This window comes from Acomys russatus, chromosome 19, assembly GCF_903995435.1.
Source record: "Acomys russatus chromosome 19, mAcoRus1.1, whole genome shotgun sequence".
Lineage (NCBI taxonomy): Eukaryota > Metazoa > Chordata > Mammalia > Rodentia > Muridae > Acomys > Acomys russatus.
This window is the reverse complement of record NC_067155.1, coordinates 13,175,884-13,247,773: the sequence shown is the minus strand read 5'-3', so window position 1 is coordinate 13,247,773 and position 71,890 is coordinate 13,175,884. Positions and strand designations below refer to the sequence as shown.

Below are 71,890 nucleotides of genomic sequence, written 5' to 3'. Positions count from 1 at the left end.
AAGTATTACGTATAAGTTGAAATAAATTAATCTTTATTTAAAGTGAATTGGGAGAACCCATCACAGATGTGCCCACTTGCCTTGATGTTATTTGCTTTCATAACAACTCAAGCTATTAACCAATATGAGCCATCACAGAAGGCCATACTTTTCTCTGTCTCACACACGCATAGATACACTTTTTTTTTTTTGCCTCCAAAGTACTGGTATTATCTGTGTGTGCAAATATGCACAGAGCCACTGTATTTTCTTAACAATGTTCTGATTTTGACATGAGAATATTGATGTGTCTTTACACACTCTCTCTAACAGTCTCCTCTATTATGAACATGTTAGAAATAAATTCACTCTTTAAATTTAAAAAAATTTTTAATTTGTTCACTTTACATCCTGATTGTAGCCTCATCCCCTGTTGCTTCCTAGTGCCACCTTCCCTCCCTCATTCCCCTCCCTCTCCTTCCCCTAGTCCTCAGAAAGGAGAGCCCTCCTCCCCTGACATCTGACTTCAGCCTATCATGTATCATCTGAACTGCTTGTACTCTCTTCCTCTGTGGCCTGGCAAAGCCACATCACTAGGAGAATTGATCAATGTGTGGGGACCGGAGTCCACGTCAGAAGTAGTCCCTATTCCCCATATTATAAGACTCATAAGGAGACTGCTAGCTGTCTACTGCATCTGAGCAGAGAGTTTAGGTCCTCAGCATGCATGGTTCTTAGTTGTTCCATCAGCCTCTGCAGAATCCCCCTATTCTGCCAAGATTTTGGCTCCATTGATCTCCTTGTGGATCTCCTGACCCCTCCAGGTCCTTCTATTCCCCAGCTCTTCCGTAAGACTCTAGACACCTAGAAGTTGGCTGTGAGTCTCAGCATCTGCTTGGATACCCTGTTGGGTGGAGTATGGATGGTGTTTCCAAGCGTCTTCACCTGGATAAAGCTTACAATCCTTCCTACAACCATGTTTAAGCTTACAATCAACTTTGAGAGTTTGGAGATTCCTGAGAAAAGATCCCTTCTGTCTTGAGGGCAGGTTTGGTGTTTGGACCATTGAATGTTCTGTCATCTGTGGGTGTTCATTTTTCTGAGTTGCAGCTTCTGGTCCCAGAGTACCCTCTCCTATCAATAGTTGGCCTTGAAATCTTATTGGAAATCAAGACATAGTATCCTTTAGCACCCACATTATTGATTTGGTACAAATTTATCAAGTACACACAGTGCTTCCTCCTGGAGTTGAGTAAGACCCTTTGTTAAACTGATAAAACCTGGATGATCAAGATGGTGGTGCCAAGCACTCACAGTATCTGGGTAGCAGAGGTTAAGCTCAATGACTGCAGAGCTAGTGAGTTGGCTGCGCTGCTTTGTGCATCTGAGTTTCCCCTGTGGATGTTAGGACTATCTATTTTCCCAAGGCAGGCTCCTGGGACCCAGCGTCATCCAGTCCCCTTGGCTCCTAAGGAGCCTTCCGAAGGAGACCTGCTGGGGCCCTAGAGACACATGGTTCCAGCATCTGACCCAAGGATCTACCCACCTTACTGAGGAGAACTTCCAGGCTCCACAATCAACCAGCCTCTGGCCCTTGGTCTTATCTGCCCTCCTGAGGAGACCAGTGGTACCTTGGCATCATCCAGGTTACACATCTCCCAATCCCCTACCTTTGGTTCCAACTGGGACACAGCTTACAGTGGAAGACTGTGGGCTATTTCCTGAGATTCAACCCATGGCTCATGACACTTTCAGTCATCTCGAGGAGGGTTGCCAGACCCCAGGATCATCCAGGCTAAAGCTCTTTCTACCTTCCTGAAAAGACAAGCAGGCACCAAGAACAAGAAGCCAACACCCAGGGACAATCAGGCCAGCAAAAGAACACAATCAACATGAACCTGGGAAATACGGCAAAACTAAAATCCATCAATAGATAGAAACAATAAAGAAAGCACAAAAATAAGGGAATCCTAGAGATGGAAAACTTAGGGACTGAACAAAAACTAGAGATGTAAGCATCACCAAAATACTACAAGAGATGGGGGAGCAAATCTCAGGCCTAGAAGGTACAATGGAAAAAAAAAAGATAGATCTGTCAAAGAAAATGTTAAATTTAAAATGTCCTGACATAAAACATCCAAGAAATTAGGGACACTATGAAAAGACAAAACCTAAGAATAATAGGAATAGAAGAAAAAGAAGATGCCCTCATCCAAGGACAAAAAGACAGTTTCAGCAAAATCACAGGAGAAAATTTCCCTAACCTAAGAAAAGAGATGCCTATACACACACACAGGAGGCTTACAGAACACAAATAGATTAGACCAGAAAAGAAATTCCACAACATGATAATCAAAATAATAAGTGTACAGAACAACAACAACAACAACAACAACAACAACAACAACAACAACAACAAAAAAAAGAACATTAAAAGCTGCAAGGGAAAAATGCCAGGTAACGTATAAAAGAAGACCTATGAGAATTATACCTGGCTTCTCAACAGAGTCTCTAAAGAAGAAGGGCTTGGGCAGATGTCTTGCAGACCCTAAGAGAAAACAGTTGAAAGTCCAGACTACTGTTGACTCTGTTCTTTAACAATTAGTGAGGAGACTGCTACTTAGTATCGGCCTGAAAGGGTTAACTAAGGATTTTGGGGAAAAGCTCAGGGGCTGCCCCTCCTGGAAGGGTTGGGCGGCTCTAGCTCTGCTCCCAGAAGTCTTGGCAGAAGTCAAGGCAGAAGCCTTGTGAACTTCTTGATAAAGTTAAACAGTTATTGGTTCAAGGAGAGGGAAGGCTTATAGTTATCTTCTTTCTTGTTCATGAAATTTTCTCCCTTGACTGATTCCCAGAACGTGTTTAGTCTAATAGGTATGGGAACCAAGTTTGTTATTGGTAATATTAATGAATAACTAATGCTACGTGCCAAGCCAGAAATATGCTACTTTAGAAATGTATAAAAGCTGTGCTTAAGAAATAAACCGTTGCTATTTGCCACCAGAGCAGTAGTCCACCCGTTTCTTAAGGCTATGTGCCATCGGAGCAATAGTCCGCCCGTTTCTTAAGGCTACTTGCCATCAGAGCAGTAGTCCGCCTGTTTCTTAAGACGTTCACGGAGCTGGTCTCCGTCAAATTAGACTTTATTATATCACCCACCTAGACTGTCTTCACCTGGGATGATGTCTACAATCCTTCCAAACATCCCCTCCCCTTTAAAAAAAAAAGTTAAAGACTATATACACAAATATACATATATACAGAAGTATCAGGCATCAAACACATAAACCAGTTCTTTTGTATTTGATAACCTTGGAGAAAGCATTTTTCTATTTTATTAAAGAGAGTTCTTTTTTTAATTGCTTAAAGTTTTTTTTTTAGAAGTTTCTTTATTAGAAATTGTAATTATCAATCTATAAACGTGGTTTCAATTTTTAAACTAAAGCTTCTAGTAACATTGTGGCTATCTAGTCTTTAATCTCATCAAAGACCCAAGAAGGAAAATTTATCTAATGTAAAGGAAGTGCTGGCAGGCCACTTCCATGTGTGGATAGGACAGAGAGAGCTGACTGCTTGGACAGTCACTGGATTCTCTCTGTCGTTGGGACAATCAGTCTTCAGCCTTATGGGCCCAAACCATCCAACAAATTGTTTTGTGAAGCAGGAATTTTGACGGTCTGGTCCACCTAGTCTCAGCAAAGCTGGACAGTTAACTTTTCAGCAGCACTGTTGATCGTAGCAGACAGTCAGTCGTCATCAGCAGTAGAGATAAGAGTAGTTTTTTAGTCCAGGGACTATTCTGTCACCCTCATCTCTTGATGTCCTTATCTTTAATGACGTATATGGAGATGTATCATTAAATGTCATGTTTTGTGGATCTCTGTAGAGTTTGAAGACCATCTTTCTATCTATTTTTAAATTTATCAATCTATTTATTTGAAGGCATATACAAGAAACTAAACAAGCCTGTTCTATGACCAGGTAAATTAGTATCTAGTAAGATTTATAGGTAACTAAATACCAACTTTTACCGCCTATCTTCCTGAACAGGTTATTAATAGTTCGTTTTTGTAAAACATTACCTTTTTGAATGAGTGGCACATGAATAATACATTAAATAAGTGTTGAACAAAATGATCTTAAGTTTTTACTAACATAAAATATATAATAAGATTTTATCAACATATAACATACAATACATAAGGCAAAAGTTGAATAACAATATACAATTTAAGTTTTTATCAATGTGAAGCAAAAGTTGAATAAAATAGTCTTAAATTTCCATCAATTAAAATAGCCTTTAATTTTTATCAATCTACAATACCAATGTAAGATTTTTGAAGCTAGTAGATTCAATAATCTACATTTTATTCTATAAACCTATATCTTTCCCTCCTCCCTCCCTTTTAAAATAATAGATGTGATAGAAATATAAGAGAGAAAAAAGATAGAAGAAAGACTTTCTTTTTAAAGAAAGACGTTTTTAAATGAAACTTTTATTAATTTATAGTTAACCCCCTTAGGTAAAAATGAGTATTGATAACTTACTAAAAACACCCACCCCACCTACTGGAAATGGGGGAGTTGTGTTTTAAAAATCACTTTCTGTTGTATAGGAGAAAAACATCTTTTGGGTACTCTAGAAAAATAATATATTGGTTAGGTGCTGGAAAAGTTAATTGTATCTGTTTTTGTTTAGTTTTTTTTTTATTGATCTTTTTGTCTAGTCTTTTTATTGTTATTATGTATGTAATTTTTTGAGGAAACAGTAGTGTTAGAGGCAGAGGTTTGGTTTTTATCAGTTTTGTTTTTTATTTTGAAAGTAAGTAAACTTTTGAAATCATTAGTATAGGTTTATTCGTACATCTATACTTTTTAAAGGAAGCAACAAGGGAGGCACCTTGCTTGAGGTGCCACAGGCATATTTTTGAGGTTAAATCATTTAGGTTGTCAGTTTTGTCTTTATTATTGTTTTGTTTTTTTTGTTGAAAGTAAGTGAACTTCTGAAATCATTAGTGTAGGTTTATTAGTACATATATAATTTTTTAAGGAAACAACAGTTGAGGCACCTTGTTTGTGGTGTCAGAGGCATTTTTTTGAGGTTAAATCACCCAGGCTGTCTGTTTTGATTTTAGTGCTGTTTTGTGTTTTGTAAATAATACAGGGCTCTGTTTGTATGTACACCAATAGGCCAGAAAGGGCATTAGTTTTTTAAGCTGTGTGAAACGATGTTAAGTTGTAAGAACCAGGTAGATTTTAGGATTTACTTGTTATATGGTTAGATTTAATTTTTATAAGTTTTGTTGGTAACCATATTTTTTTTTACTCTTTGTGGAAGCATATGTATACTTTTGACCCCATCTTAAAACTATTGTAGGTTTTTATTTTATACTTGACAGATCTTTGAAGAATATTGGTTGTTTTAGTTTTTCAGGTTTTTTTTTTTTAATCACTTAATGTTTCTTTATAGTTGTTTTTTTTTATTATTAACATTAAGAAAATTTAGAGTTAACAAAGCCTTATTTAATTGGTTTCTGGGGTCTTTACCCTTTTTTTTTGTTTGTTTAATAAGTATTTTTTAAAAGGTACGATTAGTTCTTTTTACAACTGTTTGTCCTTGTGGGGTTGTGAGGTACACCAGTAACATGTTTTATATCATAATACATGCATACCCATGACCCATCTTAAAACTAGTGTAGATTTTATTTTATACTTGACAAATTTTGAAGAACATTGGTTGTTTTAGTCAGTTTTTTAAATCACTTAATGTTTCTTTGTAGTTTTTTTTTTATTATTAACATTAAGAATTTTTTTTTTTACCTTAAGGGATACATATGTAGGGGCATTGTCAGTGTTAATTTGTGTAGGCATTTTCATAATTGTCATTATTTTTAGTAAATGAGTAATTATGTAGTTAGCCTTTTTAGAACTTAAGGCAGTTGTTCATTGAAAACTTGAAGATGTATGAATGGTATATGATGTATGTACTTTATTTTTTAAAATTTTGTAAAATGAAACACATCTATTTGTCAAATTTTATTTTTTGGTACCTCTAGGGTTAACTTTAGTAGGTAATGGGATTTGATTATATAAGGAACATGTAGGACACTTATTAATTATTTTTTTGGTTTGTTGTCAAGTGATAGGGAACCTTTCTTAAGCCCCTTACCATTAACATGATTTTTTTAAATGAATTTTTGAGGCTTTGAATATATTACCTATTAATAATTTGTGGATTAAAATAATTTTTTTGTGTCAATGGTCTTGGTAAACCTATATGAGATCAAATATGAGTAATATACAAGGGATAGTTTTTGTTTTTGATGACCTGTTGTAATTTTATAAATAATGTAGTTAATTTTGAGTTATTAGGAGTAAATTTAGCAGTTCTTATATGTAAAACAACTTTTTTAGTATATTGAGAGTCAGTAATTATATTAAGATATTTAGGAAAATTTAACAATACCATAAGGATTGTATACAATTTTGATTTTTGAACTGATGTAAATAGGCTTTTAATCACTTTAGTCATTTTATCAGACATATAACCAGTCACACCCAATTTATTTGTATCAGTGAAGAAGGTGGGTGTCCCTGGAACTGGTGACCTTTTTACAACATTTGGAAGGATCTAAGTTTTTTTTTTTTTTTTAAATAAAGTGTATCCATTTGATTTTTGGGTATCTATTGTCAATGTTTTAAAATAGTTACTACAAGCTCTGTCTATCTTTATTAATTTCCCATAATGACATAATCTCAGAATTAGTAAGAGGCACTATAATTTTTTCAGGTCTATTTTTGATTGCTGGCACAACCTTATTTTTTAAAAATCAATTTAGAATTCATTTATGTTTGTTTTTATTTTTTGTTTTGTTTATTTGGTAGGAATATCTATTTTATGATTTTGTTTTTTCTTTGTATAAGAAGTCCAGTAGGAGAATGCTTTGAAGGCATAATAACCAGAATGTAACCAAGCTTACGATTAATTTTGTCTACATATGTCTTTTGTAGTTTTTGTTTTATCAGAATAAATTTTTTTTTTTTGCTTTAGTAGTAAGACATCTTGGACTGTTTAAATCTGAATCCCCTTGTAACATTTGAAACAAGTAGAATATCATCTATGTAATGGTAAATTATAGATTGAGGAAAATTATGGGACACAATGAAAGCAGTGCTAAGAGGAAAGTACATAGCACTTCAAAAAGAAACTGGTGAGTTCTCATACTAGCAAATTAAAAGCACATCTGGAAGCTCTAGAACAAAAAGAGGCAAACAGATGTAAGAAGAGAAGATTATAGGAAATAATCACTTCAGAATGGAAATCAATAAATTAGAAACAAAGAGACCAATACAAAGAATAAATGAGACCAAAAGCTGGTTCACTGAGAAAATCAACAAGATAAACAAACCCTTAGCGAAAAGCAATCTACAGATTCAATGCAATTCCCATAAAAATTATAACACGATTATTTACAGACCTTGAAAGAGTAAATCCTTAACTTCATACGGCAAAATAAAAGAACCCAGGATTGCTAAAACAATCCTGTACAAAAAGTAAATTCTGGAGGTATCACCATACCTGATTTCAAACTCTACTACAGAGCAACAGTAACAGAAACTGCATGGTGTTGGCATTAAAACAGACCACCCATTCTAAAGCCCCGTATCTATGGACACCAGACTTTTGACAAAGAAGTGAAAGCATACAATGAAAAAAAATGTTTATTAAAGGATGCTAGTCTAACTGGATAGCAGCATATGTAGAAGAATGAGTAATGATCCATATTTATCACGCTGCATAAAACTCAAGTCCAAGTGGATCAAAGACCTCAACATTAAATATAGAAACATTAAATCTAAAAGAGGAAAAAAGTGTGGAACAGCTTTGAAATTAATTATAGGTACAGGAGACAACTTCCTGAACACCACCAGCTCAGACACTAAGATTAATAAGTAGGACCTTATAAAATTTAAAAGCTTTTGTAACGGAAAAGACAGTGTCAGAAGGACAGAATGGCAGCCTTCAGAACAGGAAAAGACCTCATCAATCCTATACCCAACAGAGAGATAATATCCAATATATATATATAAAACTCAAGAAATTACACACAAATACACCAAGTAATCAAATTAAAAATGGGTACAGAGCTAGATAGAGAATTTTCAAGCAAAGACTCTCTCTAATGGTCAAGAAACACTCAAAGAAATAAATGTTCAATGTTCTTAGTAACCAGGCAAGTGGAGCCCAAAATATCTCTGATGTTTCATAAAACACCAGAGTGGCCAACATCAAAATCTCAAGTGACAGCATACGCTGGTGAGTTTGTGAAGAAAGGGAAACACTCTTCTAAACTTGTACAACCATTTTGGTAGTCAATCTTGTGCTTTCTCAGAAAATTGGGAATAGTTCTACCTCAAGACCCAGCTATACCACTGCTGGGCACATACTCAAAAGATGTTCCACTATACCACAAGGGCACTTGCTCAACTATGTTTATAGCAGCTTTATTCATAGGCAGAAAGTGGAAACAAATGTAGACGCCACTCAACCGAAGAATGAATAAAGAAAGCATGGTCCATTTACACAATGGAATATTATTCAGCTATTAAAAACAAAGACGTCATGCTGTTTGTATGTAGATGGATGGAACTAGAAAAGATCATCCTGAGTGAGGTAACCCAGACCCAGATAGACACATGGTATGTACTCACTTACAAGTGGATATTAGCCATAAAGTACAGGGCGACCATCTTAGAATTCACATGCCCAAAGAAGCCAAGAAGGGATACTTGATTCATGGATATTAGCATCTCACTGAGAGGGGAAATTAAACAGACATCTGAAGTAGATGGAAAGATGGAAAAGGGAACTGGGTGTGATATGGGATGGGGAGGGTAAAGGGTGCAGAGAACAGGTGAAGGGAGTGGGAGAGGGAGGCCCAAGAAAAAACAGAAACCAGTAGGGGGCGGGGAAAATCTCTGAGACAGCAGAGGCTCCTAGGAGTCTGTAGAAGTGACCCCGCCTCCAGTGAAACTCATAGCAGCAGGGATTATGGAACCTGAAGTCACCAATTCCTGTAGCCTGGTCAGACTTTCCGTGGAGGGAGGGGACACCAACCCATGCATAAAACCTTCAACCTAAAATTTGTCTCACCTACAAGAACTGTAGGGATAAAGATAGAGCAGAGATTGAGGGAATATCGAAACAATGACTGGCCCCACATGAGAACCACTCCATGAGAAAGAGCCAACCCCTGACGCTATTAATGAAAAACGGCTATACTTGCAGATAGGAGCCCAGAATCACTTTTCTGAAAGGCTTCATCTGATAACTGATGGAAACAGATTCAGAGGCCCACAGTCAATCAATAAGCCAAGCTAGAGGAGCATTGCACAAGACTGTGTGAACTGATTGAGGGAGACAGAGGGGTCAAGGACACCACAAGAAGACCTACAGCGTTACCAAACCTGGGTCCATGGGGGCTCACAGAGACTGAACCACCAGCCAAAGAGCATGCATGGAGTTATCCTAGGCACCCTATATCTATCTATCTATCTATCTATCTATCTGTCTGTCTGTCTGTCTGTCTGTCTATCTATCTATATCTATCTATCTATCTATCTATCTATCTATCTATCTATCTATCTCAGAAGTGCATCTTAGTCATCAAGTGTGTTCCCTAACAGTGGGAGTAGAGGCTCTCTGTGGCCTGTCTTTGGATCCATTTTCTCCAGTTGAGCTGTCTTGTCTGGCTTCAATTGAGGGAGGATGTGCTTTGTCATGGTGTAGCTTGAGCTGCTTGGGACATGTCTCCTTTTTTTTTTTTTTTTAAAGAAAAAGAAAAGGGGAGAATGGTGGGGAGTAGCTGTGAGGGTGAGACTGGGACCAGGCTGTCAAGTGATTAAAATGCATACATACACATGTGTATAAAATTGTGACTGAACTTTATTTTTGAATTTTTAAATTAAAATTTAAAGTGATTACATCTAGGTAGATGAGGAAGAGCTTTCTTTCTAAGATTTTTAGTTTTCTCTTTGTGTTTTATTAATAATCACTTTCTCATTTGACAAACTATGGTGGTCACTGTTGCCTCTTGCTCTAGTTTCAGAATGTTTTCTTTTTTTTTTTTTAAATTTCAAATACACAAACAATTGGGAAAAACCATCAGTGAAACTTCCAGAAAGAATTTCCAAAGGGGGAATTTTTCTAGTGACAGTGGGTTCAATGTGTGGTATTTCACACAGACAACTTCTTGATGTCAAGGGATCTGCCTGATTTGTGTATATCTCCTAATATGTTGCTATAAATTTTTTAAATGGTTTTCTGCTGTAACTTCTTTTTGAACAAATGTAGGGAGGCCGTGGAGATGGCTCTGTGGTTAAGAGCATGATACCCTTCCTGTTGAGGACCTGATTTCAGTTCCTAGCACCCATAGCACGCAGCTCTCAAACACCCACAATTCCAGCTCCAATGCCCACTCTGTCCTCCATGGGCACTTGTACGCATGGCGCATAGTCACAGAGACACACATACATACACGTAAATAAAACAATATACATTTTTAAGAAATTAAAGTGAATATAGGGTTGTACATACCAGGAGCTGAGGCAGGAGGACAGCCAGTTTGAGGACAGTTCCGTTGCGATTACCAGCTTAAATCACTACAGCAAACTTTCATGTGTGGTTATTTGTTTGATTTTTTTAATAATTGTTTTATTTAGTTATTGGGTCTGGGGGGGGGGGGACACTGAGGACTCAGGTGGAGGTCAGAGAACAATTGGTTAAACTCGGTTTTCTCTTTAAACTACTCCTATAAATTGAATTTAAGCTATCCAGCACGGTGGCAAGTGTCTTTACAGGCTGAGCCATCTAACCAGGCCTATTTTATTTATTTAGTTTTTGAGACAAGGTTTCTCTATGTATTCCTGTCTTTCCTGGAACTCACTATGTAGACCAGATAGCCTCAGACTCACATAGAAGGTATGTGGCACCAAGCCTGACCTATTTATTAATTTTTCTTTGCACATCTGTTATGTACCATGCTACCCTCTTACTTCTAAGCTATGTAGCTGAAGATGACTCTAACTTCTGGATCCTCCTGTCCACCACATCAAAGTGCTATGATTTCCGGTCTCTACTGTCACTGAAGCCTTCGGTGGCTAATATATTTTTTTTCTGAAACGTGTCTCACTATGTAGCCCAGGCTGGGATGAATTTTACTAGGTCTTCCAAGATAGCCACAAAACAAAGGCAAATTTCCTGACTCAGTCTTTCATGATTTGAAATCGTAAGGTTGTGTAAGTATGCTTGTCAAATTTGTTTACTTTCATGGCTTTGTTGAGAAACGCCATTTAAATTAGAACGGAATGGAAAACCCTTCCCTTCTATTCACTTCTCATTTCACTTGAATATTGAGAAATCTCTGGCTTCATTTCCAAACTGTGTGACGTTAGTTAAAGCTCAGACAGTTTGCTCAAAGTTCCCAGAATCCCTTGGGGGGGGGTCTGTTAGCCATCCTGGCAGGCAGAGGCTCATTTCTCCTTGTCCTTGGGATGAGCAGCCGCCAGAGCAGCATACACACTGGGCTCCTCTGGGGCTTCCCCTGCCTGGGAGGGAGGAGATGCAGCTGTCCCCTGGCTGAGCATCCTGATGCAGAGCTGGGCATAGGTCACATCCTGGGGCTCCTCAGATTCGGCAGCCTGGAATGGGAGAGAGTGAGAGGAAGGTGTGTGCTTGGCTTGAGGAGACCTGCAGGTCTCCGGAGGACAGGACCCACCTGACTGTCCACCTCTCTGTCCTCTTTTGCTTGTCCATCTTTTGTGTTTGGGTATTCACTTGACATGGCAGGAGGTAAGGGGGTTCCTGCCTTCCCGTGCCTGGAGGTTTTCACCTGGGCATATGTCTCTCCCTGCGGGTCTTCCTCAAGTGGTCTCTGTTGGAGGAAAGTAGTGAGGTACAGAAAGTGTCTCCCTGTTTCCCTGGGGAATCTCCTCTGGCCAGTTTTCCACAGAATGGTCAGAGGGACCCATTTAGAATCCTGCCTCCCTGGTGGGATCTCGCTGGACTTCCTGCCTACAGTTCAGGCTTAACCTGGCACTCCATCTAGCCCTTGCTGTCTTGGATTCAGCCACACAGTCCATCTTCCTGAAAACACATTTCTGGGGACTGGAGAGATGGCTCCGTGGTTAAAAGCACTGGCTGCTCTTGAAGAGGACCTGGGTGTGTTTGCCAAAAACCCACATGGCAGCGTCTGATCAACTGTAACTCTAGTTCCAGGGCATTGGCCGTGCATTTCTGGCCTCTCATGCAGGCATGTGATGCAGAGACATACATGCAGGCAACACACACACACACACACACACACACACACACACACACACACACACACCTATGGAAGAAAACCCCAATTTCTGCCTAGGTTCCATTGGTTCTGCTGTGTCTGTGCCTGCGGTTGCTGGCCCCTTAGATGTCTCTGTGGGCTTCCCCACCCAGGTTTTCCCCTTCAGAAGACAACAAGACAGATGCCCAAAAGCCAGAAAGGGCACAGGAGGGAGGAAACTTGTGATCTCAAGAAATCCAGAAGAGAGTGAGGCCATAGCACACAGGAGGCAGGTGATTGCTGAAGGGAGGGAGAGGACAGCTGTGGAAACCGCTGAGGGCTGAGGGAGGAGGAACACAGAAGGCCCCGTGCACCAAACTGAGCCATAAGCTTTAGCACTGCCGATGGGGACCGGGATCTCACCCAACTGTCCGGATCCACAGCATCCTTAGGTCGAACGTCCTCCACGGAAGCATCTGTCGTAGGAAAACAAACAGAATGTCTCCTGACCAGAGTCACGGGATGTCTCAGATACCTCCATTCAATTCCTGTCTTGCCCCCAGATGGGGACAGAGAACCAGGGAGTGTTGAGGTATCACTGGACCCACAGTGTGAAGTTCAGACCCACACAGTGAAGACCTCAGGTCCTGTCCACCACCCCTGCAGTTCTGAGACCTCAGACACCGGCCCTCCCGCCCCCCCCCCGTGCCCCCCTCCCCCCGCTTCCCAGGAGTCTCTTTCTCTCACAAAGGCTTTCTTCCTGGGTGGCAGCAGCTGGGCTGGACCTGAAGAAACAGATGTCAGTTGGCAGTGGGATGATGTCGGGGGGGGGGGGGGGGGGGTAGGGGTGGGGGTGGGGGTAGGAGGGGAAGGGGGGGCGCGTCTAGGACTCTGGCCATGGTTTACCTCTCCTGGGGGCTTCTGTGCCTGGCTCCTGGCTCTGCAGCTTCTGCGGGGAGTTGCAAGTCTGTCTCTTTCTGGGCTGCAAGGAGAGGAGTCTCAGGTAGAAGAGAGGGAAAGCCCTGCACCAGGCATGTGCAGGGAAGAAAGGAAGGAAGTAACTTTCACAACACCAGGGCAAGTGGGCACGTGTCCCAGAACACGGTAACGTTTACCAAACACCTCACGTTGCCACGGGTTCTGAGGTCAAGTGCTTTCTCTCACCTGAGATCTGCAAGTGTTGCTAAGCTACCCCAGCCCCAGTTTGATGTTTCCCTGAGGCTGGCGTCCTGAAACCCTGTTTAGATGTTCACAGGGGAACCCACCACCTCTTGAGACCCAAGTGGCCCACACTCTCCTCACCATTCTTCCTGAATTTTCCCTGACGCCTTCGTCGGAGAAGGAGGAAGATGAGGATGATGAGGAGCAGGAGAAAGGCCGCAGAGACTCCGATCAGAGCCTTCAGGTAACTTCCCAGTCCTGAGGCACAAGTGACATCATGAGTGGGGGACCTTTGCTGCTTCCCTGAGCACCTGCTGTGTGACAGGCACCTGCTGGGTCTTTATACTCACCGTCTGTCATCCTCAGAGCCATGTACCAGGGAGTTGTCTTTTTTCCTACCCAGCCAATCACCTGCCTCAGATCACCTGACCGGAAGTGGCAGAGCTGGGAGTTGAATTGAAGGACTCTGATTTTCAGCCCGGTTCTCTCCCGCAGAACTGAGCTCCATAAATTAGCGGGAAAGAACCTGAATGTCCTGCCATGGCCCTGTGTCCCTCCCCACTCCCCTTTCCCCTTACACATGTCACCACACTGTGGGACTGACCCACTGCAGAGACCTCCTCTGTCAGGAGAGGCCACAGCCATGGCTAGTATGGGGGGGGGACCCTTAGACATGTGGGCCAGGTTTCCCCCTTTATATTCAGGGAAACAGCAGCCCATAAAGGGAAGGGGCTGTCCAAGTCAGGATTTCCAGGAGCAGCTGTAGCAAGCCCATAACAAACTATTGCCCATCTTGGCCTGACATTCCAATAGAGTCTTAATTTAGCCCTCTGGGGTCTCTCCATGTTGGCGGGAGGTTTATTCTCAGGGCCTTAGAGGCAGGATGGGGGATGTGACTGTCTCGGTTGCTTGCTCTCAAAGTTCTCCACTTGTCCCCACTGTTTGTGCTGAGCCTAAGTCTCTTTCTCTGGATGCCATCTTCTGTACCCTACCTCTGGGCTCAAGCTTCTGGGGTCTTTTTTATGATCTCTATTTGCCTCCCACACTCACAAGCCAAACTGACAGAGAAATGAGGACTTTGGTGGGCCAAGAGCTGCCAGGCAGCCAGGGGATGAAGCACACTCCCTGCACAGAGGTGCCTGATACTTACCTGTTGGTGACATGTGCCCTGAGGGCGGTGAACTGGAGTCTACAATGGGTCCTAGGAAACAGAACAAGAGGAGGATGAGGGTTAGCTGAAAACTCGGGCATCCTCACTCTGCTCAGAGTCCTCCATCTGCCCTGTCATCTTCCTGCTCCACACCTAGATTGCAATAGAGGATGGAGTGGATTTTACTTGAGGGACCACTGCTGGCATCCACTTCTCTTGCCAGGGAAGCTGTCTTCTGACTAGCCATCTTACTGTCTCCTCAATCCACCCAAGTCGAGAGCTCCTCCAAGGGTGTGGATTGTGAGTTACCCAGAGATATCAGGGTCACCTCACCTGAGACCTTGAGCTCCACAGGGGCACTGGCGTAGGACAACAGGTAGAGAGATGTGTCTTCAGATCCGTAGCACCTGTAGGTGCCCGCGTGGGTGGATGTCACAGCACTCATGGTGAATTCTGCCCGGTACCACTGAGCTTGAAACTTTGATTTCAGTCGCAGGGGTTGGTGGGCTGCTCCCTCCTTGGACAGAAGGAAAGTGTCCACTCTGTATATTGACTGACACAGCAGGGTCACATTCTCTCCTGAGTGGACTGTGGAGTTAGGCTTCACTGAGAGGGAAGGTCTGACACTGAGCTGTCCTAAGGAGAAGAGGGATAATGAGAAGCTACCTTTGTTGTTCTGAGCTGAAACCTCATTGAGTCCACCCTCAACACCCCGGACTATGTGTCTTTTCTTACTGAGCTCCTCTCCTGCTCCCCGGACTCTGCGTCTGTTCCCATCTATGATCTCTGTTCCTCATCCCAACCATCAGCTTCTAGGCTGTTCCACGAGAGCCTGAGCAGAGGCTAGGTGCCGTTGGATCTATTTAGTTTCTCACCTGTGATCAGGATGTCCAGGGGGTCACTGGAGGCTGACCACTCAGGGGAGAGGTTGTGTGCACCATAGCACCTGTACTGGCCTCCCACGTCCTGCCTCACATAGTCCCATGTGAAGTTGGCCAAGGAGAGGCCAGCCTGGGTCTGCTGGCTGGAGCCCTGGGTGAAGTCAGCTTCCCCCTCCTTGTACAGAACAAATCTGTCGTAGTTGATATCAGAGGAACATTGCAGGGTGAGGCTTATTCCAGGGTCCAGGATACGGCCTTGGTGAGTCAACAGAGACGGCTTCTTGGATAGCCCTAGAGGGAAGGTGACAGGCTAGGGACTGAGGAGTTGGTTCTTATCAAACACCGGTGCCCTCCCATGCTGCCCTGCACACGTCACTGCTTCTCCCCAGGTGTGGCTTATTAGTTATAAACTAGTCTCAAACTGCAGCCACAGAGGGGCAGGCCCATGGCAAAGGCTTAGGGTCTCACAAAATGATTGACGAGTGACGTGCTGACTCACCTGAGATGTGTATTTCCACGGGTTCACTGGGTCCTGACCATAACTGTGGGGTAACCTTGTAGTACCCAAAGCATCTGAATGTCCCCGTGTGGTTTGGGGTCATGTGCTCCACAGGGAACAGGGCTTTGGTTTGTGTAGGAGAGCGTATATACTGTGTGTCCAGGGACCCGGTAAACTTCAGATTATCCTTGGTGAGAATGAGTTTATCATATTGATTCTGTGAGACACACTGGAGGGTCACGTTTCCTCCTGACGTCACCACAGGGTGGGGCAGGGCTGACAAGCTGGGTGTACTGTAGTAGTAGAATCCTAGGACAGAAGGAGGCACAATGTAACACAGGCTCACACAGCCACAGTGTTCCCCAGCACTAGCCTGTGGGAGGGGGCAATTCTGAGAGCAAGAGCCTGGTGCAGGGGCTCTGACTGTCCACTCACCGGTCACCACCAGCTCCAGGGTGTCACTGCGCTCTGACCAACCAGCCGAGCTGTAACAGTAACAGCGATACTGCCCTGCGTGTTCCGCTGTGACATAACCGATGGAGAACTTGGCCGTGTTCCCAGGCTCCTCTGGGGTCTGTGCTCCCAAGGGCTTTGGGCTTCCCTCTTTATGTAGAACATATATTTCTGTATCCGGAGTTCCCTGACACCAGATGGTCGTGGAACTTCCAAAAGTGGTCATAGAGCTTGGCTCAGCCTTGATGATGGGTTTCTGGAGGTTTCCTGCAAAGAGAAAAGAAGAGGCAATAGGGTCTGTTTCGACATGGCAGGGGACGTTCATACTTGGAGGTGGCATTCACGCTGATCCAGAGCAGCAGAAAGCTCTGTGAAGACTCACCTCTCACATCCTGGTTCTGCTATCACTTTCTGCTTTGGAGATCTGTTTCTCGGGTCCCACTGTCTTCCGTGCTCCGCACCAGTGGGCTAAAGGGCCCTGGCTCCTCACACACACACTACACATCAGGCCTCCCCGAACACCAGTGTCACTTCACCATTATTCTAGGGTTGCTCACCTGAGACTAGGAGCTCCAGGGGGTCGCTAGGATATGACCACACCCATGGATTCTTCCTGTCATGGCTGTAGCACCTCAGTATCCACCTCTGGCTGGAGGTCACGGGACCCACAGAGAACGAGGCCTGGTACTTATATATAGAATAGTTATAGTGTGAATCCTGCTTCCAGGACAGCTTCTGTGGTCCTTCCTTAGTCAAGATGAACTTGTCGTAACTCTCAGAGGCACACTGGAGGGTGACCTTCCCTCCTGAGGTCACCACAGGGCTGGGCTGGGCTGACAGGCTGGGTCTACTGTATGCTCCTAGGAGAGAAGGGGAAATCAGTTATGTGTCAGGCCTGTGTTTTCCTCCAGGGCCGCACCGCTGAGAGCAGACTGAATTCTTAACATGAAGCCTGAGGATGGGCCATTCCTCTCACCTGTCACCACCAGCTCCAGGGGTTCACTGTCGTCTGACCATCTGTCACGGGTCAGATAGTAACAGCGATATCGCCCTGCATGGCTCTGGTCAACTCTTGAGATGGCAAGTCCAGCCTTGTTGCCAGGCTCAGGGAGCATTTCAATGCACTGTGGATTTTTCCTTCCCTCTTTATAGAGACAGTACTTTTTGGATCTCGTGGTCCCCTCACACAAGAAGGTCACCTTAGTCTGCTTGGAGACCACAGAGTCTGGTTGTGCTCTGAGGACAGGCTTAATGGTGTTCCCTGAGAGAAAACGGGCACCATGCTCAGACTGCAGTTCTCAAGCCAATGACCCTACAACGCCCCCCACCCCCACCCCCGCCCCCCAGGACCAGCACACATGTGCTCTTTTCCACACTCACTGCCCTGGCATGGCTCCCGGACCTGAAGAGAAGAGCAAGTCAGCACAGTTGTAGACACTCACCCGCCAGCACTGGGGCCCTGAAGTCCAGAGTCAGTCCTGGAAGAGAGGTCCCTGTGAGAGGTTTATCCCAAAAACTTAATGAGATCCTCCCCTCTGTAGGGACCACCTGAGACCTGGGGGTGGGGGTGGGGGTGGGGGTGGGGGTGGTTTCCTGATGGGTGAGCCCTCAGCTCTGGGCCTGAGTCATTCCTAGACCACAGGATCCCTCCGCTTTGTCACATCTCACCCAGGCAGAGCAAAGTCGTGAGGATGAAGGTCATGGCATCTCCTCCCAGAGGCTGCAACCGTGCATGAGGACTGAGCTACAGAGCCTGTCAGGAGGGACAGGAAACACAGGGTGTGGCCCTTGGAGGCAGGACACATGGCTGTACTTCAGCAGCCCCCACAGGAAGGAGAACTGTCATCCTCAGGCACCAGACTCTTAACTTCCCCAATGCTGTGGCTAGAGAGAGCTGCTCTTTGACCCAAAGTGACCTGTCCTGGATGGTCTTGTACCGGCACTGTGGGTTGGAAGGGTCTTGCATGGTTGGTGCATTGGGTCTGAAGGATTGGTCCTGTCTTAGTGATGTTGTGTCTAATGTTGAAGAGGTCAGGGGGGGCGTGTACTGTCCTGTTCTTTGTCTCTTCCTGAATGTCTGCTAGTGCTCGGCTTTTATGTGGGGGTTTGGGTCTTAAGGTTTTAACTTCAGATTTATTTATTTTGCAGTGATTTGTATTTTGCTAGCATGTATAGATGTCCACCATGTGTGTGCCTTGTGTGTGTTGCATTCAGAAGAAAGCATTACATTCCCTGGAATGGAGTTGCCAGTGGTTGTGACATACAATACGGGTACTGGGACCTGATGTCGGGTCCTCTTCAGGAGCAAGAGATGCTCTGGAACACTGAGCCATGTTCCTAGCACTGAATATATACATATATATATATATATATATATATATATATATATATATATATATATGTGTGTGTGTGTGTGTGTGTGTATTTATTTATAATGTTATAATTACTGAACAGCTTATCTTTTTCTGTCCTTAGGAAGTAATCTTATTCTCCTGGTATAACAAGTGTGTTACTCCACATCCTCAATGAAATTCAAGTTTATATCTGGTGCCAATCCTTTCCTAGAATACCAAACTCACTCATCTTTCTCAGTTTCAAAAAAAAATATAGTTCTTTGAGAATTTTTAAACGATGTGTTTTAACTTAACATCCACTCAAACCCTTCCCCCAGTCCACTCTCCTTACCCTTAACTTTCTGTTCTCCCTTTCTTCCATGCGCTCCAGTTTGTGCTTTTCTTTTCTTTTTTTTTTAAAATATATTCTTGGGCACTATTTTCAGAGGACACGCCATTAAAGAAATCTGACTCCTCAAAGGGATTATTAGATGACAACAGCTCTTCACACATGGGTAAGAGCTGCCACATCCCATTCCCACACGGGACTTGGTTTTTATTGCTTTTATGAGACGGCTTGTAGAAGCAGTCCCAACTCTGTGAGCTCATGTGTGCACCTTCTCTGCAGTGTTCAGAAACGAGTCTTCTTCTGGTCATCCACTTTGGTCCTAAATTGGGATCTTAATTATTTTTCAGCTTCTTCTTCTTCTTTTTTTTTTTTTTTTAACTGATCCAACATTACTAACGTCATATGAGGAAAGTTCCTCTAGCTCAGAATCACTTCAAAGGGTCAATCCAGGGCATAAATCATATTAGACAACACATGGACAATGAGATAGAGGTCATTGCATACTTCCCTTCCCCCCCCCCCGAGCCCCCAAACCATCCACTGCTTATTGCATGTCTGTCTATAGATGTCATTTGTTACAACAGAAAAAAAAAAAAAAAAAAAAAAAGACAGCTGGTAGAGTGTTTGTTGGGTATTCCCCAGAGGCTTAGGTTTGAATTTCAGTTTTGCGCAAATCTGGTGTCTTGACTCATATCTGTCATCTCAGCCCTCAGGAGATGGAGTTAGGAGGGATTAACATTTTCAGGTCTTTATGCAGTTAGTTAGAACTCAACCCAGGCTATGTCACACACACCCTTTTGCATAAGTCAACGAAAAAGTTTTTCCTTGGACTATGTGATGGGCATGATTAAGTACATTTTATGCATGTATTTGTCTTCAAAGAATTAATGGACAATATACTTACTATAAAGCCCCCACACTGGTAGCGTATCCCATGCACTTTCTTATATCAATCCCTAAGGGGCCATTTCTACCCCAGTCTGTGCATCTCAAGCATCCTTATGACCTGTCCTGCCCAGTGGGCCACATGGCTGTGGCATTCCTTTCCTTCTGACTTCATGGCCAGGTGTTTTCCTGACCTGATGGGTCATGCTATGGGAAGCAGTAAGACTTGCATTCAGTGATGTGAGCTCAGTCACAGGACCATCCCCATAGGCGTTGGTCCCTGTAGGAAGAGGTGCAGCCCTTTCCTGGTCAGATAGCTCCATGTGATGAGCTTTCCTTAGATTACTGACTGCAGAGAGGGCATCTCATCAGTCCTCTCTGATGCAGAGGAGTCAGTTGTTGAGAAACGACGGCAGCAGCATCATATTTGCTGGTGGATATGAGCTACGTCATGCTTGTTCTCCATCCTTGCCCCGTGGACTCCCATCGATGGCCCCCTACATGCACCACAGTCTCCGAGCACATAGTGAGATGGTCTCTGCTGGGTTAGACCCGCAAGCCTGTGTGTCCATCAGGGTTTTCCCAGCGGAGGACAGGTCCTGTTGCTTTGCAGGAATAGCATCATGGTGAACGGTAAGCAGGTTGCTCTCCTGAATCACCCTCAGGCTTGGGCAGAATCCATGTGGCTGGGCCCTGAGTGTGGGTCCCCTGTTTGTGTGACTTCTTTCACATTCACACCGTATCTAGGTTTTCATTGGTTTGGGAAGGGAATAGAGTCTGTTTTTCTCCAGGTGGGTGCAAATTCTCATTATAGACGTCTGATGAAAGCTTTGTTTCTTGTTCTATTTGTGGAAACACATATTTCTTTATTTCTGTGAGTGAAACACATAATGCACACACACACATGCAGACACACAACACATGCACACACACACATGCAGACACACACACACGCAGACACACACACACATGCAGACACACAACACATGCACACACACACATGCAGACACACAACACATGCACACACACACATGCAGACACACAACACATGCACACACACATGCAGACACACACACGCAGACACACACACACATGCAGACACACAACACATGCACACACACACATGCAGACACACACGCACGCACACACACAGAGGGAGACAGAGAGAGAGAGAGAGACAGAGACAGACAGAGAGACAGAGACAGACAGAGAGACAGAGAGACAGAGAGACAGAGACAGACAGAGAGACAGAGACAGACAGAGAGACAGAGAGACAGAGACAGAGACAGAGACAGAGAGAAAGACAGAGAGAAAGAGAGAGAGACAGAAAGACAGTGAGACAGAGACAGACAGAGACAGAGAGAGACAGAGATAGACAGAGACAGAGACAGACAGAGAGACAGAGACAGACAGAGACAGAGACAGACAGACAGACAGAGACAGACAGACAGAGACAGAGGGAGAACTGTGATTTCTTTTCTTAGATCAAACATGCCGATCAAGTGTATTATTCCTTTTCCATGCAATGGTTAAATACCTGTTTATATTTAGTTCTGGATTTTGTGTCTGTCCTTGGACAGAAAGAAACTGCATGTCCAGCTCCATGACTGACTAAGTAGTGTCTGATTCTCTCTCTCTTTTTAAAAAAATTTTTTTTATTAATTTATTCTTGTTACATCTCAATGGTTATCCCATCCCTGTGTCCTCCCATTCTTCCCTTCCCCCCATTTTCCCCTTATTCCCCTCCCCTATGACTGTTCCTGAGGGGGATTACCTCCCCCTGCATATGCTCCTAGGGTCTCAAGTCTCTGGAGGGGGAGACCTGGTGGCACTCAGAGGAAGGACAGCAGGTCTGATTCTCTATTAAGAACCCAGTCAGGCCTGGCAGAACCGGCAGAGGCAGCTTGATTTAGCCATTTGTGAGAGACAAGAAGAGTGATGCGTAAATGAGCTTCGCACTTGGCTCTCAGCTGCAATCTCCGCACGGCCTCCCTCTGAGAACTTGTGTGTCTGTGTGTCCTCTCACCTGCCTGCTCCCCTCACACTCTCTCTCCATCTGGGAAGCCATCTCTTTCTAGAGTCATCACCTACTCCTTGCCCAGGTACAACCCGAGACAGGTTGTTCAGCGTCTCTCTGGGGCTAGACCACTGTATGCACCACAGGTTTTAACCGCCCCCATGGAACTACTCAGAGAGCCCAGAGAAAGGTCATACTCAGAAATCCCAGTCTAGGGAATTTAGACGGGGAACAAGAGATATATTTTCTCCGTCTTTGTCAGAGTTAATTGATCATAACTTCTACCAGAAAGATACCTGAGCACCTGTCTCTCAAATTCCCGGACAGTTCCTTCCTGGGTCACTAGTGATAAATTCCTGAATACCTCCGCTGGGATAAGGAAGCAGAGGTAGCTAGTTCATTCTATCCCTACACTCTACCTTCTCCCACCCTTCGATTGCAGGCCTTCCTCACTCCCACACTCTGACAATGGAGAGCTCACCATCTCTAATTCACATTCTATCTGTGTCTTTCCTCTGAACAGGGCTCCTAGCAACTCCATCAGCTCACCAAATACTTGGTTAACAGTTTGGAATTAGAATCTCTAGTGGGTCACTAAGCATTGATCACATCTGAGGGTTTTTTTTTTTTGTTTTGTTTGTTTGTGTTTGGTTTTGTTTTTGTTTTTCTAGATGGAGCATCTGCGTGATCACATGTGGGTCGGCATTCGTGGGCTTAGGATGAACACTCCTAGCGTCTTTGGACTTGGTTTGGGTTTAAGGGTGCAAGAAGACCCGTGATTTGCTTTCATTCCTTTGTCAGAATGAATCTTCCAAGACTGTACTGTGACCCACACTGGAGGGTCATGGTCCCACTGAGCTTACTAAATGGATGTACAAGGCAGACAAAGATCAGTGTACTGTTGAGTTCCGGAAGGATGCAGCATCAGTCAGGGCTGTACTGCGATGAGGACTCCAGAGATCAGGGACCTTTCTTTCTCGCTGGAACAGTTTGTGATGGGACCACTGAGTGCCCTTTCCTCTGTGATAGAAACACTGATATAGACCTGAATAGTCATTGCTCATGAAAAGGTTCTTGGCCCTAAGATGGTGTTCAGGTGTTTTTACTCAAACCATTGAATTTCCTTTTCTAAGCAGTGGATAACTGTGACTTCCAGAGTCTAATGACACTAAATGATTATAACTTCCACCCATGGTATAACAGTTCCTGTCTCTGGCAAAATGATGGTGTTGTCGGTTGGCCTGTCATGAGATCACAGGCCGTGTCCTTGCACAATTCTCCAAACCCATTCAGCATCTCAGTTTTTTTTTTCCAGCTACCAACCCTTATAGGCTATTTTCACATTTCAAAAACCTTATCAAGGGTTTTTATCGATGCCTAAGTAGTTAAAAGCATGGGTGTCTCTTTCAGATTCCACCTTTTAAGTTTCCAGCACTCACATGACATCTCAAAAACCACCCAACCACCCATAACCACAGTTTAAGTGAGCTGTGTCCCACTTCCGACTTACTAGGACACCATGCATACACGCAGTGCACAGAAATACACACACACACACACAAACAAAATTCTAGTGTACATAATATAAAATAAATTAATCTTCATATAAAAACCCTGGTCAAGAATATCATTCACATATATGCCATGCTGCTTTTTCCTTAGCTTTTCCCACACCTTTCAAGTTTTTAACCAAGATGAGGCATCACAGATGACCTCTGTATTCTCTTTTTTTAAATTTAATTTAATTATTTAATTTTTAATTTTTTATTTTTTTTGTATTCTCTTGACAATTCACTGGACTCGAAATTAGAATACGGGTGCTCCATTGCAAACTTTCTTGGAGGGTGTCTTGCTAAATGAAAGAGATTCAAATAACAAATGTCATCGGCAAAAACTCCTCCTTTTTATTTTCTAACACTAAATACTTTACGACGCCAGAGTTACTTGTCAGTTTGAGTCATTTCCAAGTCTTGTCATGAGTATCGGCTGTTCTCGGTTATAGCTTTCCTTCAAAGAGCCCCTCTCCTACCTATGATGGGTCTTAACATTGCTCTGTCAAGCCATGCACAGAGCTTCCCTGGGAAACCACAGCAGCAGAAGACGCAATATGTCTACGAACTTAGTTCATTAACAAAATGATGCAACTTTAGCAGGCACATGGCTTCTCCCTGGAAGCGTGCAAGTCCCTTGCTCACATCGATTCGTTCTCCATGATATGTGTATTTCAAAGGTCTCAGACCAGCATCACAGCCCAAGAGATACAGGCTTAGGGATGTCCATGAGGCCTTAGACCAGCATCACAGCCCAAGAGATACAGGCTTAGGGATATCCGTGAGGCCTCAGACCAGCATCATAGCCCAAGAGATACAGGCTTAGGGATGTCCGTGAGGCCTCAGATCGGCATCATAGCCCAAGAGATACAGGCTTAGGGATGTCCATGAGGCCTTAGACCAGCATCATAGCCCAAGAGATACAGGCTTAGAGATGTCCGTGAGGCCTCAGATCGGCATCACAGCCCAAGAGATACAGGCTTAGGGATGTCCATGAGTTGATTACATGCTCACTCTCTTAGGGTTACATTCTAACATGGGAGGCAAGAGACAAGATGGTTTTCTTTCTTGTGGCTAAGATGGTGTCTCTATACTCACATGCATGTCCCTGTGAAGGAATAACGAGGGCTCAGCTCTTTTTCCTGAAACTACTGACGAACTGTCCTGACTCCTGAGTCCCACATTGGAAGTTTCATATTGTTTTTGTAGCATTTGTATATCATGTCGAGGTGAAATTGCATCCAGGGAGCTTTTGCATTGGTGTTTTCTGTTAGTAATGTTCAGTTGTTCAAGAGAAATTCCAGAGATGGTAATATCGTAAAAAGGAGTGCATGTTAAAGGGACTAACCTGAGTCATGGAGAGAGTAAACCACCAACCAAACAACATGCATGTGCTGGACCTAGGCCCTCTACACATATGTAGATGTGTAGCTTGGTCATCATGTGGGTCCCTTAGCAATGGGACTATAGGCTATTTCTTACTCTGTTCCTTAATTTTGAATCCCTTTCCTAGCTGGGCTGCCTTGTCTGGTCTCAGTGGGAGAGGAAGCACTTACTCTTACAGTGACTTTATGTGCCAGGGTGGGCTGGTACCCAACTGTTGACTCTGTTTCTTAGCAATTAAACTTTATTATGCAACCCAACTAGCTTATAAAAGAAGGAAAAAGGTTAAAGGGACGAAAGAGTGAACCTTCCGGTAGCCGTTCCACGGGACGGATCCTTAGGTGTCTCTCTGGCCGGCGTGCTGATCCAGCTTGTCCACTGCTCCTGCACGCTCTCACTGCAGCCGACTTTGTTTTTCTCCCTTCCCCAACTCCCTCAGTCACGTGGGAAGGACCGGCTCCTTCTCCCGGTGAGGGTCCATTAGAAAGACAATAGACCAGGTGGGGTTCCCAGGTCTGCTTCCAGAATTCCAAACCCAGGATGGCTCCACTCAGTCTGTCACAAGGTATTCATGGGGTGCCCAAGGGTAAAGCCCACCAAGACTGCTCCCACCTGTGACAAAGCTTACTCCTTCCCACACCCAACAGGGACTCTCCCTTTCTCTGAGGAAAAGAGATGGGGGATGGGGCCGGTGGGGGGGGGGGAGTGGTATGTGAGGTGGGACTTGGAGGAGAGTGGGGAGGAATATGCAAATAGGCTGTGTTGTGGTTAAATAAATAAATTAACGAGGAAAAAGAAAGCTGCAGTCAACAATTACCACTGGAAGATGGAGATTTAGTCCTTCACAGGCGCGAGGCCCTTTGTTGGTATCCCAAGGCAGAACAGATACTCTTGCGAGTGTTTATTTATTTATTTCATCCTTACCAGAGTTTCCCCTTTCTCCTTTCTTTCCAGTGACTCCTCTCCACCTCCCGTCTCCTTCACCCCCTCATCCACTCCTCTTCTGTTTCCATTCAGAAAATGGCAGGAATCCCACAGCTATCAAAAATTGAGAGCTGGGCTTGGTGGGTAGAGGGGCTCCCCTTTCCTGAGAGGTAGGGGAGTTAGGATGTGGGAAAAGGGAGGGAGGGTTGGACTGGGAGGAGAGGAGAGGATGCAAAGTGAATAAGTAAGTTAATAAAAACTTCCTATTCCAGAGGTAGTATTCAAATTCAAGAAATGTTTCATACGTAAACTGAAATTTACCCTTAAATGATATTATGCAAATAAAATTAGTGGCCACATAGAATGGGAAAAACCGAAGAAGAAAACCAACAAAAATCTTCTTCTGATCTTAGATGAAATATTGCTAGACAGAAGTATATATTTGAGATGAGTGATTTGGCGATTTTATACACACCTGCATCATAAATTTGTTTATTTTCTGCAGTAAAGACATTTAACATACTCAGCCTCTCATGACAGATTTCAAGTGTGTGGCTCCGTGTTGCTGATCCAGAGCTGGATAGAGAAAGGGAGCGCAGCTGGCTACAGGGAACACTGTGACACGCTACAGAGGGATGGGAAAGAAAGACATGCCTGAGTCCAATCTGCTTTCCTCTCTAGGGATGATAGGTCAAAATGTGGATTATTGAGTCGATGCCTCAACTTAAGGCCTGAACTGTGCTCACGAGGTTATTTTGAACTCACTGGTGTAGAAATTTGTATATTGATGCAAAAATAAGTTTAGTTTTTGATACATGGATACAGAATTCATATTTCAGATTATTCTTCACACACATTGTATATATTTCTAGTCTGATATGAGGTATTGTACCCATACCACTCAAGTAGAATGCGAAGTTTACCTCTAATACTTCGAATATCCTACTGCAGGCTGTTTAGGGTAAGTAAATTAGACATGTTAATTGACAACTGGTCAAATCGTGGTCATTTCAATTACTGGTCTATTTATGTCACAAGAATATACATCTTAGATGTAACAGATAGGCATGATTGTACAGACGGATAAGGTAAAATAGTTAGATCAGGTCTTCAAACACCTCAGAGTCCTACAAAATACGGCATTTAAAGATGTTTATATTATTTTAATGATTCTTTGACAATAAGGCAGTTTGACTCCTGGCAGTACTCAGCCTACCTCAGGGATGATGATGAGCATCAGTGAACCTCCTTATGGAGACAGCTTCAAATGTGGCAAACAAGCCACAGGGCAAAATGTCCTTGTTTCGGGCTGGAGAGATGGCTCAGTGGTTAAGAGCACTGCCTGCTCTTCCAAAGGACCCGGGTTCAATTCCCAGCACCCACATGGCAGCTCACAATTGTAACTCCAAGATCTGACGCTCCCACACCAACAGACATAAGTTAGAATTAAATAAAATATTAAAAAAAAATGTCCTTGTTTCGACCACTGACAGAATTCTGCCTAAAACCTAGAAAGCTTCGATGCAGGTCGAGTCAACAGCCAAACTCTGCCAAGACAGGGAAAGCATGTCCTCAGTAGTTCCTGACTCATAAATATGTCTGTCAGATATACTGGGCCAGAAGGCCGAAGATGATGCTTCAACATTTTAGAGAGTTATGGATGATTCTTCAGGCAGCAAACTGTCTCTGTCATTTTTTTTTTTAAATTTGGAAGATGCTAACCTGCACTTCCTGTTTACTCAGATAATTAATTTTACTCCTTCTCAAATCTCTGATGGGGTTGAAGACCAAACAGTTTAGTTTCACAATAAAGCTTAGTTGTTTAGGGGTTAAGATGTTTTTAGGTCTCAAGAGATGTTTTAAGTTGATAGAGATGAGATATCATAGATAATGCATCACATTCAGAATTTTAGACTCACCGAGATAGAAAATGTCTTCTTCAAGTTTGCCAAATACAAAAAGCCAAAGCACTATGAATGTAACGTGAACATAATTCCTGATAATTCTGTGGTTCCTGTTGTTGTATGTAGTTTATTTTATATATGTGTACTAATGTAAATGTATATGTAAAAATAATTTTAAAAAACTAAATAAAAAAAAAAAGAAAGAAGGAAGGAATTACAAACATTGCACACCATGATTTCTATAGTTCACGATCTTTCAGTGGAGCTATTGGAGGGTCTTTTGGGGTTTGGATAGAGAGGGGGTTGGACTGAGAGTCTTATGAGGCAGTTTCACATGGCCCCTGTTGTTACAATTCTAGATTGAGTAAGGACTGTGCCGTCAGAAAGCTGTGACTTTTATGAAATGTGAACAAGGGGTGTGATGACCACTTCCTGGGCTCAGATGTTCTAGCAATACTCTGCTCATGTGCCAGTTTTGGTTAGCTATTGAAAGCCATCCTATAGAAAAGAAAAAGAAAAAGAAAAATTAAAAAAAGAAAAAAAAAAAAAGAAAGAAAGAAAGAAAGAAAGAAAAAGCCCTCCCTGTAGCTACTCAGGACAATTCCTTCCTGTCAGCTTCTCTGAAAACTTGATCCCCTAGTTTGGATATGTTAGAATACGGTAAACCCTAATTTCTTTTCCCTTCGAAAGTATCCAAGATGTGGTAACCTCACTAATGTGTCTCAGAGTGGGATTGTCAGTGAATTCTAAGTTATGTTTTCTCAGCAAGGCTGTTCTGTGCAATGCCCACAACCTCCCCGCTTTGCAGCACATAGCTAACCCTCAGAAAACGTGTTCATGGCTCTTACTGTGACCCGTCATTTCTAAGAAGAGTCTGTATCCAGCACACCAAGTATAGATACTAGTGACAGTATATGCCACAGTACTGGAAAAGATTAAATCAGTGTCTCAGGCTCAACCCATTCTTCTGTTTTTCTAGTTATTAAATTCATGAATGGTCAATATTTTTACCATATGGCCAGGCTGGGCTTTCTCATGCAATCTCTCTAGCCTTCATCTGTCTTTACATTTTCCTATGTGTTTCTGTGATGATTAATCTTTGTGGACAAATTAATTGGCACTGGAATGAGACAGGAGACCCTTGCTAGAAATTCTGAGTGTATTTTTTTTAAAGGGAAGATTAACTGTTAGCGGATGACTTCACCCAGGATGCAGTCTCTCAGGTGTAAAGATGGTAGACTGAGCATCAGTGCCAATTTTGTCGGCCCACCTTCAGTGCCTGCTGGTGAGTACACGCATTCCTCCTGCTTCTTCCTTCTCCCTCAGTCTCCTCCCTCAGATCTCCCTCTTACTCACTTTCTTCCTCTTCCTCCATCTTTCTTTCATCTCAGAACTCACCTTTCCCACATAGGTCAGTACATTTACGGAAGTCGCCAAGGCCTCCAGCACGAGATGGCAACTGCTGAGACACTCAGCCTTGTGAACTGAACAGATCCTGGATTCTCGGGTTCCAGGACATGGAGACAGACCTCTATATCTACCCAACCTATGTCATATAAGTCAATCTAAGAACCCCCACCGTGTAATATAAGTTATCAGGTCAATTCTTTTCACCTACATACATTTTTTTTTTTTTAATGTATCTTTAACAAGAACTGCAACGCGCAGGATGTTTCTGCAATGTGCAGAAAGTGCAGGATGAATACTTGTAAGATAGTCTATAAAACACCAGAGCTGATAGCAGATAAAAAAAGCTATCCCACAACCCACTACAAATGTGCAGACATTTCAACCAGGCCCCCACATTCACATGCACAATCTGAGCATCTACTCATTATCATATTGCTATTTCTGAAGCTACTCAAGTGATTTCAAGAAGCATAAAATGTACACCCAGGTACATACCAGGTAATTCTCCAAATAAGTTAATAATCTCATACAGCGATGAACGTCCTGCATCTGAGCTATTAAATATACTGATCTCTAGGTGCGTACGAATGTCGTAAGTTTGCATGCTGAGAAGCCATATGCGGCTTGTGGTTGCTACTTGTAACAACAGGAAGCAGGCCGTTTCCCCTGTGGCAGGAGTTTCTAGAAATTTCCACACAGCGGTACAAACTTGCAGGCGTTTGTGCTAGTTGGTACTGTAGCCCATTTCATGCCTGTTGTAAGAGGGCTGTTTCACAGTAGGGGCATCACACAGAGAACTAACTTCGTTAATAGCATCTCACTAATATCTTCATGTAACTCTCTGACATGAAATTTGTTTTTTTTTCTTTTCTTTTCTTTTTTTTTTAAATTTGTTTCCCCCCCCCGACCGTTTTCCTAACATTTTTCTCATTGTAATAGGTTTTTAAAGAATTTTCTAAAATGCGTTGTGATCATATCCATCTCCTCTTTAAGCCCTACCTCCTTTCCCTCTCTTTTCATATAGGGTCCTTCAAAAACAAAAACAAAAACAAAAACAACAACAACAACAACAAAAAACCACCCATTAAGTTTAACTTGCGCTGTCTGTAGATTCTTGGATTTGTGGAATCCAGTGCTGTGTGTGGTTCACTACCAGGGTTCATTCCCTTACAGGGAAGTGATGTCTGTCTCCAAAAAGCTATCCATTGAAAAAAAAAATTCCTCAGCTTCAGGTGCGCCTTTGCGCCCCGCTCCTCTCTCTACTCTTGCACTTGCTGTGACCTGAGCTTGCAAGAAGGATGTTTGTGCTTTCATAAGAGCTATGAGTTAATGTGTGCCATCTGTTGGTGCTTGATGTGGTGCTATGCAATCTTTTTTTTTTAAAAAAATGTCATTTATTTATTTATTTATTTATTTATTCGTTCACCAGTTGTAGCCCCCACCCTCCTTTCCTCCTAGTCCCACCCCCTCCCTCTTCCCCATATCCACCCCTCCTCATCCCTCTGAAAAAAGCGAGCCCCCCCCCCCCCTACTAAACCACCCCAACACATCAAGTCACTTCAGGACTGGACACCTCCTCTTCAACAGTGGCCTGGCCAGGCAGTCCCACCAGGCCGGAAGTGATCAAAAAGCAGGCACCGGAGTCTATGTCAGAGACAGCCCCCCCCACTCCCCTTACTAGGGGGCCCACATGAAGGTCAAGCTGCCCATTGGCTACATATGTGTAGAGCACCTGAGTTTCAGTCCATGCATGGTCCAGTCTCTGCAAGGCCCTGCCTGAGCCCAGGTTATTTGGGCCCTGTTCCTCTTCTTGTGAAACCCCTGTCCCCTCCAAGTCTTTCTAAACTTTCCTCCACTCTTCCACAAGACTCCCTGCACTCCACCCAATGTTTGGCTGTGAGTCTCAGCATCTGTTTGGATCCACTGCTGTGTGGAGGCTGTCAGAGGACGGCTATGCTGGGTTCCTGTCTGCAAGCATAGTAGAGTGACATTAATAGTGTCAGGAGTTGGCTCTCCATGTTGTGGGTCTCAGGTTGGGCCAGGCATGGGTTGGACGTTCTCTCCATCTCTGCTCTATCTTTATCCCTGCACATCTTGTAGCCAGGGTAAAATTTGTGTCGAAAGTTTTGTGGGTGGTTTGGGGTTCCTCTCCCTCCACTAGGAGTAATGTCTAGTTAGAGGTTGTCCCCTTCAGTCTCCATGACCCACACTACTAGGGGTCTCATACCGAATCACCCTCATATCCTCCCTTGAGCTTACTGTTGTAGGTCTCCAGTTTGTCTCAGAGATGTCCCCACCCTGCCGTTTTTTTTTTTTTTTTTTTTTTTTTTTCCCTCTTGGCAAGTCCTGTGTTCTCTCTCTCCTGCTTTCTCACACATCTGATCCCCACTTTTGTGTCCCTCCGTATGCACTTTCCCCTGCCTATTCTATTTCCCCTTTGGAGTGAAATTCAAGAATCTTCCTGCAGCTTTCAAAAGGGCTAGAATTTGACATTGCAGTTTTAAGAATTATATAGGTACAATACCTTAGCATGTTGTAACCAAATATAATATTAAATATGTATCAATATACAAAGCTTTATAGCAGTGTATCTTTTTGGTCTTATTAATGGTCTTTGGTCTCAAAGTAGATCCAATAATCTATCCTTTTACTTATCATTCCTATAACCAACACCTTTAAAACAATACGAAACATCTATCACCCGTAGAATGAACAAAACCCATCCACCCTCTATGGGTAATGGGGTGTAGTTTTCTCCAATTGCTTCCTAATAATTTGGGACATAGTGTTTTTTGTTTTGTTTTGTTTTTTTTTAAGAGGGGCACAAAAATTTGTATATTTTCCAGTCTTAAGTAATCTAGCTGTAACTTTTGCTTTCTCGTCTCTGAATGCTGAGAAAGTTCAGAACTTTAACTGAAGTCCTGACTGGAACAGTCTGTGACACTGAACGATTTAGGTAGCCATTTTGAAAATTGTCCCAGGTGCAGATTTCTTTTCTTTTTTTTCTTTTTTTAGCAAACAGTTACTGAGATGGTCTGTGAGGTATGGTCACCTGGGCAACTTGTCTTCTTCTTCTTCTTCTTCTTCTCTTCTTCTTCTTCTTCTTCTTCTTCTTCTTCTTCTTCTTCTTCTTCTTCTTCCTCCTCCTCCTCTTTTTCGATGTCTTGTCCTCTTGCTCTGCAAAATAGATAAACTCTCAAAGGTATTACCCTATTTTGTATTAATACATAAATGGGCTGTGCACTGAGCACAGTTTTGTTAAAAGATGATTCTCTGCTCTTGGTTTTGAGCAGGTAAAGAATTTGTTTTTCTATGTAAGTTAGTTTGGACTGTATAACCAAACTTTAAAGTAAATTTTTACTTTTGTCATTTAAAAGAATGGCATGAGCAAACCATGCCTCTGTCGGATGGTTCTGATATTCTCCACAGGCCCTGGTCTCTGGGATGGCAGGTAGGCTTGGGGTCTCAGGAGGTGGAACACACTGGGAGCTGGAACTTGGAGCTCCCTGTCAGGATGGAGCTCAGAGGGCCCAGGGCAGACCATGCCTCTGCCACCAGGCTTTAGTAGGTCAGGAGTTGATCACTTGCTGATCCCCAATGGCTGGATGGGGCCTGGCAAATGGCTAACATAGGTTTGAAAATCTGGTTTTTGATGCTCATCATCTTCTTTGAGGTCGGCTGGGTGTTGTCAAGAGTTAACTTGCCTTGTTGTCAAAAAAATTTAGGATTGTAAGATTGAATCTCATTCAGAAATCTAGACCCAACAAGACAGGAAAGACATTTACGTCAAATGAGACGGATGCAGATGGCCAAGTCACTATGACTGTAACATGTATAGAACTCACTATTCTCATGATTGCCACATGGTTCTCCCTGCTGCATGTAGTTTGTTTTATACATGTGTAACAAATTAAAATTATTAAAAAAAAAAAAAAAAAAAAAGAAAATCTGGTTTTGTAGGGGAACCCAAGGCAATTAAAGTCAGCTAATACACTGTTCTCTTAAAAGCAGGTTTAGCAGGCAGAACACACAGAAGCTTATTGGTCTTATATCACCTCAAAGTGTAGTACTAACTCTGGCTGTGAGGTCTGGCAAAAGTTGCAGTTTCTTTGACTGTAAGAGATATTTTCATTACATGCGTCACCACAAACTGTGATTTTCTGTAACAGGAGCCAGTGCTCTTAACTACTGGCTGGTCTCTTCAGTCTCCTATTAAAGTTTTTATTACTTATATTAGTTCTTTTTTTTTTTTAATCATTTCATGCCTGTATGTAATATGTTCTAAGTACTCTCTCCTCCACCTTCTTTTATCTCTTCTTTTTTTTTTAAATTATGTTATACGGAGTTAATTAAATGAGCATGGGGGAGAAGGAAAGTGGGGAAGAGGTATGAGAGAGAGAGAGAGAGAGAGAGAGAGAGAGAGAGAGAGAGAGAGAGAGTGTCCTGTCCAGCAGGACCAGTAATTATGGGGTCTTGAGGGGAGCCATACCTGAAATGATGAGACGGGGAAAGAAAGAGGCGAGACCAAGTAGCATCCCTATCAAGGTCCGTTTATTGAATCAAAGGCAAAGCTTATATGGAGTGGAGGCAGGAACCTAGCAGTAGGAGGGGCCCGAGAATGTCTCCAGATAATACCATCAGGTCAGGGGAACAGTTTCTATCTTATCTTAGCTAACTATCTCTCAGGAAGTCCTGAGCTAATCTGCTAAACAACATCTGCATAAGCTGAAAGGAAGTTATGCAGAGGCTGAAAGAAGAAAGTTAGGCTTTAGAATGGGGCATCAGTATTTTTTCATAGCCAGCAGACTTTTAGCCTTGAATGACCCCGGGCTGGCTCAGACAGAGAGAGAGAGAGAGAGAGAGAGAGAGAGAGAGAGAGAGAGAGAGAGAGAGAGAGAGAGAGAGAGAGACAGACAGACAGAGAGAGACAGACAGAGAGAGAGAGAGAGAGAGAGAGAGAGAGAGAGAGAGAGAGAGAGAGAGAGAGAGAGAGAGAACTAGAACAGTAGAATGAGGGTGCTATGTGAAGGGTGTCTTTTATATGGCCCAGGGCAGAGCCACGCCCCCGTGGCAGGTAAGCAGTGACATCACAGGTAGGCAGACTGAAGCAGAATCCTAACATTCCTACCTTTTCCTATATTTAAAAATGAGGAACATTGGATTGTTTTTATAAATGAGAATGGGGGGGGGGGAGAAGGAAAGGGGAGGGGGGTACCACAGAGAGAGAGAAAGAAGAGAGGAGAGGTAGAGAGAGGTAGAGAAGGAGAGAGTTTGTCTCTTTTTTGTTGTGTGTGACTCTCAGAGCCATCTTTGTGACCAAGGGTTTAGAACCCTCCATGGAGCTTGGTGAGTACACAACTGAAGAAAAAAAAAAAAAAAAACTTGACACTTCCTAAAGTCTGACAGTAGTCAATAAATACTTCATCAGGAAGTGATGGGGTCCCAAGACCCTTTCTCAGCTATGACTTGGTGACAGTCTTATTCAGGGTCAGAGAAAGTGACCACAGTTGATCCAAGTTCATGTTTGTAATAGCTGTGGCATTGCAGATGATAGGATTTCACCACTCTCCTCCTCCTATCTTGTAATACTGGAATTTGTAATATTTCTGCTCTCCCCCCGCAGTGGTGTTCCCTGTGGTGCCATTAATTGCTTGTTTATGACCCAATCAATCCCAACCATCATCGATTCTCAGTTTCTTGTGTAACCATGAGGAAAAAGTTATTTCTGAGAGGTTTTATGCAGACTCTTGAGCGCATGACTAGGGAGTGAAATGTCCCTTCCTGAGAGGTTTCTGCAGTGACAGCCACATGACTAGCAGTACCCACCTCCATCAGCCATATTCTGTGTGCCAGGCATTGTGGCCCCTTGCAAGAGATGTCAAGGCTTTTTTTTTTTTTTTTTAATCTTAAGAGTCTTTTTTTTTTTTCTTTATGAGATGTAAAGAGGGCAGGGGTACTTTGTTGTCTGTGAGATAATATAACCCAGGTTCATGAGAAAATACCAGGGTATCCACGGGTCTCCAGAAAAGGAAAAGGAAATCTGATTGGACTTCAGAGACAAAGCTCTTATAGGACACTCTCTTCTAGGGACCACAGTACTGATGACTAAGTGTGTTTCTAGTTGCTCTGGGTTACTCTTTGCTAAATGGCAACCAGGTGTCACTCCTGAACAGTAGAGATGGTGAGGACCGATCCTAGAGATGCCAGGAAGGTCTTTAGGCTTTGGGCTGGCAGGGACTCTACCTAAAACCTTACACAGGACCAAGGAAAGTTCGGCGGTCCCTGAAGGACTCAACTGCTAATCTTATCTGAAAGGACAACACGGTTTCAGGAATACCACTTCTGTAAAGACGGAAGGCTAGGTGCATGGCTCAGGTAGACCCCACTGGAAGCCAGGCGCCATCCTGAAATTCCCATTCAATCTACGGGCACTGTTTTTGTGACTATCAGAACTCTGATTGCTGACCCATGTCCTTTAATACCCTCTATCTGGGGGTGACAAGTGAGAGAACACATACGGCTTCCAGCCCCAGGATTTGCCTTCAGAAAACGGGTCATCTCTCAGGGGTGCCCATCTACCGCAGTCCCCATTTGACAATGTGTAAGGTGGAATGTCTGTTTAACGCCCTGTCTTGTTTTCCCTAGGTGACAGAAAACCCAGTCTGGCAATTCCTGTATAGCCCTGCTGTGACCTCAAAAGGAAATCTGAAACCCCAGTGTATCTCACACCAAGGGTATGACACGTTCACTTTGACTTCAGAAAGAAATCAGGAACCCTCTTGGACGCTGAACGTACAGCATTTATACACTAGGCTGTCCAGCTGCCTGTTAGCGGTAGGCCTCACCACACCTGGCTAAAGGTGGACATTCGAATGTTACGTATCCGTAACATACTGGAGCAAACCAAATGTATAGTTTTAATCCAGGGAGGCCCATGGAGCTCCTGGTGTCAGATGAGGAAGCCCAAGCATTTCTTTAAATAATGGTTATTCAAATGTAGGTTGTCAGTGGATGCTATGTGAGGGAAGCCAGGCTCCTGAGCAGGCTGGAAGCATGTGGAACAGTGGAACCCAAGATATGGAAATGGAGGGACCACTGGAAAGGGAACCCTGGTGAAGGAGAGATAAACGTGTTTTTTTTTTTTTTTTTTGTTATGATCCCGAGTGTGGGATGGGGAAAGGTCTTGTGAGAGAACAGGTGATGTTAATCCACTAGAAGACCGACCACCTCATGTGGGAGCTTGATTGTTGCCAGCTGAAAAGATCCCTTGAACGAACTCTGGGAGGAGCTATATAAATGAGCACAGAACTGAAGGCAGGGCCTTGTGGAGACTTGGGATAGTTTTGGCTGTTCATTGCTCCACTTCGAGACGCTCCTGGAGAGAACCGCTCGAGGGAAGGCTTCGGGGCTCCGGCTCTTGCTGAGGTTCCGGGTTCTGGTTATTCCAGGTTCCAGCAGAAGAAATCCTTCTGGTGATGCCAGCAGAATCGTTCCTCAGAACAGATATCCTTATGGTTTTGTTATTCTTTAATCTTCTTTTCCTATTGTTTTGCCTAGTTGGGTTATAAGGGACGTATGCTTGGTTAATAGGTTCGTAATAAAATATATTGGTTAAGAGAAGTGAACCTCCAGGAGAGAAATTGGTATTCAGGAGAGAAATTGGTGTTTATATGGTATCACACGCATGTCTTGCTAGTCGGAATCGGATTATATTACATGTCTAAATGTGACCTTTTCTGTGCCATTGTTCAGAGAGACTGACTTCCTCACATTCTTTCTGTCAGGTACCCTCCACAAAGTCCACCAGGAGTGCTGAGCCAGACTCTCTGATGACCTCAGGAAATCCAGTGAAGATTTGTTGTCCAGGACCACGGAGACCCAATTATACACTCTGCATGAAGAGGGAAGTGCAGAGCCTTAGGACAGACATACTTCCATTGGAGACCAGAAACAAGGCCAGGTTCTCCATCCCGTCAATGGAACAGAATCACCAAAGGCAATGTCGCTGCTAATGGGACACCCTTGATGGCTACTCAGTGCTGACGACAGGAGTCTGTGCTTACAGGTGAGAAGGAATCCTAGACCAAGAGACTTCCTTTAGACTTGAGTCTGCTGTTTGTAATATTCCCTTTTCACAGACATACCGGGGGAACACAGGTGGGCTTCTGGTTATGTACCCAGCAGTGGTATAGCTGGGTCTTGAGGTAGAGCTATTCCAAATTTTCAGAGAAAGTGCCAGATTGATTTCCAAAGTGGTTGTACAAGTTTGCACTCCCACCAGCAATGGAGGAGTGTTCCCCCTTTCTCCACACCTTGATGGCATGTGCTGTCACTTGAGTTTTTATGTTAGCCATTCTGAAAGGTAGAATCTCAGAATCATTTTGATTTTCATTTCTCTAATGACCAAAGATGTTGAGCATTTCTTTAGGGCTTTTTGGCCATTCAAAATTTCTCTATTGAGAATTTTCTGTTTCATTCTGTCCCTCATTTATTTTTTTATTTATTTTTATTAATTTATTCTTGTTACATCTCAATGGTTATCCCATCCCTTGTATCCTCCCATTCTTCCCTCCCTCCCATTTTCCCCTTATTCCCCTCCCCTATGACTGTTCCTGAGGGGGATTACCTCCCCCTGTATATGCTCATAGGGTATCAAGTCTCTTCTTGGCAACCTGCTGTCCTTACTCTGAGTGCTACCAGGTCTCCCCCTCCAGGGGACATGGTCAAATGTGAGGCACCAGAGTACGTGAGAAAGTCATATCCCACTCTCCACTCAACTGTGGAGACTGTTCTGACCATTGGCTAGATCTGGGTAGGGGTTTAAAGTTTACTGCCTGTATTGTCCTTGGCTGGTGCCTTAGTTTGAGCGGGACCCCTGGGCCCAAATCTGCCTATCATAATGTTCTACTTGTAGGTTTCTAGGACCCTCTGGATCCTTCTACTTTGCTATTCTCCCATGCTTCTTTCGTCTAGAGTCCCAATAGGATGTCCTCCCCTCTGTCCCAGTTTCCTGGTAAGTGAAGGCTTTTGTGCTGTCCCTCAGTTTTAAATTGTTGTTTATATTCAATTTATTGATTTATTTATTCCCTTTACATTCTATTTATAACCCCATCGCTCTTCACCTTCCAGCTCCACCCTTCCTCCCTCTAGTCCCTGGGTAGGCCTGGGTCTGTGCTCTCTCCCATATTCAGAGGAGCACAGGGTGTTCTAAGTTTGTGCCTTCTGAACTGGGAGTTGTCCAGCTGCAAAGAGGCGAGAGCTCGATGCTCCTGATTTGTTCCTTTCTGTCCATTTCCCAGCCTCTGCTCCTCTGCCCTCTAGACATGGTCCATACTGTATGCCGCCATCTTTTTAGCTCTGGATCTGATCTTCTCTATTGGCCTTTACGGGCAGTGAATGTTGTCCACATACCCTGTTTTCTCCTAACCTTATACCAACAAACAGCAAAATTAAAAGTAAAAAAAAAAAAAAAAAAGAAGCCTCACCTGATTTTTAAAAAAGGAGGCAGACCTGTGCTCTGGTAGTCTATGTGAGGCCTGTTGAAGTTTTGTTACAGCAGGCTGCACAAAGCTTCCATAACTATACAGTGCTGCCAGAGACTTAAGAGACATCTGTTTCATTTATATATGTGAGATTTTAGTCTATGGAGGTGACAGCACAGAGAGGCCAGTTACAATGAGAAGATGTGGGTGTGGCTCTTTGTTGGACACGAGAGGGAGGCCGACATGTTCTTCAGGGGCAAAAGGAGACTCAGTCAGCATGTTCCAAAGGGAGAAGCAGGACAGAACTTTCACTGTGTTTCTAAGGCAGCCATGGAAGGCAGGAGACTCCACAGAGGTCTGGCTGGTGTGTAACTTTGGACTACAGTGGTGTTCATTATTTGTGTTGTCTCTGGCTCTGGGTTAATATGAGGTGTGGAAGAGTGTTGGGTAGCTGGAGACCTCTCATTCACGGAGAACAAAGACACAATAATGCAGACACAATAATAAGAAAACAGAACATAATCACACCCAGGACACAAGTCAGGCGTCCGGAGTATTGTGTCATTTCTTTTTTCTTATTTCAAGAATTATGTTAACGGTATGCATTATCATGATGGCAAGGCCATGAAAGGTTAAAAACTCCCTTTCAAAGTTCTTTGGATTTTTTGGGGGGAGAATTTTATATAATTTTATATAATTTACGATTATAAGTTATAATAAACTAAAAGTTAAAAAATGATTCAATTGGTCCCCTTGGTTAACATCCCCGATTACTGCTGTAATAGTCCCTTTATGTATATTGTTGTTACTTCTAATCTGCAGGCCATACCTTTATCAATGCCCTCATGTCCTTCATCCAGAGGAGAATCTCAACAATTAAACGTATGGTCTTAAGGATCCACTATAACTCTTTGGATGCAAGGGATAATTCAGAATCAATGACTTGAGTCTAGGATCAAATTCAAAGGGTAGACTGTGATGCTCTTTTTGTCATAGCTTCAAGTGACTTAGCTGTGTGTGTGTGTGTGTGTGTGTGTGTGTGTGTGTGTATGTAATTTATTCATATTACATCTCAATTGTTATCCCATCCCTTGTATCCTCCCATTCCTTCCTACCTCCCAATTTCCCCTCCACTACGACTGTGACTGAAGGGGACTTCCTCCCCCTGTATATGCTCATAGGGTATCAAGTCTCTTCTTGGTAGCCTGCTATCCTTCCTCTGAGTGCCACCAGGCCTCCTCATCCAGGGGATGTGGTCAAATATGGGGCACAAGAGTTCATGTGAAAGTCAGACCCTACTCTTCACTCAACTGCAGAGAATGTCCTGTCCATTGGCTGGCTAGATCTTGGTAGGGGTTCGAAGTTTTACGCTGCAGCCATTTTTGTATTCAGCATTTTCAGCTTCTATTTTGTTCATAAGGTGAAGCTAAGTTCAAAAATTTTTAACTCTGCTTCTCAGAAGTAGTTATTCATAGCTGACTGTAGTGGATATAAACATGTTTTTGTTTTGATTCCAAGTGTGGGATGTGTAGCATGTGTAAACATGTTTTGTTTTGATCCCAAGTGTGGGATGGGGGAACAGACTTATGAGAGAGCAGGTGATGTTTATCCACTGGAAGACGAACCACCTCGTGCAGGGGCTTGGTTTTTGCCAGTGGAAACACGTCTTTCTTTTTAAAAATAATTTATTCAGATTACATCTAGATTGTTATCCCCTCACTTGTCTCTTCTTGTTCCCCCTTCCTCCCTCCTTCCCTCCCTCCCTCTTTTACCCTATTCCTCTCCCTTAGGCCTGTGACAGAAGGGGACCTCCTCCCCCACCATATGATCACAGTCCATCAGGTCTCAATCAGATAGCCTGCTTCCCCTTCCTCTGAGTGCCACCAGGCCTCCCCACCAAGGGGAAGTGTTCAAGCAGGGAGCACTAGAGTTCATGTCAGAGTCAGTCCCTGCTCTCCACACAACTGTGGAGAATGCTCTGTTCAAGTCCCAGAATCTGTCTCAATCCCCTGCTGAGTGAAGACTCTCAGAGGACATCCATGTTGGGCTAGTGTCCAATTATAAGTGAGGATATACTCTGTGTATCTTTCTGGGTCTGGGTTAACTCACTGAGGATGATCATTTCTAGCTCCAGCCATTTGCCTGCAAATTTCAAGATTTCCTTGTTTTTAATAGCTGAGTAGCATTCCATAGTGTAAATGCACCATAGTTTCTTTATCCATTCTTTGACTGAGGGACATCTAGGTTGTTTCCAGATTCTGGCTATTACGAATAAGGCTGCTATGAACATAGTTGAACAAATGCCCTTGTTGTGTGGTGGAGCATCTTTTGGGTATATTCCAAGGAGTGGAGTAGCTGGGTCTTGAGGTAGCCCTATTACCAATTTTCTGAGAAAGCTCCAGATTGATTTCCAAAGTGGTTGTATAAGTTTGCACTCCCAACAGCAGTGATGGAGTGTTCCTCTCTCCCCACATCCTCGCCAGCATGTGGTGTCACTTGAGTTTTTGATCGTAGCCATTCTGATGGGTATAAGATGGAATCTCAGAGTTGTTTTGATTTGCATTTCTCTGGTGACTTAAGGACATTGAGCATTCTTTTTTAAAGTCTCTGAAATACATCTCTGAGAGGAGATATTATATACATGTGAGCCCCAAACCGGAGGCGGGGACTTCTGGGTCTTGGTGTTGTTTGGCTGTCCATTGCTCCACTTTGAGATGCTCCCAAGAGAGGACCCCTCCAGAGAAGGCTTCAGGGCTCCGGGTTCCGGCTGCTGTTCCAGGTTTCAGCAGCAACTTTGGTTGAATTGCTGGTCTGCTGAAATCCTGCTGACTACACCATGGGGATCACTCCCAGGAACTGAGTCCACAAAGGTCTACCTCTCCTGTTCCCAGGAACCTCTCTTCTCTCCTATCTAGGGTAGGTGGGTTAGAAGGGAGGTATAAACATTAAAGAACCCCAAATAAAGTAGGTTTGGAAAAAGGTTGACGCCTACAGCTGACACTGACAGACCCTGCCAGAGGGTCAAGTTAGCCTTATATTTTTGGCTATGAGACAATGGTGTGATAGCAAACGCTCTGTTATCTCCACACTTCACTACATCCTGGTTGCACTGTGTGTTATCTCTGCACTTGCCTGTATTCTGGAAGATCCGAACCACTGCCTTACTTGGGACCAATCAGCTTAAAGGTTGGCTGATAATACTTTGTCTAGGTAACCAAAATGAACTTAAAATGTATTACTGCCCACCCCCCCCCCCCCCCCCCCCCGCCGCGATCTTCTGCACTTGATTTTTTTTTTTTTTCTGTAAAAGACTGCCTTAAGAACAGGTCGATGGCACAGTTTGGCTCCTGGATCTACTGCGTCCTTGACCATGGTCGGTCTTGAGGTGTTGTGTTCAATAAACCATCCATATCCAACGGAGACCAGAGTCTGAGTGGTTTGCTCAGCTTTCTCTTTGGACTGCATCGTCATCCGCCTTATTTAGACAGGTCTCAACGAGGAAGGCTCAGGTTGTCGTCATTGTTGTTGTTGTTTTTAACTCTTATTCTTCTCTCTTCTGTTATGTCGCAACTACAGTTTCCCTTCCCTCTACTCCCACTTAGCCCTTCACCTCCTCTCTCCTCCACATCAACTCCTCCTCTGTTTTGCTTTAGAGATATAGATTAGATAGATAGATAGATAGATAGATAGATAGATAGATAGATGATAGATAGATAGATAGATAGACAGACAGGTAGAGGCTCCCAGGAATACCCACTGAGCACTCAATAAGATTGGGCACAAGCCCTCATATCACAGCTGGATTTGGTGACCCAGTAGGAGGTAAAGAGTCCCAAGGATGGGCAAAAGAATCGGAGATGACCCCTGTTCCCATTGTTGTGAGTCCCAAAAGAACACCAGGCGTTACAACCATGAGATATAAGCAGAGGACCTAGCTCCTCTGCAAACCCGTATAGAATGTGTTTGTTGCTTCGGTCTCTGTGAGCCCATCCCTATGTGCCCTGCTTAGTTGATCCTTTAGATCATGTTCTCCTGTGGTCCTAGACCTCTCTGGATCCTAAAGTCCTTCCTATCCTGGTTTTATGGGGTTTCCCTGGCTCTGCCTAGTGTTCGGCTGTGGGTCTCTGCATCTGCTCCCATCAGTTGCTGGATTTATGGCCCTCTGATGACAATTGGACTAGGCACTGATCCATGAGCTTAACAGATTATTTATTTATTTATTGCTAATCATGTCTGGTTCTATCCTTATCCTGAGTCTCCCTGCCTCTGGTCCTCTGATTCCTGGGCATCTAGGCAGTGTCAGGCATGAGCTCTCTCTTGTGGTGTGGGCCTCCAGTTGGACCAGTCATGGGTTGACCCTTCCCCCGTCTTCTGAGCCACCAATGGTCCAGCAGGTCTCACAGACAGGACAGATTTTTGACATCAATGGTTTTGTAACTGGGTTGATGTCTCCGTCCCATGCCTAGGAGCCTTGCCTGGTTATGGAGGACTGCCACTTCAGGTTCTGTAGCTCCCATTTACTGGGAGACTTGGCTAGGGTCACCCTTGTCGATTCCAGGGAGTTTCCCTGCACTGGGTCCCTATATGGCCTCCCAAATGCCCGCCCCCCGCCCCCACCCATTTCTGTTGTCTCTCATCTCATCTCTTCCACTTTCTGCCTGATCAGCTCCTGTTTCCATACTCACCCACCCCAGTCTACCCTCAAAATTCGATTTCCCCTTCCCAGGGAGACCCAGGCACCTGATAAACATTTAAAAACGTTCAGAACCCTTAGCCATTGGGGGAAATGCAAGTCAAAACAACTTTGAGATGCCATCTTGTGCCTGTCAGAATGGCTAAGATTTAAAAAAAAAAAATCTGTGACAGCTTATGCTGGCGAGAATGAGCAGCAGTCTCCTCCGTTGCTAGTGGGGGTGCAAACTTGTACAGCCACTATAGAAATCGATATCAAGATTCCTTGGGAAAATTGGGAATCTATTTACCTCCAGACCCATCTTGGGCATATACACAAAGGATGCCCCACCACAACACAAGGACACTGTCCAACCATGTTCACTGTAGCTTTATCCTTTTTTTTTTTTTTTTTTTCTTGGAGAGGGAAGTGATTTTTATTTCCTAAAATGACTCAATTAAAGGACACAATCTTTTTTTATTTTTTAAAATATATTTTATTAATTTATTTTTATTACATCTCAATGGTTATCTCATCCCTTGTATCCTCCCATTCCTCCCTCCCCTCCATTTTCCCCTTACTCCCCTCCTCTATGACTGTGACTGAAGGAGACCTCCTCCCCCTGTATATGATCATAGGGCATCAAGTCTCTTCTTGGTAGTCTGCTTTCCTTCCCCTGAGTGCCACCAGGCCTCCCCATCCAGGGGACGTGGTCAAATATGGGGCACCAGAGTTCGTGTGAAAAGTCAGACCCCACTCTCCACTCAACTGTGGAGAATGTCCTGTAAAGGACACAATCTTAGAGTCGACTTGTCATTGTAATATTAAGTATATTGAAAATACATTACCTTCAATTTCTATAAAAAAATTAAACACCTATTTTACACAGTGTTGTTGAAGCAGTTTACTTTGCATAAAAGTAAAACTGGTGCAGCTTTATCCTTAATAGCTACAAACTGGAAACAACCTAGCTATCCCTTGATTGAAGATGATCCTGAGCAAGGTAGCCCAGATCCAGAAAGACAAACATCGTATGTGCTCACTTGTAAGTGGACATTAGCTATTAGTAAGGGAAATTCATGCTAGAAATCCACAGACCCAGAGAAGCTAAGTAAGGAGGCTTGGTTCTTAGACAAAGTAATGGGTGGATTAACCGCCCAGTGCATTTGCTCAAGAACGACTAATTTGATTTCTGAGATGTGGGTTCTGGGTGTCATGTGGGAGCCCCATCCAGACCTGCTGGAGTTCTGGCTCCTTCTATACAGGCTTGTGTGGCTTCCCCATAGCCTGGCAGCTGATTGCTATGAGTTTTCCCAGGAGCTTTGCCAGAGACTGCACACCGTTTATCATCTATGCTTGGACGGCAACGCCTAGACTTAAAAAGTGTTTTGATTCCACCTTTACATGCCGTTAGCTCTGGGACACAGGAGGGTGACATGAGGTGGCCAGGCTTTCTTTTCGTTATGGCTAAGGACACTAAGGACATTCTCCCGTTTGAAGCGGGCCACCCACAGGGCTTTGGTTTCACAGCCAGAGAGGCCAGGCCTCCCAAGAAGAGTCATGGTCACAAGGTCCTCGTAAGCATTTCATCCCTGCATCTGCTCTGGATTGTTGCTGTCTATGGCTCTGCGCGGGTCTGGTGCAGAGCGGGGAGGATCGAGCCACGAGTGTCGGGCGACAGGGAGTCTCGCATTACTGGGTTCTCGATGTTTCTCGCCTTCTCCCGTCATAACTAGGGCATAGCTTAGCAACAGGGAAGCTCCTCAGTGACGGGAACAGCGTGGGGGTGGCGTTAGGGGGCTGTGGTCTAGGGACTTCATGGTGACGGGATGGGGACAGCGACACAGAGACACACGATCCCTATTAGCGGAGGACCTTGCACAACCTCCAATTCAGCTGTCCTGCAGCAACAGCCCAGTAATAGTCATGCCAAGACGGGATAGTAACAATAAAGCGACAGCGTTATTTACTATTAGCCAAGTCCATGCCGCTGTAGAGCACCTGCATGCTCTCTTGTTGTTGCCTGCCTGATGTTACCCCATTATCCAATCGGTGTTCTATTGCCATCTAGCGGCAAGTTTTTGGAACGCGACTCAAAACCCCCTTTAGGCGGGGTGATTGTCCCGATTAGAGTGCAAAGGTATTATTACCTTAGGTGTCCTGGACCATGCCTTAAACCTCATGATCATGTGATATAAAACACGTGTTTAGAAAGATCACCCACAGGCTGGAAAAGAGTACACACAAATGAAAGATTAGTTCTTGGCTCATTCTCCACAGTTGAGTGGAAAGTGGGGTATGACTTTCACACGAACTCTGGTACCTCACATTTGACCATGTCCCCTGTATGGGAAGACCTGGTGGCACTCAGAGGAAGGACAGCAGGTTACCAAGAAGAGACTTGATGCCCTATGAGCATATACAGGGGGAGGAAATACCCCTCAGGAACAGTCATAGGGGAGGGGAAATAAGGGGAAAATGAGAGGGAGGGAAGAATGGGAGGATACAAGGGATGAGATAACCATTGAGATGTAACAAGAATAAATTAATAAAAAATCAAAAAAGAAAGATTAGTTAAAAACCTGGTGCGGTGGCCACCTTTTAATCTCAGCAGATCAATTTCTGTGAGTTGGAGGCTAGCCTGGTCTACATAGCAAGCTCCGGTCCATCCTGGGCTACATAGTGAGGCCCTATCTCAAAAACAAAAATCGTGTAAGAAATTAATACCCAGAACATAGCTCCTAAAATCAACAAAAGAAGCATTCTGACATAATATTAGACAGACTCGAATAGATAATCATACGATGAATATACACAATCAATAACCTGAGAAAAATATACTCAACCTATTGATACCAGGGAAAGGGAATAACCAAGGACTTCAGACTCAGCTAGAATGGTTACGACAAAAAGAAAAATCAACCGGAAACAGTTGTCGGAATCGAAAGCCCTGTGTGTTGCTACTGGGAACGTAAGGAGGCCCAGCTGCCCTGAAAGCAATGTAGCAACTTCTCACAAAAGTTAGTCAGAATTATCGTGTGACTCAGCAGTTGCAGCTGTGGACATGTGGCAAGTACAACTGAGAACAGCAATGCAGCAGACACTTAGGCATCGATGCCTGTAATGGCATATAGCAGCCCAAAGTGGAAGCAATCCAAGTGTCCATTAACAGAAGGATGAGGAGGTGAAATGTGGTTAATCTGTGGAATACTATTCAGACAGAGACGTTCTGGTCTGCCCCCCCCCCCAACATGATAAGTGTTGACGATATTATGCTAAACAAAATAAGCACGATAGGTTTAAAAAATCATATTTTTAAAGTTTTTATTGGTTCTTTGGGAATTTCTTACAATGCATTTTGATAATTTTCCTCTCCTTCTCGAATTATTTCTAGATCTATGCTCATTTCTAAGCACTAATCTTGGTGTCTAGTTTAAAATAAAAATCAGTTCCAATTTGTGTTGCTCTTATACTCTCAGATATATGGCATTCCAATGGAGCATGGTCCCTGAGTGGAAAAGTAGGCAAGTTGGATGAAAAGATGCAGGTTCCCAGTGCTCAGAATACTTCTGCAAATACTTCAGATGCTGAAGTGGCTGGTAGATGTCCAAGTCCCTAAACCTTAGGTCACAGGATTGACCCAAGCTGTTTGTAAGACAAGCTCACATTGTGGCCACACCAATGAGCCTAATATGTACAATTGAGATCTTGGATCTTTCTCCAAAAATGCCGCTGCAGAGAGAAGTTTGTAAGACGGAGTGCAAAGTTAGAGAGGATGCTAGAGACAGGTGAGGTGGCCTTGCAGGCAGAAGTACCTGGTGACTTCCTTCCTAAAGAGACTCAGGGCCAATCTGAATAGAAGAAAAAGTAAGGAAGCAAGAGTGATCTGCACAAGCTAAAGCCAGACAAATCTCAGGCGGAGAGGGAACGTGACCCTGAAAACCCTAACCCTAACCCCCTTGCCCTAACCCTAACTCCCTTACCCTAACCCTAACTGAAGTCCGGCCCCTAGCCGAGGCGGTATAGGCAATTGGCAGCTGATGGGAGAGGGGGAGTCAGTCTTATTTTAATGTGTGGCCCCTGGTAAGTTGATTGCACCCCAGTAGATGGCCACACATCTAAAAGTATCTGAGCAGCGCAAATTGGGCTTAATGGCTTTTAAAAAACTGAGCCCAGAGTTGGGTAGATGGGACTGAGCGATGGATCTGACGGGGGAGTTGGTGATGGGGTGGGTACGGTCGAAATATATTGTATGAACCTCTCAAAGGTTAATGTTAAAAAGAAAAGACAGTGGGGGTGTGGATGAGCAAGCAGCACACAGGGGATGCGCTCGGTAGCACGATCGAGATGGAAATTGTCTTAAGACGCTGCAGATACGGATCGGTGTCAGATGTCCAGCCCGTGTGCCTTTCTGAGACCCGGTTTGCTGCCTATCCAGGGGCACGGTTTCTCACTTCGGTTCTCAGAAGGGAATGCAGCAGTGCTGAGAGTCATGTGCACCATGGAGGCATGCACCGTCTCTTCTAGCCTTAAATACATCTTAGTTTCTCTGCTATTAACACTATGACTTTATGTAAAATTTAATCCCTTTATAAGCATGCTTACGGATGACTGGACTTCCATTTATCTCTGAATGAAAACAAACCGCTTGGAGGGATGGGTGGCAGGAGCTGGTTCTTGGTAATCCGATTTTTCCACTCACGGCTCTTAACTTTGAGAGTTTGTCTTCCCCACGATCAATTTCATCTGGCTTTGGACTCCATACCATGTAGGCAGGACAAGGGTGGGGGGGGGGGGGGGGGAGACCCGGAGAAAGAACAGGATGTTTCTGTCTTCCCAGCCCCACTAGTGTAGACGGGAAAGAATGCAATTAGTGACTTAGGCCAGTGAATTTGAGGAGGAGTCAACGGTGGCATGATCAGAGCTGATCTTTTCGCTGAGCGTGAACGGCAACTCACCATCTTTTCACAGAGCTCTTTCTGCGGAGGCAGAGCTACGGAAACGTCATGGCTTGCAAGTCTGGCTACGATTCCCGGCACACATTTCTGATAAGGAACCGCAGGTGGCTGGACAAACCGTAGAGATCTTTATCAGTGCTGTGCAACTCTCTGCTGGGTTAGCATTGGTTTGGAATTAAGGTTTGCCTGGAATTCATTTAGTGGAGTAGAGCTGTACCCAGTTCTGATAAAGAAGCTACCCTTCCCCAAAGGGATTCTGAGTGAGTACCTTGACATTGACATGTGTGATTTTTTTTTTTTTAATGTGTAACTCACGATCTCCTGGGACACTGAAGTAGGCAAGTGTGGGGCCAGGGATGGGGGAGGAGGAGGTGGCAGTCCAACTCATCTTCCTCATTTGTGCTCCACAATTGGCAAACTTAGTCCTACTGGGTGTTTTCCTGGTTTCAATGTCAGATCGCTTTTGGCTGGATTCAGCAAAGCGAGGACATATGCAAAATTTTGGAAGGGCAAGGAAGGAAAAATGTCTATGTCGTTTGCCCTAAAGCTTGCCTTTCTCAACACAGCTAGTAGCAGATGAAACCCCATCTCCTTAGTTGCAGGACATAGCAAGCTTTCGTTCTGTATCATCCTTCCTCGGGGATCCTTCCCTGGGTTCTGAACACTCTTTCTTCTCCTTCCCCTTCCCCATTTCCTCTTCTTTTTCTTTCCTTCTAAGCCGTTGCTATGATATGCTGCTATGGTCACCGGTCTATCTATGTGCATCATCCGAACTAGATCAACGTTTCTCCATTTTTAAATCCCCTTGTTCAAGTATTTAAATGCTTGATCTGATCTTTTTTCTTTTATAGAGTAATTCTGTTTAAAGTACATAGTTTCGAGAGAAATAGGTATTTGTAAAACTTTGTTGAGACACAAGGGACATGTCCCATGAAAGTCTTCTCCTACCAGGAAACTGGGACAGATGTGAAGACATCCTATTGGGACTCTAGGTGAGAGAACTATGGGAGAATGGGGAAATAGAAGGACGCAGAGGGTCTTAGAAACCTAAAAGAAGAACATTATGATGAGCGGATCTAGTCCCAGGGCTCCTGCTCAAACTATGGCACCAGCCAAGGACAATACATGCAGTAAACATAAAACCCCTACCCAGATCTAGCCAATGGACAGGACATTCTCCATAGATGAATGAAGAGTGGGGACTGACTTTCACACGAACTCTGCTGCCCCATATTTGACCACATCCCCTTGATGGGGAGGCCCAGTGGCACTCAGAGGAAGGATAGCAGGCTACCAAGAAGAGACTTGATACCCTATGAGCATATACAGGGGGAGGAGGTCCCCCCTCAGTCCTAGTCATAGCTGCTTGCTGTTCCTCTCACATGATCCCTGACACCGATGCATAATAGACAAGTGTCTGGCCACTCTATGGCCATGCCCACATGTGGAGAAAATCGTTAGCACTGTCCAAACCTCAGCCGCGAGCAAATATCCCTCCATCTGGGGTAATGTAGTTGACTGCTGATCCCTACTAATTACAGTCACTAGAGCCTCCTCACATTCCACACAGCACTGTATCAGTCAGCTTGAACTGCCAAACCTCACAAATTAGGCAACAGGCACACTCTGACAGTCCCGAGATGCCAGAGTCCAAGGTGCACACTGCACCGTCCTGTGACTTTTCCTGGGAAGCTGTGACACAATATCTCCTCACCTCAGCTAGGGAACCGACTGGCTACAGTAACAGTTCAACCACACGTCCACATTTACAACCAACAAATTCGGGTTCCTTAGGAGGGTGTGGGCAAGGGGCTACGAACGAACGGGGTCAGGGAGAGCCGACCCCAGTATGGCGACTACCCGCGGGAGCTGTATCTTCGGCGCTCACTGCAGGCAGCTCCCCTGGCAAGATAGTTTCTTCTCTCAGCCATAGTCTGGCGGTTGTTGGATTTTGAGGGGGCCCTGGGGATCCTGATGGTTTCTGTTTTCCTAGACAGGCATGCAACTGTTGTTCAGTTCTGTAGCCTGAGGCACCTCCCCGAGGGAGTGTTTGGAGGAAGCCACCGTATCTATTTGAGTTTCTGTGAAGGCTCCAGGTCGAGTTTAGCCTTCTCTGCCCTCTCGTGGACTCCGGATTTTTTCTTTAATTGCATCAATACATGAGAATTTTAGAAAGTGACTGGCAACATTTCAATACATGTTTAAGGAAACTATGTTCAAATAAGCATTGTAATAGAATTCTCTCTCTTGATTAGGAGAAACCAGACATTCAAAGCTTTCAAGGGAGGCAGATTGAGAGTTGAGATCTTTGAAACTCTAGCTTGAGACAAACATGGCGGGAAGACAGCTATGAGAGTGTGGGGGACACACGGCTGATCTGAGGACAGAGGGTGGAGTGAGAGAGCTGGGAACCTACAAAAACACATTTTGTTTGAAAGCGCCAAAATGCTGTCTGATATAGCGTATGCTGGCTTAACAAATAAAAGTGAAAAAACTCAACAACCTGTCAATCATGAGCTCCAGGGTGTGTGGGTGGGACCTATGAGTGGTAATTTGCTATATGGCCACGTTGCCAAGTGATCTTGTCTTTTTGTTGTTTGTTTGTTTTTTTTTTAATTTATCAATCTTCCTTTTCATGGGGTGGGTGTTTTTGTTATCATATATATGCCAGTGCACCATGTACGTGCTGTGCCTGCAAAGGCCAGAAGAGGGCATCCTGAGACTGGAGTTATAGATGGTTTTTGGCCATCATGTAAGTGCTAAGGATGGACCTCAGGTTTTCTCGAAGTGCAACTGGTGCTCTTAACTACCAAGCCGTCTCTTCACTGCTCAAATTCCCTTCCTAATATTTCTCTCAACCTTGACCAAAGACACTTCTGTTTGCAATAGGTAATGGTTGCTAGAGACTCATAATTGGCCAAAAGCGATGAGAACAAGTGACTGTGACGCAAGGGTCACACGCACCAGCCTCCCAACCAAAGGTCAGGGAATGTGCTGGAACAGTGTGTAGCAAGAACGTTAGAGTCAGAGGTTAGGGAAGAGAACTGGGAGATGCCGTCTTCTGGACACAACACAGCCGATGCACACACCAACTCACAGAAACTGAGACCGCCTGCATGATACCTAGACAAGTTCAAGTCTGTTACTATTCCGCTGTGCATGGGGACATGGGGGTTCCTGAAGCACCACCTCAGGTTGAGGAGTGATTGACAGCCGAAGTTTGCTGGGGGATGGAGGGTTCCTTACTTTGGCTACAGGTCTATTGCTCAGGCCACAGTGGATGCTCCTATATTCATTCACACACAGTCGGCAGTAACTGAGCTCAGGATGCAGTTACTAACAACAGTAATAAGAGAGGACCTCAGGTTGGCAGCAATAACAAAATTTAATACTTTTTTTTTTTTTTTTAAAGTCTGGTAAGGTGGCATATGCCTGTCATCCCAGCATTCAGGGAGGAAGAGGCAGGCAGATCTCTATGAGTTCAACGCCAGCCTGGTTTACAAAGTGAGCCTAGGACAGCCAGGGCTCCACAGAGAAACCCTGTCTCAAAAACAAAACAAAACAAAATAAGTTTAAAAAAAAATGCCATGCCAATTTTAACCAGGACCATCTGTGTGGCCACAGGTGTGGAGCCATCCATTGGTGCCCACCATTTGGGCACCAAAGACAATGACGATCTTTTCCCTGGAAACCACAGGTAGCTACTTCAGTAGGAAGAGAGTGCAATCTCTGTGAGCATCAGTAGTATGCACAGTTGGCTGTTGGCAGGGCGGGCTGTAAGCAGTAAGTGAAATGACACTAGGCCTGTCAACGGCTTAGTTTCTTCTGCAAATTCTCCTGGGCCTTAGAGGGGGAAGTACAGATGCTCTGTTCACAGCCCAGCACTCAGCTGTTGTCTCAGCGATGGTGCCCATTTTTGAAGCCTACCTGGGCATCACTTGGTTGCCTAAGAGAAAGTTGGTTTTCTTAAATATCTTCTCTGCAAAAATGTCTTTCTGCTACAAAGGAGAAAACAAAAAACAATGAATCAGAGAGAGGGATGATCAAAACATTTGGAGAGTTTGTTAGCTATGACGGGGCGGGGGGCAAGGCTTTTCATAAAGACGGGTACATCTTCAGGTCCATCTCCATTTTTTATATTTAACCCTACACACAGACAGGAAGAGGGTGCTTACCTGGCACAGTCCCCAGAGATGGGAGATGAACTGCAATGGGATCTCTCACCCTGAATTTTCAGCTTGACAATATATCTCTTTTGAGGACTGAAGGACTCAGGACAGCAGAGCTCAAAGCAGGGCCAGTAGATGCACCCAGGGCCACAGAGGCGGGTCAGGTTCAGGGGCAGGATGGTGTCATCCTCACAGCACTGCTGCAAGGGGTTGTAGATGCTGTCCCCACACTTAGGTACTGGCTGGCACAGCCATAAGCCAGGATCTGAGAGAACTGGGGATGTGTGAGCTCCCATGGCTTCTGTGTTTTTGAACAGGAGTACAGAAAGGAGCACAATGCCTAAGAAACATAAGAGGGAAAAAAATCAGAAGACGTGTCCCAGCTGGTGATGACTGGAGACAAGGTGACTTCACGGGACCCCCCCCCCCCCCCCCCGGTGGCTAATGGTAACTCAGAATGGAGTTTGAGACTGACTCTGGCTGTGTTTCTGGGTCTGGGCTGACAAATGAGGAATGTAGGATGCTGGGAAGGGGGTAGTTTGTGAAGTTTCCAAGTGAGAAGAAAGATTACACTTGGAGATGCTGAGTGAAGATGCTGGGAAGTGAACAGGGAAGAGCGGTTACTTCGGAGGTCAGAGTTGCATTATGGGTAGAATCACATTCAGACATTACTTTGGCTGGACCGTCCCCCCAGAAGATTCCAGATGCAGAGTACCAGATGGCAGAGAAACAGCAGACATGAGTTTGTGATGGAAACTGTTTATCCCTGAAGTCTGACGAATGATGAAGCAGACTGAGCAGTGTCGATAGTTCCACAGAGAGATTCTTGGTTGGGTATCAAGAAACAGCTGGTGTTTGGTGCTCCTTTGTATGTAGGTGAGGGAAAAAGTGGGGAGTTTTCCTATTGGAGATTCAGTTAGCAGCTTTCTTAATAAGGTGTTTAGCTGAATCATGTTCAAAATGATTTTATTACTGCTGCTGCTACTACTACTATTAATTTGTGTGTGTGCACCATATACACACATAGAGAGATAGGCACACACACACACACACACACACATACACACAGAGGATTTGAATGGAAGTCAGAGGACATTATGGCAGCAGCTCTCTCTCTCTCTCTCTCTCTCTCTCTCTCTCTCTCTCTCTCTCTCTCTCCACCTTTACATGGGTTTTGACAATTGAACTCAGGCCACAAAGTTTGCGGGCAATCACTTTTATGTGCTGTGCCAACTCAACAGCACCCTGCTTAAAGACAAAAAACACAGTACAAAAAAAGACCCCCAAATCTCTTTGTGTGCCCATGCCCATGTGTTTGTGAGAACATTCCAGGGATGGCATGTGGAGTTCAGAGGACAATCACTTGTGTTAGTCCTCCCTTCCTACCTTGTTTGCCTCCTGTTCCCTGCTGTGTGTACCAGGCTGCTGACTCTCAAGCTTCTAGAGGATTCTCCTGGTCTTATGGAAGCACTGGGAATTAGACTCCAGCTAGCAGCTCTGGCCTTATATGCATTCTTAGTTTCTTAACTCAGGCCCTTGTACTTTGCACAGCAAATGTTTAACCCACTAAGCTGTCTTCTTTAGCTCAAGAGTCACACTTAAAAAAGCTCCAGGGTAGAACTATATTGAGACTGAAACAGAGTTAGAGGAATATTGGTAACCTAATTGATGTCTACTGTTTTATGGATCCATCCTTCCCTGTGGAGCCCTGTGGCCTCTACCATGGTCCGAGGCAGCAGGATCCATCCACAGCAATGGCACATAGTGGCTTACATGAAGTCGAAGTGCATACAAGTATCACCAGTCAAAGTGTTTAATTGTCCACTGGCAGAGGAAACTGCCTGAAGCTCAGCACTTTTTAATAACCAGACAGTGAATTCTGCTTCATGGTTGTAGAGGCTGGAGAATCATAGACCACACAGGAGCCTTTAGACAGGACTGTGTGTTTCCACAGTTTGGCGTGAAGGAAGCCCATGTGGGTATATTGGAAAGTGAGAGATGAGAGGTGCCTCGCTTGTTTTCCAAGACACAGTCAAGGGTGCTAATAGGTGAGAACGGGAGCTTCCTCACTGCTGCGATGCACTGACTTCCTTTAGTACGTCTCTGCCTCTGAGCTCTACAACAGCTTATAGGTGCTGTCTTGACTAACTGCAGCATCCATCAATTAAGATTCTATGACTTGAAACCAGGCAGTGGTGGTGCACGCCTTTAATCCCAGCACTCGGGAGGCAGAGGCAGGCGGAGCTCTGTGAGTTCGAGGCCAGCCTAGTCTACAAAGTGAGTCCAGGACATCCAAGGCTACACAGAGAAACCCTGTCTCGAAAAACAAACAAACAAACAATAAAAGATTTTATGGCATGGACATTTGGGGGACACACTCAAAGCCATCGTAGTAGCCAAAACATCAGAGTTTACCTAGAGGTGGAAATTTAGGGGACAAACACTGTCAGACTCTGCCTCTGCTCCTTCCTTCTCAAGCCAGCACTACAGAGTAGGACCCTCACTTGCATTCAGACCTTGGCAATGAGGACAGTGAGCAGTCAAGCTTCATGCCTAGGACCATGAGCCTTATAATCTTCTGATTCTTACAAGTGATTCCTTCTGAGGTTGAGCACAGAATGAGAAGAAGAAGAAGGAGAAGAAGAAGAAGAAGAAGGAGAATAATAATAATAATAATAATAATAATAATAATAATAATAATAATAAGAAGAAGAAGAAGAAGAAGAAGAAGAAGAAAAAGAAGAAGAAGAAGAAGGAGAGTGAGACTGACGCTGGAGAAGCCACCAGGTGACCATGACCAGGGCCACAAGATCATGACTCTGAGCTTCTTTAGTTGGGTCTAGTGGCTCAAAGTAGATTTGGAGATTTGACCATGGGAGTGTTTGAGGTATTCAGGAAATTTGTGAGGAGGGCCTGGGGAGAGGGGGAGCTCTGAAAGTTGCAGGCAGAGCCATTGACCGGTAGCCAGAGAGGCCAGCAAGGATGATGAGATGGGATACCAAAAAGTAAGGAGAGGAGAGGGTGATGTAAGTTCAGAATACTGGGCATGGTGGCTCTCACATTTAATCCCAGCACTTGGGGAGTTGAGTAAGGAAGATCTCGGTGAATCTGAGGCCAAAGTAGTCTAATGGGTAGAGAGCAGAGCAGGGGTGGGAATCAGAAGAAGGGAGGGGAAGGCTGGAAAAGAGAATGGAAATCAGTGGTAGAGGCATCTCTGGGATGGGGGAGGCTTCTGGGAGTCTATGGGGTTGACCCTAGCTGAAACTCCTAGCAGCAGGAGTTATGGTGTCTGAAGAGGCAGCTTCCTAATATCCAGGTGGGAATTCCAGTGGAGGGAGTGGGACACCAACCCACCCACCAAACCTTTGACCTAAGCTTTGTCATTCCTACCAGTGGTGCAGGGATAAAGATGGAACAGAGATCAAGGGAACGGCCAACAGATGAGTATCCCAACTGAGAACCACCACATGGGAACGAGCCAACTCCAGATACTATTAGTGATACTCTGCTGTGCTTGCAGATAGATGCCTAGCATAAATATCTTCTGAGAGGCTCTATCCAGTAGCTCATGGAAACAGATGCAGAGACCTACAAGCCAAACAGTAGGTGGAGCTCAGGGAGTCTTATGGAAGAGTCAGTGGACGGGTTGAGGGAGCCAGAGGATAGAAGGACACCACAAGAAGTTCTACAGAGTAAACTAATCTGGGCTCATGGTGGCTTACAGAGACTGAACCAAAAACCAAAGAGCATGCATGGGCTGGACCTAAGCCCCCTACACATATGTAGCAGACTTGCAGATTGGTCAGCATGTATGTCCCTTATCAATGGGAGTGGGAGCTGTTTCTGTCTCTGTTGCCTGCCTTCAGATCCCTTTCTCATAGCTGCGCTGCCTTGTCTAGCCTTAGTGGGAGAAGACTTGCTTGTTCCCAGATGTAACTTGATATACCAGGGTGGGTTGGGAACCATGGGGAGGCCTCTCCTTCTATGAGGAAAAAGGGATGGGAGGGATGGGGCATGAGTGTGGGACTGGGAGGAGAGGTAAGAGGGGGGCTGTGATTAGGCTATAAAGTGATTAAATAAAGAAATTTATAGAAAAAGAAAAAAGAACTAAGGGAGTCTAAGTAGGAAAGAGAGGGATAGAGGGAGGGAAGGAGGGAGGGAGGGAGAGATGGAGGGAGGGAGGGAGAGAGAGAGATGTCTAGGACAGCCTTGAGACTCTTTTTCAAATAAATACATGATAGAAATATAGACAGATGATAGATAGATGGACAGACAGATAAGATTGAGAGATAAATGAGGGATGGTAAATACCCATGTCTCCTTGGGGTGCAGGGTACTTACCAAAGTTTTTGATCTTCATGTTTCTGGATAGGCTGTTGGGTTGTAAGTGGCAGAGTCTTTGAAGAGCGACAATCCGGGACTGTGAGCTGGGGCTGATGCGTCCATGATATATATTTAAGTTATCCTTGATGGGTGGAGTGCTAAAGAAACAAAATGTTATGGAACAGAAGTGCATACATTAAGAGTGTAGCAATCTGCTCCTGTGTCCAGTCAAACATCCAGATAATTATACGCAGAGACATTCCATTGTGTGACTAATTATCTTCTGCATTTCACTTTGGAAGGGATATCACATCTGGAGATATTCTCCCTTACTTGTGTACAGACTATCAGTGAACACTCACTTTTATTTTTAAAAAAATATTTTATTAATTTATTTGTATTACATCTCGATTGTTATCCCATCCCTTGTATCCTCCCATTCCTCCCTCCTTCCCATTTCCCCCTTACTCCCTTCCCCTATGACTGTGACGGAGGGGGACCTCTTCCCCCTGTATATGCTCATAGGGTATCAAGTCTCTTCTTGATAGTCTGCTATCCTTCCTCTGAGTGCCACCATGCCTCCCGCTCCAGGGGACATGGTCAAATAAGCAGAAAGAGTCAAATGGTATATACTCAATCATATCTGGACACTAGCCCAAGGGGCATGTCCCATGAATGTCTTCACTTATCAGGAAAGTGAGACAGAGGGGAGGACATCCTATCCTATTGGGACTCTAGGTGAGAGAAACATGGGAGAATGGGGAAATAGAAGGATCCAGAGGGTCCTAGAAACCTACAAGAAGAACATTATGACAGGCAGATCTGGGCCCAGGGGTTCTGCCCAAACTATGGCACCAGCCAAGGCCAATACATGCAGTACACTTTGAACCCCTACCCAGATCTACCCAATGGACAGGACATTCTCCACAGTTGAGTGGAGAGTGGGGTCTGATCTTCAATTCACTCTTTCTACCTACCCTTTTCATACATTTTACCCTGGAAGCCTCAAGGTCTCATCCTACCCTTAGCTCAGCCCAATTCTGAATTCATCTGTTTAAAATTAGAAAGTGCTTGATTAACACATGTAAGGCCCTATATCCTACCCCCAGTAGTTCAACATGCTTTTAAAATTAAATTTTAAGAAAGAAAAGTGAGTCAAAGAATTTTGACTCAAAGAAATTCAGCAATTTCTGAAGCCCTTGTTCTAAATCATTATTTAGCTTTCAGAGTTTCCACCAAATAACTTTTTAAATTAAAAAAGTATTTTTCAGTGCTGGGGATTGAATCCAGGGCTTTGGCCCCCTATCAGTGAGCTGCACCCAGCAAATTTCAACAATACAGTCTTGTAATCGAGACCTAAAAGGTGAGACTGCCATACACATTGGTATCAGGGAATTCTCACAAGGCTTCACCCTTAGAAGAAAAGCCAGAGACAAAGAGTGGATATTGAAAAAGGATGACTCAATCTTCTCCAGGGAGGAATCCTTATAGGTTAGCCAACGCCAAGAGATCATCCCTAGATACAAATGAACTTAGCAGGTTATATTTATGAACATATATGTATGAATTAGGAGTAGGTGGTAAATTTTAGAAAAAAAATGGTGAGATCAAGGGAGAATCCAGATGGAGAAGGAGCAGAAGAATTATGTAAATACAGTTTTCATGCACAAAAATTTCCAAAAATGAAAAAGAGGACTAAAAAAGGAATAGAGAGGGTTTTGGAAACAATATGCAACATTAAAGTATTTTTTTTTCTGGCTCATTTAAACAAATGGGAAACCCAGATGTAAAAAAAAAAAAAAAGGTGTTTTCCATCTTTCTCCTGTGAAACAGTCCTGTGTAAGAACACAGAGAGCCCGTTTACAGAAAGAACTACCCAATGGGATTCAAGAAGCCAAAGATGGATTATCTTAAAACAAGTCCCCTAAAACTCAAAATAAACAGGCAAGCAAACAACCTCCTCTCAAGATCAACATAAATAAACTTTAGGGAAAACACTAGTGGTCAAGCAAAATATTCCTGTAGCAGAATGAATGAAGGCAATTACAAGCAAATAGAACTTTGGGCTGTAGCTGTAGCCCAGTGGCAGAGAACTTATTTCATATGCTTGAGGCTCTGGGTTCGGTGCCTAGTAATAGAAAAAGAAACAACAGGAGCTTTGCCTAAAAGTAACCCCTTTTGAAGAAAGTATTTGTATGGCACAAGGTGAAGGCAGGGCTTGGATTTTGACATTCATGTACACGGAAAGTCGACATGCAGTAGATAACAGGCCGTGTCCTCCAGAATTGGCAGGGAAGCTTTGGCCATGGCACATCATCATATGGCTGCCTAAAGAAGCCCTGAACCGGGATAGCACCAATGGACGTGCTAAATAGAAAAAAAAAAAAAAAAAAAAAAAAAAAAGGGAATCTCATAGGGCCCTATCACTGAGCAAAGAACTACAGGCAGCTAAGAGATACTGAGAGGACAATTAGTCATACACATGGAGGGGGGGTCCTTAGCTGGCTTTCAATATCAATTAGTCAGCCAGAAAATGATGTACATACCAGAACACTAAATGGGCTCAGCAGGTTGTCCACATATGTGGTGCTTTGAACCAAAATAGCTCATATAGGCTTATATATTTGAGTGCTTAGTCATTAGGGAGTGGCACTACTTGGAAGGATTAGGAACTATGGCCTTGGTATGGGAAGGGTGTAACTGGGTGTGAGCCTGGAGGTTTCAAAAGCCCACAGTAGCACTAGCATTTTCTTTTTCTCTTCCTGTAGATCAGGAGGTGAAATTCTGATGCTTCTACTCTGCTACTGCTTCTGTGCTACCAGGCTCCCACCGTATATCCTCCAAGAAGATAATGGACCAATCCCTTCAAGCTGTTAAAAAACTCCAACCAATTAAATGCTTTCCGTTATAAGAGTTTCCTTGGTCTTGGTGTCTCTTCAAAGCAATAGAGCGGTGACTAAGACCACACAAACACCTCTGTGACTTGGGGAAGCTATTCTGGAGCAAAAAGTGATGTCAAGAAACGTCCAAACCTCCAAAATCTCATCCTGAGACCAGCAGGAGTAGAGCTGCTTACTCTGTGCTGTGGGCTTGCATGTCCCAATGTACCAAAGCCTTTATTCACAAACTCTGCCACCCTTGAGGTAGTCACATAGCCTGGTGGCCAGGTTTCAGGCTATACCTCCTCTCTCTTTATAAGGATGTGTCCAGCCAGTACTTGGAACTTTTCTTCATGCAAATGAGGCATTCCTAGCACCTCCTCTCCAGCCAATAATGCACACTCACCCCGAATACCCCTACCTGTTCTCTGAGGTTTACATAGCCCCTATTGACTCCCAATTAAGAGAGCTGTTTAACCAAAAAACATCTCTGGAGAAGGCTGTTTCTCCCACACTGAATGTGATCTGAGATCCTGCCCAATACATCTGTCCCAGGTAAGATTGATGCACAACAGTGCCAGGACACCTCAACGGGGATAGCAGACAGACCCATGGCAACTCTCTCTCTCTCTCTCTCTCTCTCTCTCTCTCTCTCTCTCTCTCTCTGTCTCTCTCTCTCTCTCTCTGTCTCTCTCTCTCTCTCTCTCTCTCTGTCTCTCTCTGTCTGTCTCTGTCTCTCTGTCACTGTCCGCCCCCTCTCTCACACACACATACACACAACACACACACACATGCATACACACACACACCCCAGATCTGGTATTATATTTATTAACAATTAAACATTTGTAAATGATATGTAATATATTAACAAAGAAATAGAGGCCGTGAATTTGAGGGGGATTGATTGGAGGGATTGGAGGGAGAAAAGAGAAAGGGGGGAATGATGTAATTATATTACAAAAAAAATAATCGCCGCTCCCCAAGACCAGCTCCCAGAATGGCGAAAAGGAGAGAAGAGAGGTGGGTCCACAGCAGGAAGAATCGAGCAGGTGGCGAACGGCTGGTTAAGGGAAACCAACTGTTGGTTGAGCAACTAGCTAGAGGATACAGTTGTTGAGGAGAGGTGGAGGAATGGAGGAAAAAGAAATACTCTGAGACTCAGGCATATGCGGTACAAGCTAAGGTCTTAAAGCCCAGGAGAACTTTTCTTCTGTCCCTTTATCTGTCTCTGTCTCTGCCTCTGTCTCTGCCTCTGCCTCGGCCTTTGCATCTGTTTCTGCCTCTGCCTCTGTCTCTGTCTCTGCCTCTGTCTCTGTCTCTGTCTCTATCTCTGCATCTGTCTCTGCCTCTGTCTCTGCATGTGTTTCTGCCTCTGCCTCGGTCTCTGTCTCTGCCTCTGTCTCTACCTCTGTCTCTGCATCTGTCTCTGCCTCTGTCTCTGCATCTGTTTCTGCTTCTGCCTCTGCCTCTGTCTCTGTCTCTGCCTCTGCCTCTGTCTCTGCATCTGTTGTTTCCCATCTTTCTAATTTTCTTGCTTTCCCCCATCTATCTCTCTTGTTGTCCCCATCTCACTCTCCCTGACTCTTTCATGTCTGTTACTTGTTTTCCTTTTTCTCCTTGGGTCACCCCCAGTATTTTATTGAAATGAAGTTCAATTTTTTTCCATTATAGATTACATCATGATTGGTTTTCATCTTTGCAATCACCAGGGCAACCGAAAATCAGCAAAGTAACAAGGAAATACAAAATGTTCTGTAACTTACAACAAAGCATAAAACAAAAATCAATTAATTTCCAAAAATGGTTACACAGGAGAGTTTAATCATAAATTTCCCCGGGCTAAAACCAACGTGTTTACAAGATAATCATAGCAACATAGCTTGAGCTAAATGTTCTCTAAAGAAAACGCCTTGACCTACTTCCAGTCCCAGACCAACAGGTGTGCGATCCAAGCCTAGGCTACCTGCCAAGGGGTCCTCTATTATAAGATATCTTTAAAGCATGATTCTCAAAGCCCACCTTCTACTGATCTCAAAGCAGATTCTAAGGAAGCGTTCTACAGGTAACAGTATCTAGCCAGGTACTCTTATGTCTAGGTCTTAACTTTCTTAGATTCAGTTTCTGCTTGGGTGCTCACAGTCAAAGCAAAAAAACTTTATTGTTTTCTCAAGCCTTTGGCCAGACGCCCTCTTTCAACATGCTCTGTGAAAACGTTTTCCTTGTATGAATTTCCTAAGGGCTGAGAAATAAAGAGAGAGAAAAAAAAAACAGTTAGGAAAAAATAGTGGATTTCTAAACAACATTACATCTGGACAATACATAATGTGTAGGGGCAGTGGTGATCAGCTGGAGATCTTTGGGACTTTGTTAAGCTGTTGTAGATGTCTAGGGATCATGCTGGGCAGTTGGAGGTCTCTGGAGCATTGCCAAGCAAAGCCTCTATGCCTTATCCTCATGTCTGCGACAAATAACCACCCTTAAAATTCTCAACATGGCCAGACATCAAGCAATGAAAATGATGACCATGGTCAACTTCATGGCACAGCTACTAGGATGGGTAAAGTTTTAAAATATTAGTGGAAATGTGCAAAGGCACAGAATTCCAGAAAACATTTCAGCAGTTTTGTAAAATAAAGTTAGAGTCTTAAAGGATGCTTACAGCAATTTTAAGTTTTAAAATGTTATTTTATGTACATGGGGCGGGGGTGGGGTGCGGTATTTGCCCTGGATGGATGTCTGTGAGCCACGTTGAGTGCTTGGCATCCGAAGAGGAGTTAGAGTTATAGAAACTTGAGGTCCTTAACTTTCATTTGATTTCTGTGAAGAGACACCGTGACCATAAAAACTCTCACAAAAGAAATCATTTAACTTTGGTTGGCTTACAGTTTCAGAGATTTAGTCCATTTTCTTCCTGGTGTGGGTATGGCGGCATGCAGGCAAACTTGGGGCTGGCAAAGTAGTTGAGAGTTCAACATCTGAATCTGCAGGCAGCAGGAAGAGACACGGGGACCGGCTTAGGCTTTTAAGACCCCAGAGCCCATCTCCAGTGACAGTTCCTCCAACAAAGCCGCACCTACTCCAAAAAGGTCACGCCCAATTTCATTCAAGTAGGATAAGTCCCTAATGACCAAACATTCAATCGTATGAGCCTAATAGGGACCACCATATTCAAACCACCACATTCCACTTTTGGCCTCCATAGGCTTTTAGCCATATCAAAATGTGAAATGTATTTAGTCCAACCCCAAAAGTCGCGATAGTCTATCACCGTCTCAACACCGGTTTAAAGTACAAAGTCTCTTCTGAGACTCCACACAATCTCTCAGCTGGAACCTCTGTAAAATCAAGATTAAAAAAAAAAAAAAAAAAAAAAAAAAGCAGATCACGTACTTCCAACATATGATGGCACAGAATATACATCACCACACTAAAAGGGAGGGAGGGGAGCATCATGAGGCAATACTGGACTGAAAGCAAGTCCGAAAACCAGCTGGACAAATACCACATGCTGCACCACTATTGTCTGAAATCCAAGTGCTCTTTAGGTCTTCACCTCCAGAAGAGGGCGCCAGGTCACATTATAGATGGTTGTGAGCTGCCCTGTGGGTGCTGGGAACTGAACTCAGGCCCTCTGGAAGAGCAGCCAGCGCTCTTAACCACTGAGCCATCTCTCCAGCCCCTGTCCCTGCCTTAACAATCTTTTTTTTCCCCCTTGGCTTTAAAGCCACAGCAACCTGGCTGAAAGCTGTCAACCTCTACTGTTTGCTGAGGCAGTAACGTGTTCCCCTCTTTCAAATACAGTCATCAGTTTTCAGTTTTTCACGCTTTCCTTCCCTTCTTAAGCCTGTCTTTAATTCTTTCTCACAAGTTGGCAATTTAGCTGGGTGGAGTCTTGCCATGAGGCCATCATTCTGGCTTTTCTTTAAATTTCTTAAAATCTCCTTGAGCACTGGTTTTATTTAGCTCCATTACAATTCCTGGGATTCTCTTTCTCCTCAAACTGTACGTTTTATGTTTTTCTTTGTCTAACTTGGCCCTTTTCACTATAGATCTGCATGAGGGGGGCCACTAATAACCACACGGGAGTCCATGCTATTTTATCTTGAAATTCCCTCTGATATTTTCAATTAATGTTATTAATCCAATAGAAAAAGTGCAGAAAGCAGCTCCGTTCTTCACCAAAGCATCAGATGAACGGTTTCTAGGCCACTCTGAAACCTGTTGAGCAAGGAGAGGGTGACACTGGGAATGGTTCAGATTTTTGAGACCCCAAAGCCCACCGCCAATAACCCACTTCCTCCAGCAATGCCACAGCTGCTCCAACAAGGTCATACCTCCTGACTGCATTCCAGGAGTACCACACCCTAATGAAAAAAATTCAGATATATGAGCTATAAGGACATATCAATAGTCTTGCCCATTGCTTGGTAAGATCCATCGCTTGAATTCTACTGTGCTGATTTGTCGGGCAAGATGTGCCCACTGTTAAAGCAGTGGCATGAATGTTGTGAGGTAATCCACCACTTTATGACTGGATTTGAGGCCTGCTCCACAGGAAGGAATTTTGTGCCTAATGGTGTAACCCTGGTAAAATGTTCATAGGTGGGGAAGTCATAGGCCCTAGGTAAATTATGTTCTTTTTTTCTATATGTAAAGACATTTATTCATTTTATTTGATCTCAATCTTAATAATAAAGCTGAATATAGGAATAATAGACATTTAAAAAAGGAAATGGTTGTTTTATCTCATCAGTGTACAGATCTGCTCATTTTTTTGACCTGCTCATTTTTACAACTTTATCTATCTATCTATCTATCTATCTATCTATCTATCTATCTATCATTTATCTTTTAATGTTTGGATATTTCCTTCTAAATGAAAAATCATTTCTTTGAGAATTCACTACAGTATATTTTTGTAAATGTTTTTCTTGTTTATAAAGAAGAAGTGCCACACATTAACTAATGTGTTTGGAATTTCCTACTGAAATTATTTGATTGTCAAACTTAACACAATTCGACGAACAAGCAACATTTATGTGAATGAGCATATGAGACTGAAGATTCGAATTATTTGGGGGTCTAATTGAAACAAGCCTAACAAGATGTCTTGTGTTAGAAGTTGAGTTTCATGACCCCTGGCAGAAAGTATCAGCATTGTATAGACCTAATGAGAAGATTACTGTGTTTCCCAATTTCTTCAGAAATTACTAGTTTTGCTCCAATTCCCATCACTACGCACAATGTCTCCTACTCCCTGACACATTCCATTATTCTGCTCCCAACTCCAAAGGAAAGCTACGTAACTCAAAGGCTTCATTCATAGGTTTCTTTTGCAGCGTCATCTCCTAGAGAGTAACATATCTTTGAAAAAATTTTCTGAAAGACCATGGCTCACCCACTTGTGCCTTTTAAAATGATACTAATTTAGTTTACACGTATGGGCGTTTGCCTGGATGTTTGTGAGCCACTTGTATGCCTTGTGACTATGGAGGTCAGAGAGGGCATTGAATCACCTGGGACTCCTCTGAAGATCACAGTCAATTGTGACATTCAATTTCTATCAGTTGAACCGAGGTCTTCTCAAAGAACAGCCAGCAGCCTTGACTACTGAGCCATCTCTCCGGCCCCACCGTGAGTGGTAGTTTATTTAAAGTCACACATGAAGCATGAGGCGTAGGCCATCCTCTACAGCTATTACAATGGCAATATTCACACCATAAACTATTCTGTAACGTTTCTTTTGTCTCCTTATGAATAGGTAGAAAGGAAAATCAAGCAGTGTCTTTAGAAAAAAAAATCATTATTTGTCCTGTTGGAAAAAAATGACACTATTAGTGAAAGCAGTCAGAGACTCCTACACTTTGTGTTCCCTGGCACATTTGAGAGCATGTTAATTATTTCCCTGAACAATGCTATTGTTATCGCTTACTTTACTTTCATTAGGTAAACAGGCGTAAATCCCATGAGACAGGTTGCTGTGATTCTTTTGTCTGCTGGTAACAGAGAAAAGCAGACAATAGCTTTAGTCAGCGGCAGTGCAACATCAGGTAGGCTGTTGTAGTCTCCCATTGCTCCCATGATTAACATCGAATTACTAGAGACTTCATGTTCCTGATAACAGAGAGAAATTCCTCAGGTTGGCAAAAGCTCCACCTCAGTTCCTGGGTCTGCTGAGCTGGTAACACAAAGACATTTCTTGAGGGACCAGGAACCATGGAATATTTCATCAGTGAGATTATAACAGAGCCAGATGTTAGAAAGTGGTAAAGTTCAAACATAAAGGGACAAGTCTTTGAGGGTTTACATTGTCATAAATAATTTTTATTTGGGTTCTATCCCTCTATGTCTTTTGGTTAATTTGGCTAAATTCTTGCCAGTCTTGTTCATCTTTTCAGAGAACCAGCTCCTCACTCCAGCTGACTTTTATTATCTCTTCCTGTTCACTCTTTTTGGATGTTGATTGTTCTTGTTTTTCCAAGCCCTTTGGGTGAATCATTATTAATATGTGATCTTTACAGTTTTTTTTATGACGTAGGCAGTTAGTACTATAAAATATCCTTAGGATTTATTGTACAGGCTTTTACCCTCATTGGGCATTCCCTCCAACTGAAGCAATTGTTCCTGGAAGAGAAGGGAGGATTCATGCATGCAAGGAAACAATGCAAGGGAATGTGATTCCTGGATTCAAGTTTGCTTCATCTCCTATGAGACAGTAAACATCCTTTTCATAGGAAAAGATGGTATGGATAACAATAGCTGATACAAGGCCTCTATTATTCTCTTCAGAGGTCTAAATTAAACAGACACGAAAGAGATCTCATAAATGAGTGACAAACTGAAGTTGGCTGCTCTGAGGACAACACAGAAGTGCATTTTATATATGTTTCTGGATCAGGAACTGTGATAGGTTCCAGAGGGTGGCACACAGGTACTGATAGACAGGAACTGAGTTGTCCCCAGGGGGAAATGGCACCTTGGATGCTCAAAGAGGCTTTGTCCAGTGTGAAGTAAGTACGAAATGAATCAATGTGTTTCCCTACATTGTTGCTAAGGGTTGGGGGACAGGTGAGGACTGCTAACTGTGAGCTAACCCTTCAGGGATTGAGCTTTCTGTTGCCTCCAGAAAGTGAGCACATGGTATGCTTAACTGTATAGTAACACAAAGCCATTGCTAGGTGGCATAGTGCTGAAGAGAAAATATCCAAAATCATATTTTTCTTTGGGCAGAAAGATGAATAACGCCACTTAAGAGTTGGTTTGTTTTGTGCCTATATGGAAATGGGTTAAAATATGCCAGTTTGGAACTTTGTGACTAATTCATATGCATCTCTCTATGGTGACAGGACCTTAGAGAGTCTCCATTACATGTTCAGCTTATGTGTGCCTACTCAATAATTATATCTCTACATCTTAAAAAAAAAAAACTGGGCCCAATTGAGTCACTGTGAGGGATCAGACTAAAGGTATAGATTAGGGCCAGGATCTTCCCTTCTTTATGGGACCCATAAGGAGACTGTGCTGCCTATCTACTACATTTGAGCAGAGGGTCTAGGTCTCTGAAGGTGCCATCCATCCCCCGCAGTCCATATTTGTTGGCTCCATTGGTGTCCTTGTGGAGCTCCTGTTCCCTCCAGGTCCTTCTATCCCCCAACTCTTTCATAAGACTCCCTGGGCTCCAACCCAAAGTTTGCCTGTGAGTCTTAGCATCTGTTTTGATACTCTGCTGGGTAGAGTCTTTCAGAGGACCTCTATGGTCCTTCTCTCCAAGCACTTCTGGTGTCTTTTCTATTTGCCCCTTCTGAATGAGAATCAAGAATCCTCTCTTAAGTTCTCAATATTTAGTTTCTTTAGGACTGTGTATTGTAGTGTGGTTATCCTGAATTATGTGGCTAATATCTGCTTATGAGTGAGTACACACCATGCATGTCTTTCTGGGTCTGGGTTATCTCACTCAGGATGATCATTTCTAGTTCTGTCCATTTGCCTGCAAATGTCAAGATTTCTATTATTATTATTATTATTATTATTATTATTATTATTATTATTATTATTATTATTTTTATAGCTCAGTAGTTTCAATTGCGAAAATGTACCACAGTTTCTTTATCCATTCTTTGGTTGAGGGACATCTGAGTTGTTTTCAGTTTCTGGCTATTACAAATAAAGCTGCTTTGGATATAGTTGAGAAACATTAGGTTATAATATGGAAAAACTGTTGAACTTATTCCTGATAATTCAGAATTAAGTTTGTTATTTATGCTATTGCAATAGGCAATCATAAATAGAACTATCCATTACATGCCACCCAAATTTGATCTTAAGACAGGCATGACAGGACTGTTGGCACAAGGAAATGAAGAAATTGATCAATTGTTAATCATGCTAGACACCTAAAGTTTTCATAAAAAAGACCACATTAACAGTTAAAATTTAAAGAAAAAATTTATATCACTTGGAATCAAGCCAAGGAAATTATAAGTAAGTGTCCTATTTGTTCTTTGCATAACTAAACATCATTACCCAGGAGCAGCAACCATAGCAGTACCAAAAAAAAAATGAAATCTGGATGTGATTCATTTTGCATATTGGAAGACTAAAATTTGTACACCTTTTACCATTGATACAGAAACCTTGGCCACTTATCTAAAAAGTGCTTATTTCATGTAGAATGCTTCTGTTTATAATTTCTCACTAAACACCGCACAATTAATGGCTTAAAACAGAAAGGGGAGGGGGTTGGAGAGATGTTTCAGAGGTATAAAGCATTAACTGCTCTTCTAGAGGTCCTGAGTTCAATTCTCAGCAACCACATGGTGGACCATAACCATCTATAACATTATCTGATGCTGTCTTCTGGCCTGCAGGTATACATGCAGGCAGAGCACTGTATACAAAATAATAAATAAATAAATCTTAAAAAAAAATAGAAAGGGTAATTGTAGAGGAAATTTTGGTTTCTTTAACAATCATAGAAAATTATAATGTGTTTTCATTATAATCCCAGGTGTGGGATATGGGGCTTCTTCAGATTGTCCACAGTAGCTTGCTATGATTTGCCTTGTGCTTTAGCAGGGACGTGGTTTTGCCAGCGGCAGGTATTTTCTGTGATTGTGTGATATTTGGGATTCTGGGGACTTTTCAGAGGGCACATAGATGCTAGAATCCTAAGAGGTAGACTGGATTCTTGGTTGTTGGTTGGCTGCTGTAGTTTGCAGTTTGTTAAGTAGTCATGGACAAAGAAACAGCAATGAACAAATTAAATGTCCTGAGGGTAAAGGTCAAACTTGCTCATCCTAAGGAACTCAATGGATGCCCCTAATCATCAGGAAGCAGTGTAACAATAACATCACTGCCTTCCCTCTCTGTTCTTCTTTGTCCCTATCCAGTGTTAGGGAGTTGAAAAAGTGGAAGAGAAAAGGATGGGGAAAAGTGGAAGAAAATGTACCCACAAAGGTGCCAAAGTCCAGCTACGTTGGCCCTCTATTTTTTCTTTTGAACACTGATCATCACATGGACAAGCTTTCTAGACATGCTGGGCTTTTTCACTCTTTCCCTGAAGGACACTCAACCCCTACACACTTTTGTTATTCAACTGTCAGACTTCCTTTGTGGTCTTCATGGCTTACACAAAACGCATGCCCTGTCGGGGAGCTCCCCCGCTTTCCTCCAGGAATCTGCTGAGATTTATATTTTGACCGTCCTGGGAGATTTTTTTTTTTAAATTGTGATAAAAAATCAGTCAAACGTTAAAACAAATTATATATAGCAGGAACCAGTAGTGTTTTTAAATATCAGCATTCTGGGGCAGAGGAAAGTGATCTCTGAGATTTTGATGCCTGCCTCTTATACCAAAAATGTTCTAGGATATTCAGGGCAATAGAGAAAAATCTGTCTTGAAAAACAAATAAAACAAAGCCAACCGAACAAACATGTATTCATTAGCAGGTTCTCATTAGTCCCAGTCCCAGGCTGACTTTGAACTCTCATCCTCCTCCATCTTCCTGCCATCACATGTCTTAAAGGTCTACACCACACATCATGAATCTTTGTTATTATTGCAGTCTCTACTAGTGACATATTGCCTGTTTACGGTGACATGGTTTAGAAATAATAAAGCATATGTCACATTAAAAATGTGTAGCTAATAGCACTTACGTGACTATACTTTAGTATGTCTTTCTTGTTTTTTTCCTGAGGACCCCCACACATTGTGTTTTATACAGACTCCTCTACGTTCTTGATTTTATAACTCAATCACCCAGTCTCTGCATTCATCTAGGCATCTAGAAAGTACTGTCCTACGGAACTCCCTGGAAGAAAATATCGTCCATCTACTGTTTCTAATATGGTAGCTGTGCCCACTAAGCCTGCTGAATGTTTGGACTGTGGCTAGATAAACTGAGGCACTGAGTTTCAGTCATAGTCATTTCATTTAATGTTGGGTGACTTGACTGGCCAGGTGCATCAGGTGGCCATCCTGTGGACAGTAGAGGTCTGGGGTATGACAGTGAGTAGGTTTAGCAGAGACACTTAGGATGCCTGGATATTCTCCAGTGTCCCCAGAATCTTCTTACCTCAGGATGTCCTAAGATGTGATATTATACCAGAAATTTCTGGAAGAGCTCCAAGTTCAGGAACCCTCTCTTGCTTCTAGGGTCTCTGGGTTCCTAGCCATTGCTTCCATGTTGTAGTTGGACCTCTCACAGTTACATCGAGCAGTGAAGGTCACTAGTTCAGACCTCACAACCTCAGAGAGTCACTATGAGCCTTCTTCAAATCAGGTAATTCCTCACCCTAGGGACACTCTCATGAGTAGGACCAAGTTCATACTTCCACTTTATATGGTCCCAGCTCCTTTCAATTCTTTCCCCAGCATACTGTCACAGTTTCTCATTGTGTTAGTCATGTCAATTAGTACAAGATAATATTTAAAATAAATCATGACGTTTTTAACTGCTTTATCTCTCCTCTTCCTCCTCCTCCTCCTCTTCTTGACAGTAGCCACAGAAAATTGCTAAAAGGTCATTGGTGTGGCTTTCTATGCAAACAACCTGGGCTTCCAATTTGTGTCTTTTTGAGGTAGAATGAACTACAACATGCCCTTCAGCCTTAGTCTTCTTGCTTGTAGGACATAATTCAACCTCTCAAAGATGCCAGTACCTTCTTTTATGGGCTCCTTTCGCTCAATGTGGATTACTAGGTTGGAGAGTGGTCATGTCAAATGATCTAGGCCTCGTGCAAAGTGAAGCAAGGGAGGAGGTTTTCTAGGACTTGGGAAGAGTATGTCCGTTCAGAGAAAAGCTGGCATGACAGTGTTACTGTTAGTAGCTCTGGAGATATTATAGATCATGTGGAATTTTTGAGTTTTTCCACCTGATAAACATACAGAGTCCCAGGTCTCCCCATTGTCTCATCCTGCTGACCTAAAATTTCAGTTTCCAATGGAAGTTAGAATTCCAGGTTCTCACATTCTAATAAAATGAATGTGTGGGAAGCCTGACAGTTGTGTAGCAAATATTTCACAGGATTCTTTTTTTTTTTAAAAATTATTATTATAAACATGATACTTGCTTGGCATGATATGTGCATGAAAGCATACAAGAATCAATTGTGAGAAATACAGACAAATTCACTTGAATATTGAAGATTATGAAGCCACACGCTTAACTGGGGAGCTTATGTCAGCCAGTGGCTATTCCAAAAAGGTGAATCATTTTTCTTCAGGCATGCAGTCACTTGCAAGTGGTCTGTGAGACAGTAACAACCTTGCACTCTAGCTTAGGCAAGTTACCCTTATGAAACTCAGTCAGTCATAAAATAAGACTTAAAGTAGGAGGAACCTGTTGGAAATAAAAATGGTGTCCTAGGGAGTAGGAGAGAGCTAAGTGAGCGCTAGGGCGATAAATAAGATAAAAAATGTATTATATACAGAAATAAAATAGTTAAAAAAAAAAAAAACACCGTAAGGTGTTTAAAAAGAGAACGTGATAGACGGCAGAGACATGAGTGAGCTCCAAGGAAAAGTCAGGTGGGGAAAAGTAGAGACCTACCATCCTTGTGTAACTGAACTTCTGGCTACTTTATTTGGCTCCCTTTTATCTACCCTTATTTATTCCTTTCTTCACCCTTATTTATTCCGACCTATTAACACTAGGTAGGAGAAAAGGAATGTTAGAGGGGATAGGTGGCATTGATCTTATGTAGGA

General features: G+C 43.6%; 2 protein-coding genes across 2 annotated transcripts; both read right to left on the bottom strand.

Annotated features, from left to right (window-relative positions):
- Window positions 1-11,508: 11,508 nt before the first annotated feature.
- Window positions 11,509-37,164, bottom strand: LOC127203211 (leukocyte immunoglobulin-like receptor subfamily B member 3). Its single transcript, XM_051162006.1, has 17 exons — window positions 37,128-37,164; window positions 29,691-29,876; window positions 17,883-17,918; window positions 17,417-17,701; window positions 16,998-17,300; window positions 16,423-16,707; window positions 15,988-16,296; window positions 15,483-15,779; window positions 14,941-15,243; window positions 14,608-14,658; window positions 14,075-14,077; window positions 13,599-13,715; window positions 13,203-13,278; window positions 13,044-13,081; window positions 12,720-12,772; window positions 11,754-11,909; window positions 11,509-11,676 (listed from the first exon to the last, which is right to left on the bottom strand). The coding sequence occupies exons 1-17, from the start codon at window positions 37,162-37,164 to the stop codon at window positions 11,509-11,511; spliced, it is 2,703 nt and encodes a 900-aa protein (XP_051017963.1).
- A 14,825-nt stretch (window positions 37,165-51,989) lies between these two features.
- LOC127203659 (insulin growth factor-like family member) lies at window positions 51,990-52,835 on the bottom strand. The gene is made up of 2 exons (XM_051162483.1): window positions 52,483-52,835; window positions 51,990-52,305 (listed from the first exon to the last, which is right to left on the bottom strand). The coding sequence occupies exons 1-2, from the start codon at window positions 52,770-52,772 to the stop codon at window positions 52,254-52,256; spliced, it is 342 nt and encodes a 113-aa protein (XP_051018440.1). The 5' UTR covers window positions 52,773-52,835; the 3' UTR covers window positions 51,990-52,253.
- Between the last annotated feature and the right edge of the window lie 19,055 nt (window positions 52,836-71,890).

Coding starts and splice junctions, on each gene's coding strand:
- LOC127203211 (XM_051162006.1), bottom strand. CDS start 37,164: ATGGAGAACCTGGCCTTGTTTCTGGTCTCCAATGGAA. Junction 15,780..15,987: donor CGTGGAAATACACATCTCAG/GTGAGTCAGCAC, acceptor CCTTCCCTCTAG/GGCTATCCAAGAAGCCGTCT. Junction 11,910..12,719: donor CTGTGGATCCGGACAGTTGG/GTGAGATCCCGG, acceptor TTCCTCCAACAG/AGACCACTTGAGGAAGACCC.
- LOC127203659 (XM_051162483.1), bottom strand. CDS start 52,772: ATGGGAGCTCACACATCCCCAGTTCTCTCAGATCCTGGCTTATGGCTG. Junction 52,306..52,482: donor ATCTCTGGGGACTGTGCCAG/GTAAGCACCCTC, acceptor TCTCCTTTGTAG/CAGAAAGACATTTTTGCAGA.